This window comes from Miscanthus floridulus, chromosome 4, assembly GCF_019320115.1.
Source record: "Miscanthus floridulus cultivar M001 chromosome 4, ASM1932011v1, whole genome shotgun sequence".
Classification (NCBI taxonomy): domain Eukaryota; kingdom Viridiplantae; phylum Streptophyta; class Magnoliopsida; order Poales; family Poaceae; genus Miscanthus; species Miscanthus floridulus.
Genome location: NC_089583.1, coordinates 21498124 through 21559071, shown reverse-complemented (window position 1 = coordinate 21559071; position 60948 = coordinate 21498124). Strand labels below are relative to the sequence as shown.

The window sequence follows — 60948 nt, the reverse complement described above, 5'->3', positions numbered from 1 at the left end:
GTATTAGACTTGCCAACCCTTTTAAAATTTACTTGTTAGACTTCATGGACTTGACACTAGATGAAGAAACTTGACTGCTAGCTGCAGCAAGGGCGGCCACCTCCTGACATTCATCGCTATCAGACTCTAGTTCATCTAGCATTGTTTGTCTCACCAAGTCTCCGCTGAGCAATGGCCCATATTTTATTGGTAATTTTCTACAACGATGACGCTGGCGCCGTTGCCATTGTATAATGGCCATGACAACCGATAAGACACTTAGCATCCGAGCTCTGTGTTGGATAACATAATCAGGAATCGGTTCTATGTCCATCTGAGCATCATGTGATAAAAAAAAATGTAAGAAATAAATTCACATGTAGTGATTTTTGCATGTCTATCATTTTGCACAAGAACTGTTAGATAGCTTACTACTTTAATAAATTTATTAGATGGCAAGCGTGTGCTTACTAATTCTTCCAAAAGGGTAAAATGTAAAATATAATAACGGAAGCTACTTCCACTAATAGGATAGCAGTACGCACATGCTAAAAGTAAGCCTAATTTCACATACTGCAAGGGAAAAGATCGATCTGTTTGTTTAGCAAGAAAATAGTGAATAGGAAGTTACATCTATCTATCAACTATCACAAGGAAACTAATCTATTGAGAAAAAAATAGATCTGTATGGACCACGTTGTGTAAACTCAACCAAGACTAATTCAGCGTATAGAAGAATGAAATAGAAGAAAGGAGTTGGAAAAATAGAAAGAGATCACATCAACTGTACGACTGGCATTTCCTAAGCTTGTCTTCCTGTAACGAGCAAAAATGTGATTGTCCTTGGGATTATCAATCTCCATCTCCATGTGCCACAAAGGTAAAGATCAAGTATCATGAAGTTCAAGAGTTGTCTTGTGACGGCAGTGAACTCTGAACATATTCAATTGCCTTCTGCTGCACAAGCTGAATTCTTTCGTTGTCTTGACCCAGTGACTTCTCGAAATTAAGGTACTTCTTGAACAAGAACTGTGACAGTGAAGCACACAGCATTTAGCATAAAGATCAAGTCCCAAAGAACAAGTGACATCTTATTATATTTTTTTACCAGAAAAACATAGCGAAGCACAAAACCATAGTGGAACAAGTAACAATCAATCAAATACTAATTCAAGCAATCTGTGTCAGTGTTACAGTAAAAGGAACAAAGATGCTAGATTTCAAGACAGAAACACAACTAAGAAATAAGCCAACGCCCATTTCAAGGTTGAGTTTTAACAAAGAAATGTAACATAAAGCAAAATAGGTGATATTTCACTCATACGAAATCAAGTACACACAGGAAGTGAAAGCAGCATGATGACAGAATCACTGAGTGAAGTTTATGCATGTATTTCACAATACATATAAGGCAGCAAAATACTAACAATTACAAAGGAGACAATACCTGCATCTTTTTTGGAGGTAGGGTAAGACAAGTCACCCTCTCAAACAATGCCCGTATAACTTCTATGTCACCAAGGCGGATTTCCTACAAAAGGTCAATGTATGTCAACAAACTTGCATGATTTGAAAGAATAAAAAGTACAGATGCCATTTCGATGAATTTAATGCTCCTTACTTGGTCTAGATAAACACTCCAAAGGTCTGTTCTTTTTGGGTACTCCCGCAATATTAGTTCAAATCTGGATCTTCCTTCTTCAGGCACCCCACATTTGAATTCTAGAATAGCTGTCTGCGAGAGGAATTTTATGCGCTTTCTATGTGGCAAACTTAGAAGCGCACGGTTTACAATGGCTTTGATGTACTCAACATCCTTGCCTTGCTTGAGGGCGAACTGAATGCGGCATAACCATATCTGCAGTTACATTATACAGGTCTCAAATAGGATCTCCAGATACGAATAGGGCATACTGAATGTGGCATAACCTTATGGTTTCAACTCAAAAAAAAATTACAAACTAACCTTGCAGGAAGTTTTGAACCTTTTGGTCATTCTGTCTAGAAGTTCATCTGCAAGTTCGTACTGTTCGGTCCTCTCGTACATCGCAAGAAGAGCCAAGTGCAACTTTTTGGGATCACAATATTGCAAGGCTCTTTGAAATACCCTTTTCACAGCATCCTGTGGTGTACACAATCAAGTGTCTCAGTATATCCAAGTACAGCACAGCAACCCAAAATACATCATTATTCAGCTTTACCTCCCGTGGACCACCGTATTCATTTTCCAGATTGAAATATGCTACCCAAACATTAAGTTTCTCCTCTTCTTCTCTGGGGATTATTGTTTTTAAAGCCCTAAAAACATGAGACAGTTGTAAAAGATGATGACAAGTGATGCATCCAAAAAGTTTAAATAAACTAACAGAAAAAAGGACAAACACATATCATCTGAATTGACAGAAACAAAAGGAAATTTTTGAAAGGATGTTTCAACAAGTAAATTCTACATCCTTCGAAAATGAAACCAACAGAAGACCAAATCAGATCTATCAACACTATTAAGATTATAGAAAGCAACTTCCTATCACCAAACATCTTTTCAATATTAAAAACAAATGTTTTGAGCAGCAGACAGACCTCTCAGCTACTGCACGTGCTTTCTCAACATCTGCAAGATCTAACAAAGTGGCCATATATTTTATCCAGACAAAACTACTATTTGGGGAGCTCCTGACCAACTTCTCAAAATCATCTGGAGTTTGTGGTACATCTCCCTGCAATGCCCTTTCCTCCATAGCACTGATTTCTAGTTCCCTGTTGAAAACAATAGAAGGATGTAAAGTTTGATGCATATGTCAACAAAATAAGGTCACAGAGTAGAATCAAATGTCTGAATACCTTTGTTTTCTTGCTTCCTTCTTTAATTGTTTATCATTCTTTTTAGCATTTAATTCAGTTCCATTTGCAATTTCAAGACCTTTATTATTATTATCCTCCTCTAGGTCAGAACCTTCAGATTCATCCAAGGAAACCTGAAGAGGCGGCACAGAAGCCATTGGTTTTGCTTTGCGATGAACTAAACTTCTGTTATGATATTCAACCATCTGAGGGGCAACACTGATGTCCATAAGAGCACTTTCATCATCTTCATCATCATTTGTGTCAGCAGTCAGATCAGAATCAAAGTACGACTTCTTCATTCCAAGTGATACTCGATGCCGCTTCTCATCGATCTTTATTTTAAAACAAAATAACAAATTTTAAAACGTGCAATGGCAAAATGAAAATCCTGAAAAAGATAACCTTACCTTCAGAATTTTGGCTTTAACCATATCACCAGCTTTATAGCAAGAGTTAATATCAACGACAGGTTCATCAGAAATTTCTGATACATGGCACAGACCAACCTGCAAAAGAGTGTTTACAAAACAGAATACACAATGGTTTCAAGGTCTAGTGATAACAATGTACCAGTTCACTTCTCCGAATTGTAACGAATAATCCAAAGGATTCAACCCGCTTAACTTGGCCATCAATGATATCCCCAACATGCAAATCGCTATAACTAATATCATCCAGCTTTTCCAATTTGGAACCAGTGGTCTTCCTAAGTGATGCCTCAACTCTCCCTGATGATGGGTCCGTAGACAGGACCCTGCGGATTTTTGTTAGTTTCACAGGAGAACATATCTGTAATTTATATGAGCATTTGAAAATGGTAAGATCTCACCTTCCATGTACAAGCATTCCAACAGGGAAATCCTTCTGCGGATTTTCAACATACTCATCTGACAAATTTGATAGAGTAATCCTAGCCTCAACCATTCGAGAAAGCATAATAAAACATCCTTTGGAATTAACATTCTTCACATAGCCCTAGAATTTTAGCAGAACAAATCATGTCACTTCACATTACAGAAGATACACTAGTAGTAAATGGTAAAAAAAACACGCCTTTATTTATCAAATATATTCACCGAAAAACTAAATTCAATATATTTACGGCTAAACTCGATTCACTAGCTTGTGCGCTCTTTTTCTGTCTTGGCTGTCTGTTACATGCCGCTATTTTCCACCTTTCACCTATATATACAAGTTTTAGTTCGAGAAAAAAACATATACAGGTTTTGTCTTCCTTTTCTGTAACTCCTTTTCTCTTCATTCTTTTTTTAATAAAATGCACAGTAGGGGACTCCCCTACTGTATTTCCCCTAAAAAAAACTAACTTCAATTCATGGCATACTACAACTTCAGCAATGACAATTGACAGGTATAAACAAAAAGTTTAATATCAGTTGCAGGCAACCTTTGGACAAGAGGTAAAAAACACAGATGTTCTGCTACAGCATATAGGGAATCCACCCAGAATTACACTATGCGAGTTGACACCAACACTATTTACAGCTTTTTTTTTTGTTGGCAAGTAGCAGATTGTGTCTTTCATGAATGATAAATCCAATATATGTTTAGATAATGCCTGAATTATAGACTTGTCTTATTCACATGTTAAATTATGTTTATTGCACAGAACTTCAGATAAAAGTAAAATAGTAAAAAAAATTGTGAAAAATACCTTAATCTCAGTTCCGGGAAGCAGATCCTTGATCTTTTCGATCCGGGAGGTACAGGTTGCCCTAAGAAACAACAATGGTACATGATGTAAATAACAATGGGAATGCTACATATACTTTCTGGACAATGTAACAACAATCATAGGGCCTGCTTGGCTGTGTGGTAGTGGCTCAGGATTTTACCCCCAAAAGGGAGAGATCTGGAGCTAATGCTTCATACACAAAGCCAGTTTGGAGTACCATTTATGTTTTTTAATGGAAGAGAACACCATAAAAGAGCATTGTTCCTTAATTGATGAAAAAAAAACATGAGCTCTAGCACTTACAGATCATCAACTAGTCCTGAGTTGTTAGAGTCTCTGATCAGCTTTGATGAACGGAGTGAAAGATCAACTCGAAGTGATCCTTCTGATGAGCGGCTCACAGACAGGACCTTGCACTTCACAAACTGGCCCTCATGGAATCCAGACAAGGGTTCGGCCACCCATGAGTCAACAATTTCAGTATAATGAACCCTCCCATGGAGATGAGGTCCAATCTGAACGACAAGCCCACCAACACCAGGTAGAATTTTTTGAACACGTCCACCGATGATATCTCCTTGTTTTGTTTGTTCAAACACAGAGAACTTTGATTGTTGTATTTCATCTATATTCGGCTGTGTGCATTGGTTATCAAGTGCCTTCAACCGAAGTAACCTTTTCTCCCGGTTCACATTGATAACACGGCCTTTCACTGCTTGGCCTACACTAAAGCGCTGCTGGAATTCTTTCAGTTCGCTGGGCTCAGAAGAACTATCAAGTACAAATAAATGAGCCATAACATTTCTTGATACAGTTAACCAGACCCATTCCTTATCCACCTTGACGACATAAGCACGTACAATCTCATTTGTGGTGTGCTTTTGTTCTTTTTGAGCAGTTAATTCTTCAAACTCTCCTGCTTAATTTCAAGTAAAAAAAAAATCCAACAATAAGCAAAGTTAGCCATCTCAAAGATTAAGAAACACAAAAAGGTATACAAAATGCAAAGCAGTCGGCATATAGGATTTTAGCTATGGATGAACTGAATCAAAGCTGTAAGATCTATATGAGATGATTGTTTATCATGGAATAGACAAATTAAAAATAGACATTAAAGCATACCCTTGACTATACATGGCCTAATAGACAATTCCCATTTGAAGTTTTTGCCACTCTTTCTAGAAGGTTCAGCCTCTGCAACAATTCTGGCATTAAGCTTTTGCCCTATTCTGAGTTTACTAAAGGGATGCTCATCAGAATCCTCTTCAAGAACCTATGAGAAATGTATCACTAATTAGTAATTAGCCAATACATATTGTTATAAGAAAGGCATCTCAAGCAATGTCTGGTGTTCACCTCAGTAATATGGATTCTTCCATGAAGATTGCCACCAAATTGCAGTAGAAGTTCAAGCGGCTTGATATCAATAATCTGATGTCCAGAAAGGATTTGTGTAAGCAAAGTTTGCAGACATTGAAGATGATAACAGTTACCAATTTTAGGATCATAATTGAAAATAATTGCACCTCTGCTTCAACAAGTGACCCAATTTTGTAGCCAGATTTCTTCTTAGCCCTTTTAGATTCAGAGAGGGCAGAATACTGAGCCGAAGCTTTTGGTAGTAGGATAAGTCTTCCAGAAGAATCAGAACTTGGGATATTTCCAACAACCACAGTAATGCTTCAAAAAGAAAAAAAACACAAAGAAAAATAAGAAAACAAGTGGGTAACGTAGTCCAGATAAGAAATCACTTTTCTTTATTGTTCTGCACCCAAGAAAAGTACAATCTTTTCTAACACAAAATATCATTCTCCTTTATTGTTTCGCTCACATGTTCCTGCTTAGGCTATGATAGTTGCAAGCTCGAGCAAATATTAGCTGGGATCACATGAGCAAAGCTCATTTATACATTAGATGCCCATATCAATAGACTAATTACAACATTCTTCTGTAGTGATAAAGCTGCAATTCAAAATCAGTTTATGTCAAGACTGATAAAGTGATAAGCCTGTAACCCTAAATGAATTTATATCAAGAGATTAATTATGACATTGTTCTGCACTATCTAGTACAAATAGAAAGGTTCAAGTTTCCTCAGCATTTATGTCAAAGCCTTCCAGTAAGGGGTACTCAAATAGTAGCAGATACTTCGTCCAGTTGGAAATATAAGTCCATAAAGGTTCAACACAGTTTAAACTTTTCTTCAACTTTGAGTAGTAATATTTATACAAAATATATTATCTTTAATGAAAAAGCTTATATATTAGCATATTATGAAAGAACTATTACAATGATTACAATGTATCTAGTAATGCTGAATTGCTGATCTTCCCTTGTCAATCTATATAAAATTTTACATATTGATGATCAATGTTAAAAGAGTTTGACCTATGACTATGACAAACTTTGATGTTCTTATATTTCCCATCGGGAGAAGTATGTAACAAGGCAAGAATTGGAATCAAAATGGGCAAACTTCCAAATATTACCGTTGTCCATTATCATAGTGGTGGTGGGGAAGCAGTTGTGAGTTGTAATCCATCAGTGGTGCAAAACCAATTGCGTAATTGTACTCAGGGATGGAAAGGACCTGGATTAAACAAAACAACAACAAAAAAGTAAATAATTGCAATCAGCCTACAATTCAACAAACAAATTGGTCAATCAAGAGAGTAATTTACACACCACATAGCTCTCTTTGATAATTTCCACAACTGCATTCACTTCCTCATGAAGCTCCAAGTCTGCAACTGCAGCTCTTTGGCGTTTCTAAAGTGAAACAGGAAATATAATGTAAAGTTATGGTAATACATGAAATAGAGATTGAATATATAGTTTCAAAAACTGCATATCGTGCTTACTAAAGGTGACAATAAAAAATGGGGATTGAGATCCGGATAAAGTTGTTACGATATGAAACAATGTTATACCTATACCAAGGGCATGCCTGACCAGGTATACTAACAACTCCACACCAAGGGTACAAACATTACCTTCTTTTTTCCAACATTTCTAACACTGCCAATTAGCTCTGGTTTAAGGGACAAGTTAACAACTCCATCAGATAAATCGAAAACAAGACCCTTCACAGAAGATCCCACTTCCACACTACTGCCACCAACTGCAAAAATAGAAAAAGATAAAAATTGGCAGGATTGCGGGTTGGATAGTTAATATCATGAAAGGACAAAATTACTTACGTTGATGGTGCTCGATTAAGCCAACAACATCCGGATGGTCTTTGAAGTTAAGGATAATGCCATATTCTTCTATTGCTCCCACCTCCCCCTCAACTAAGCTACCAATGCCAAAAGTGTGAGCCCAATCATTGCTTGAGTACTTCAATGCTGCAATCTATATCACAAATGATAAGTGCATGCTAAAACATCATTATCAATAAGCTTAACATATCAACATATGAAATTTTATCTTCAGAGTTACTGGCAGTGGTATTTTGATCTAAGCTAAAAGTTATTGAATAAAATACCCTACATGAAGACCCACAGCAAACTCACACATCCTAGATTATCTTGTAGAAGACCAATAGGCCACATCTATCACATATGCCAGCAAATGAGCGAGATGCCCTGAGAGTACACATAAAAAAAAAAGGAAGTAGCATCCGGACAACTAAATACAGTAACATAATACAAGAAAATAGCCATTAGTTACACATGTCCCCACATTCCCACAAGAAACTGCAACTACTTAGCAGGTTCCACAAAATCTCACATGCCCACACATCGAAGCACTATTATTACAAGCTACTCCCTCCACTCCAAATTATAAGACGTTTTGTTTTTTCTAGATGCATTGCTTTTGCTATGTATTTAGACTTACACTATATCTAAGTGCATAGCAAAAGCTATGAATCTAGAGAAGCCAAAACATCTTAATTTGGAATGGAGTACCATAAAGTTTTGGAAACTTCTATTCAACATAGAGTAAGAGGTAATTGTTTTATTACAACCTTCTGATTCAGAAGAAAGTATCCTTGAATAAATGAAGAATCCATTGAGGAGCACATTGACTGTTGAAGTGCGAGTTTTACTCTAGCAGTTTCTGCATTTACCTGCAAGGGGAGGAACAAAAAAAATTAGAAGAACACAAGTAATAGAGGATGACAACAAATATATACCAACAATTATGGCATACGCTGAGTATATGACTCCGAACTGACTGGCCAACATAGAATGCATCAGAAAGCCTTTCTATCCGCCTATCAACTGCCTTTGTGAAACAAGAAAAATTAGACATTCTTTTCAAATCAAATCAACAAAAAGAATGACAGAGCTGAAAATTTCTTACTTTGTCCTTGGGAGAGAAACCAGTCAAATGTCCAAGAAAACGGACAAAACAACCAGCTTCGATAATGTTGCAGATGTAACCCTAAGATAAAATAAATGTCAGCTGAGTTGCTCATCTTAGGCTATGCAAAAAAACCTAGAGAAAGATTACATGAACTACAACTCCAGGATGCATCTGCGATATCTCTGAAGGAATGTCATTTGCGCAATTGATAAGTGAGTGCTTTGCCGAAAGAACTAAATTTTGACCTTCAATATCTGCAGACAGGTATTAGAAAATCAGATGGAAAAGTTAGCAATGTGGTCAAATATCCATCCTGACAACAAAAGGTGCATCATCATTAGCAGTGCAAACAACTGATTGTATCGTGAGGTCATGTACAGACCATGATAAGCTACAAGTGTGCATGCAAAACAGTGAACTTCCTACTTGCCATTGTGAAATTCTGCATTGTTTCATAAACTATACATGGTAGTATGGTACTCCCTCTAGATATACAACAGTTTAGAAAGTGTATTCTCGATCCTCCATCGGTTAAAAAAAATTGTACTGGCCATGACGTAATGACTTTAGATTCTTTTTTTGCTATCATTTTTATAACATAACTGTGTAATGAATGTCCAAAGCGTCAAATGTTTATTAACAGAAAAAAGGGATGTTCTGCTTTTTTTTCAAAGTGTATTGATAGCAAATGAAGTTTGTTGACTTCACCGAGAACTAGAAGTTGGTTGAACTCGTGCCCAGGCTTCAGCAAATTCTTCAAATGAGAAGCTTGACCTAATGGGAAAAAACAGACCATGGTCAGTAGAGCAGTAATGTTATATGAAATATAAACAGCAACAAAGAATATGAGTATGAACCCACAAGGGAACTATTGATGCAATAGGTTACATGCCAATCATATAGCAGACAAGGATATACCATGATGGTCTGCCAAATGTTCATTTAGTATTGTCCCCTTGGAGATGCCATTTACACTGACAACAACAGCTGCAGGAGTAAGCCGTTCCACAACACCAGAGACAATACTACCCAACTTTGGAGTGTCTATTGGAATAACCCTACATGGGGCAAAAACAAATGCAAAGAGGATCAAAGTTAAATTATAAATCTACACATCAGGAAAATGACAATTCTGGATATTCAGTACAAGTTCAAAAACATAGCAGAGAACTAGCACCATCCTTGTTTTTTCTTGTTAAAAGATGACGAGTAAAATGACAGAAAATGCTCTATGAAACAATAAACTTCAAAGAAATTCTAAAAAATACATGTAAACATTAAGGCAACAATTACAGCTCGTCATGTCAAATAAGGGCAGTTTATTAATAGAACATAAAAATAGTAGAACAAAAGAGCATGTAGAGAATGTAGAAGTTAAGTCCTGCTCCCAGTTATCACTTAGTTATCTGTGCTCAATTATGTTTCTGCTATTAAGGCCTTGGGCAGCACAAGTGACTGTGCAAGTACCCAGGCAGTTAGCTGTTTAGTTAATGCTCTAATGAGCCATCAATGTAATCAATGTGCTACTTATCTCCTATATATGAAAGAGCAGTCGCCTGGGTGAGTAATCCCTGGCTGAGTAAAAACACTCTGTACCTCCAACAATTGGTATCGGAGCCTAGGTTAGACACCTCTCTCTCATCTTCTACTCGAGCCCCCTTCCCTGCTTTCTCATCCATGGCCTCGACATCTTCTGAGCGCCGAAGGAAGGCTGCCAAGGGCGTCAGCGATGCGGAGGACTCCTCTGGCCGGGCCGCGCGCTTGAAAGCTGCAGAGGAGGCAGCTGCGCAGGCGGTCCAGGCGGCGCGGCAGGCGGCGGCGGCTGCAGAGGAGGCGGCAAGGACCGCGCGGGTGCTGAGGGAGGAGATTGCAGCAGAGAAGGAAGAAGAGGAGCTGGAGTATGAAGAAGAAGAGGAGGAGGTCAAGAGCCCGCGCCGGAGGTCTCCATCTCCGCCAGTCCGCAGGCGTGGCCGCGGTGGCGGGCGTCGGGAGTCGCCTGTGTACGACAGGGTCGTATACAGGGACTCGGGCAGCAGCACGAACTGGCCGATGCTGTCCAAGACGAACTACCACGAATGGAGCCAAGAGATGAAACTGCGAATGCAGGCCCGCGATCTGTGGGACGCAGTTGAAGGAGAGCGGGTCTCGTTCCGCGACGACCGGCGGGCTATGGAGGCGATTGTCGCAGCGGTTCCCAAGGAGATGGGGATTCCGCTCATCGACAAGCGGACGGCGAAGGAGGCGTGGGACGCCATAGCTGCTGCGCGCATCGGCGTGGACAGGGTCCGCCGCGCGACGCTGCAACGCATCCGCCGCGACTGGGAGAACATTAGTGTCAAGCCAGGAGAGAGCGTCGAAGATTTTGCCTTCCGCCTCTCAACTCTGCATCGACAGCTTGTCCTTCATGGTGATCAGGACATCGATGAGAGGCGTGTGGTGGAGAAGTATCTGCGTACAGTACCGTCGAAGTATGCGCAGATTGTGGTTGCTATTGAGCAGTTTCTGGACTTTGACATGCTCACGCTTGAGGAAGCCACTGGGAGGCTCAAGGCTGTTGATGACCGTGAAGAGCAAGCGCCTACCGAGCCAATCACCGTCGGCGGCAAGCTCATGTATACTGAGGAGCAATGGCGCGCACGCTGGAAGGAGAAGAAGGGCAGCGGGGATGATTCTGCTGGCTCTAGTTCAAAGAATCAGCGCGGCGGCGGCCAAGGCGGCGGTGGTCTGCGGCGGCTGGCGAGGAAAGGGCCGTGGCGGCGGCCGCGATGGTGGACGCTGTGGCGATACCTGCCACAATTGTGGCCAGGAGGGCCACTGGGCAAGAGACTGCCCTCATCCACGCCGAGACAGAGATGGTGACCGTGATGGTGGCGGTGACCGTGGCAGCGGACGGGGCAGAGGCCGTCGTGGCGGCGGCCGCGGTGGCAATCAAGGCCAGCACGCTGGTGGCCGAGGGGGCGCAGGCGGCGGTGACGGCGGCCACAATGGCCGTGTGCAGTATGCAGAATGCGAGGATGATGGGGCTCTGTTTCTGGCGCATGGGCTCGTTGATCTTGATAAGTGCGCGCCGGCATACACCTATGCTGCTCAAGAGGTGAATCTGGAAGAACCAAAAGCCCGCGCCTTCCTTGGTGCCAATGGCGATGAAGAAAAGGCAGATGTGTGGTACCTTGATTCAGGAGCTACACACCATATGACTGGACGGCGTGAGCTCTTTTCTGACTTGAACACGGACGTGCGAGGCACGGTCCGATTTGGAGATGCGTCCAAGGTTGACATCAAAGGCATCGGTTCGATTGCTTTCGAAGGAAGAACTGGTGAGCATAGGGTGCTGCAGGGTGTGTACTATATACCAGCCCTGAAGAATTCCATTATCAGTCTGGGTCAGCTTGACGAGACTGGTTCCAAGGTGGAGATATATCACGACGTGTTACGTATCTGGGAACACACTGGCCGTTTGATTGCCAAGGTGAAGAGAGGGGCTAACAGATTGTACACACTCCAACTTCATGCAGTCCAGCCACTTTGTCTTGCAGCATGCAGAGGAGATGTAGCGTGGCAGTGGCATGAGAGGATGGGGCATTTGAATTTTGATGCACTCCGCAGACTTGGGAAGGAGGAGATGGCGCGCGGTGTCCCGGTTATTGACCATGTGGAGCAGGTGTGTGACACCTGTGTCACCACCAAAATGAGAAGGCGCCCGTTCCCAGCTGCAACACAGTACCGTGCCAAACAGCCCCTTGAGCTGGTGCACGGCGATCTTTGCGGACCAGTGACACCTGCAACACCTGGAGGGAATCGATATTTCCTGCTGCTCGTCGATGACGCTAGCCGTTTCATGTGGGCAGCGCTCATACCAAGCAAGGATGCAGCAGCAGAAGCCATCAAGCGCATCAAACTGAGCGCAGAGGCGGAAAGTGGTCAGAAAATCAGGGTGCTTCGCACCGATAATGGAGGAGAATTCACAGTTGCTGATTTCGCTACCTACTGCGCAGAACAAGGCATTAAGAGGCACTTCAGTGCTCCTCACTCACCTCAGCAGAATGGGGTAGTTGAACGGCGCAATCAGTCAGTAGTGGCCATGGCAAGGGCACTGCTTAAGCAGAGGGGCCTGCCAGCTCGGTTTTGGGGGGAGGCTGTGATGACAGCAGTCCACATACTGAACCGATCACCGACACGTGCGTTGAAGGGGATCACCCCATATGAGGCCTGGCATGGACGTTCACCAACTCTGGGACACATGAAAGTGTTTGGGTGTGTGGCATACACAAGGAAGCTCAGTCAGCTGCGCAAACTTGATGACCGCGGCGAGGCCGGCGTGTTTATTGGTTATGCAGAAGGAGCTAAGGCATATAGGGTGTTTGAGCCTGTGAGCGGGCGTGTCAGGATCAGCCGTGATGTTGTATTTGATGAAGAACATGGCTGGGATTGGTCCTCGCCGGAATCTGGGCCATCAGCTGTGAACAGCAGTGAATTCACAGTTGAGTATGTCTGGTCAGAGGAGGTGAGCGAACCAGCACCGCCGTCGTCGCCTCTGCTCCCGGATTCACCAAGAACACCCGCATCAAACAGCCCAATTGGAGTTGAAGGAGCAGAGGGCTCCGCATCAACTCATCCTCAAGCTAATTCTGCTCCAGCGGCACTGGAAGTGTCACCACCGCCACCAAGTCCTCAGATTGAGCATGCCACGCCTCTGGAGGATGATGATGATCGACTGGATGCTTATCACGAGGATGAACCACTTCGCTACAGAACTGTCAGCAATATCATTGGCCAGCAGCCCACACCGCCACCTGCAACTCGCCTGTTCGCAGAGCTGCATCTAACGCACTCTGGCGAACCAACTTCGCATACTGAAGCCAAGAGAGATCCAGCGTGGTGCGCAGCAATGAAAGAAGAGCTGCGATCAGTAGAGAGAAACAAGACCTGGGAGCTTGTGAAGCCTCCTGCTGGTCACCGTCCAATCACCCTGAAGTGGGTGTTCAAATTGAAGAAGGACGAACACGGTAATGTTATCAAACACAAAGCCAGACTTGTCGCTCGTGGCTTTGTCCAGCAAGAAGGCGTGGATTATGATGATGCTTTCGCCCCTGTCGCACGCATGGAATCCGTTCGAGTCTTGTTGGCTCTGGCGGCACAGGAGGGTTGGTCTGTTCATCAGATGGACGTCAAGTCCGCATTTCTGAATGGAGACCTCAACGAGGAGGTATATGTGCATCAGCCGCCTGGCTTTGTTGTTGCTGGACAAGAAGACAAGGTGTATCGCTTGCGCAAAGCTCTGTATGGCCTACGGCAAGCACCAAGAGCATGGAATGCAAAGCTTGATTCAACATTGAAGAAGAAAGGTTTCAGACAAAGCAACCATGAAGCTGCAATCTATAGGCGAGGTTCTGGAAACTCTCTGTTGCTTGTCGGTGTGTATGTGGATGATTTGATCATCACAGGGGCCAAAGAGCAGGATGTTGAAAGCTTCAAGGCTGAAATGAAAGCAACATTTGAGATGAGTGACCTCGGGCTCTTAAGCTTCTATCTGGGCATTGAAGTACAGCAGAACACCGATGGCATCACCCTTAGACAGACTCACTATGCCAAAAGGATACTGGAATTGGGTGGTATGGTGGACTGCAACCCAGCAGCCACTCCTATGGAGGAAAGGCTAAGATTGAGCAAGAAGAGTACAGCCAAGGAAGTTGATCCAACACAGTACAGGCAGCTGGTTGGAAGCCTGCGATATTTGGTTCATACTCGACCTGACTTGGCATTTGCAGTCGGGTTTGTGAGTAGATTTCTGGAGAGGCCCACCATAGAGCATCAGCAGGCAGTGAAGCGTATCCTTCGGTATGTGGCAGGCAGTCTGGAGTATGGCCTGCACTTCACCAAGGCATCCAGTGAAGCCAGATTCATTGGCTACTGTGACTCAGACTTGGCTGGAGATATTGACTCAAGCAAGAGCACTACAGGTTGTCTATTTTTCCTAGGCAACAATCTGGTCAGTTGGCAGTCCATTAAACAAAGAGTGGTTGCCTTATCTAGCTGTGAAGCAGAGTATGTTGCCATAACTACTGCTGCAACACAAGCTCTGTGGCTGTCCAGGTTACTTGCTGAATTGTTGGGAAAGAAAGTGGAAGTAGTAGAGCTGCGAGTGGATAACAAATCAGCAATAGCACTTGCAAAGAACCCTGTCTTTCATGACAGAAGCAAGCATATAAGAATCAAACAACACTTCATCAGAGATTGTGTTGAAGAAGGCAGCATCAAGACTGAGTTCGTCGCCACAAATGATCAACTGGCAGACATTCTGACTAAGGCCTTAGGCAAGGCCAAGTTTGAAGACATGAGAAGCAAGATTGGGATCATGAAGATCAAGGATGGGGGGAAGCAGGTCTTAGGGGGAGAACTGTAGAAGTTAAGTCCTGCTCCCAGTTATCACTTAGTTATCTGTGCTCAATTATGTTTCTGCTATTAAGGCCTTGGGCAGCACAAGTGACTGTGCAAGTACCCAGGCAGTTAGCTGTTTAGTTAATGCTCTAATGAGCCATCAATGTAATCAATGTGCTACTTATCTCCTATATATGAAAGAGCAGTCGCCTGGGTGAGTAATCCCTGGCTGAGTAAAAACACTCTGTACCTCCAACAGAGAACTCACCTATTATGGGATATGACAAAACTAACATTTAGTTTTCTTGAAGCAGGGATCACATTGATAATTCTACATTTGACCACTTGACCAACATGATAAACATTTTCTGCGTCAGTTCCAGCCTCTAATCCAAGGTCAGATCTAGTATCAATTTACCAGGAATCAAGAAAGCAGATGATTCAGAATCATATCATATAAATAAAACTGTGATGAAATATCTATTTACTAAAATAATGGTGCCAAGAACAGCACAAGACCAGCAACCCTCGCAGACAGATACACAATTCAAAAGTAAATAAGTGCATCTTTCACTATTGATTATCTACAAGTTTGTAGAGAAATCTAATTTGATTTACAACACCAAGCTGATCTGCTTCAGAAATAGAAAATGGTGATACCAACCTGCTAACAAAACCCTGAACTCCATTGTAGAATTTTACAAAGCAACCGTGCTTTTCAATTTTAGTAATCCATCCATGAGTCACTAAACCAATTTTTGCATCAGCATATGATGCCAGCACATCAAGTTTTGATTTCACCTGAAATAGATCCATAGTTATACTACTGGACAGTCTCAGAGAAAACAAAGAATGCATATAAATAGGGATATGAGCTCTATCTTCATTATTCTAAGCTAGAGAAAAATTAAGAAGGATTTAAAAACAATATCATGTACTGTTGTATATAATATACTAGAATTCATAGAAATTCTTAAGGTAAGAGCAAAGTACCAGAGACTTCTTGTATGTCACTGTAACTCTCTTGGATTTGCAGCCCAATACACGGAAAAGAAGCTCAGCTCCAACCTACACAAAGAACAAAGTTAAAGTTCATTCATCATCATATTCAACATCTCTTAACATAGTTTCCCAAAAAAACATCAAACAATTGGAAGTGGAAATGAGCAACCTTAAATTTCTTTGATGGTTTCACAATATGTTCCAACTCTGACATGTGAGGAAGCGGGCAAAGTGCTTTCACACCACTTGAAAACTGTACAATAGCACCGAATGGCTCAACAGTAGCAACCTTAGCTCTCACTAACATTCCAGGTTTAACATCATCATGAGTGAAAACAGACCCTTCAAAAGCACTGTCCTGCAAACACAGAGAGCATAGAGATCCTAAGGCAATAAAATTGACTCAACAAATATCAATAACCTATATTATCATGTAAACATGGACATATACTAAATATGCATGTTCACAACAGTGCAAGTCTTCTAAACCATATGAAAACCGATTAACAGCTTGCACTATTGCAACTCTTATATTACCATGTAAACATGGATATAATATACATGCATGTTCACAACAAATTCAAAAGGCATGAGTCACCAAACCGATGCCAAAAGTTAAATGAGGTGACTGTTGGCTGCCAGAGGGCAGCTTGGCCAACAGGCCGCTTGGATTGTATTGCAAAAATGACTTAGGGATACAAAGATGCTAACCACTGCATATATAGGCAAGTGGTGTACCTACTTCTTAGCATATTCTAACTGCATAAAGCAGATGCTATGATTCCTACTTGGTTGCCAAGGCACCATGATCAACTTGGTTGCCAAGGAAACACATTACAGAGAATAGTAAATATCTTATAGCAGGTAACATGAAAAACAAGAACACTAGGCTAACTACTGACAATTCTCCCCTTTAGCCTTGTGGTCCTTGGAAGTGATATGCTTGAGCCCAATTCTTCCCCTCATCTCTTCAAATTTTGATCTTCCAAGAGACTTGGTTAGAATGTCAGCCAGCTGATTAGTGGTGGATATGTGATCAGCCTTGATACTTCCATCTTCCAAGCAGTTTCTAATGAAATGGTACTTGATTCTGATGTGTTTACTGCGCTCATGAAAGACTGGATTCTTGGCTAGAGCAAGTGCAGACTTACTGTCAACCTTCAGTTCAACCACTTCCACATTCCTTCCAAGGAGGTCTGCTAGCAACCTGGATAGCCAAATAGCTTGTTTTGCAGCTGTGGTAGTGGCAATGTACTCAGCTTCACAACTAGATAGAGCTACCACCTTCTGCTTCACAGACTGCCAGCATACAAGATTGCTTCCCAGGAAGAACAGAGTGCCACTAGTGCTTTTGCTGGTGTCAATGTCCCCAGCCAAGTCACTGTCGCAGTATCCAACAAACCTTGCTCTCCCTGGAGCTTTAGTGTAGTGAAGTCCGAATTCCAGAGTACCAGCCACATATCTCAGGATGCGCTTGATGGCAGCTTGGTGCTCTGCTGTTGGTCTTTCCATGAACCGACTGACAAAGCCAACTGAGAAGGCTAAGTCAGGTCTTGTGTGGACCAAGTATCGCAGGCTGCCCACCAATCTTCTGTATTGGGTAGGATCAACTTCTTCAGCCGTGCTCTGCCTGCTCAACCTCAGCCGTTCCTCCATTGGTGTATGGGCAGGGTTGCAGGCATCCATGCCTCCTAGCTCAAGGATCCTCTTGGCATAATGGGTCTGCCTCAGAGTGATCCCAGCTGAATCTTGATGTACTTCGACTCCCAGGTAGAAAGACAGAAGGCCGAGGTCGCTCATGTCGAAGACCTTCTTCATCTGAGCCTTGAAACCTTCTATGGCTTGAGTGCTGGCACCGGTGATGATCAAATCATCAACATAGACACCGATCAGCAGCAGCTCCTCCCCTGTTCCTCGCCTGTACATCGCAGCTTCATGGTCGCTTTGCTGGAAACCCATCTCCTTGAGGGTGGCATCCAGCTTGGCGTTCCAAGCTCGAGGAGCCTGCCGCAGGCCATACAGAGCCTTGCGCAGACGGTACACCATCTTCTCCTTCCCGGCGACGGTGAAGCCAGACGGCTGCTTCACATACACCTCCTCCTTGAGGTCGCCGTTGAGGAAAGCAGATTTGACGTCCATGTGGTGGACGCGCCATCCTTCTTGGGCTGCCAGCGCGAGGAGAACTCGGACGGATTCCATGCGCGCCACGGGAGCAAACGCGTCGTCGAAGTCGATCCCTTCCTGCTGGACGAAGCCCCGCGCCACCAAACGCGCCTTGTACTTGGTCACCGCGCCCCGCTCGTCCTTCTTGAGCTTGTAGACCCACTTCAGAGTGATGGGCCGATGACCGGGAGGAAGCTCCACAAGTTCCCAAGTGCAGTTCTGCTCAACTGCCTTGATCTCCTGCTCCATGGCGGCCTGCCAGGCAGGATCGCCTTCAGCCTCCGTGAAGTTGGCTGGCTCGCCGGCGTGCGTGAGATGAAGCTCGGCGAAGAGACGTGAAGCCGGCAGCGGTGTGGGTGCGTCCCCGATGATGTTGGGCATGGTACGGTACCGCAGCTGCTCGCCACCGTAGGAGGCATCAAGGCGATCGTCGTCGTCCTCGAGCGGTGACGCGAACTCAACTGGGTCCGCCTGCTCTGTTTCTGCTGCTGGTGAAGCAGAGGAAGCTGGTGAAGCAGAGGAAGCTTGTGGATCATGCTCCCCTGGAGCTGGTGACGGCGTGTGCGGCGGGGCTCCGTCTGTGTCGACTCCCCAGAACTCGATGTCGAAGTCACTGGAGGCGGAAGCAGACGTCCCGGCGGCCGAATTGGACCAATCCCAGCCGCGCCCTTCATCAAACACCACGTCGCGGCTCACCTTCACGCGTCCCGTCACCGGATCGAGGACCCGATAGGCCTTGGCGCCCTCGGCGTAGCCGATGAAGACCCCAGCCTTGCCGCGGTCGTCGAGCTTGCGCAGGTGTCCGAGCTCCCTTGTGTAGGCGACGCAGCCGAATGTACGCAGGTAGCTCACCGCCGGCGCTCGTCCATGCCAGGCTTCATGGGGGGTCTTGCCTTGCAAGCTTCTTGTCGGCGCGCGGTTGAGCAGATGCACCGCCGTCATTACCGCCTCCCCCCAGAATTTGGCCGGCATGGACCTCTGCTTCAGAAGCGCGCGCGCGGTCGCCACGACCGTCTGATTGCGTCGTTCCACAACACCGTTTTGCTGCGGTGAGTGTGGTGCAGAGTAGTGCCGCTTGACTCCTTCGGCGGCGAAGTACTGCGCTAGCTCGCCGACGGTGAACTCTCCTCCATTGTCGGTCCGCAGTACCTTGAGCTCACGGCCGGTCTCCTTCTCTGCTTCGGCCTTCACCCGCTTCACGGCATCCGCAGCAGCATCCTTGGTCGGCAGAAGCACCGCCCACATGAAGCGGGTGGCGTCGTCCACCATCAGCAAGAAGTAGCGGCGCCCTCCTGGCGTCGCCGGCGTCACCGGCCCACATAGGTCGCCGTGGACGAGGTCCAAGGGCGCCTGCGCGCGGTACTGCGCCTGCTGCGGAAATGGCTTGCGGCGGAGCTTGGTAGTGACGCAGGTGTCGCAGACTTGCTCCGCATGCTTGATCACCGGCATCCCCCTCACCATCTCCTTCTTGCCGAGCTGGTGCAGTGCCTCGAAGCTGAGATGCCCGTAGCGCTCATGCCACCTCCATGACTCGTCCTCTTTCGTGGCGGCAAGACATACCGGCCGCGCGGCCTCCAAGTGCAGGACGTACAACCAACTGGGCCCGCGATGTACCTTGGCGAGAAGACGACTACGCCGGTCCCAGATGCGGAGCACTCCATGATCAATCTCCACCCTGGAGCCTCCTTCGTCGAGCTGCCCCAAACTCATGATCGAGTTCCGGAGCGCTGGGATGTAGAAGACGCCGTGGAGGACGCGCTGATCTCCGTTTTTGGCCTGGAAGACGATGGAGCCGGTCCCCTTGATTTCCACTCGAGACGAGTCGCCGAACCGCACCGTGCCGCGCGCCGTGGTGTCGAGCTCGGCGAAGAGCTCCCGGCGGCCGGTCATGTGATGCGTGGCCCCGCTGTCGAGGTACCATCCGTCGAGCGCCTCCTCGTTGGCGCTGGTGTTGAGGAAGACTCGCGCGCGCGGCTCGTTGATGTCGAGGGAGACCGTGGCCTTGGAGCAGACGGCTTCGTCCTTCTCGTCAAGCTTGAGGAAGCCGTGGGCGAAAAACAGAGCACCATCATCGTCCTCTGCTTCTGCGACGTGAGCAGCTCCGCCACGCCCTCCACCGCGCCTTCCTCCTCGATCACCTCCAACACGGTAGCCTCCTCCGCGTTGGTTGCCACCGCCACCACCGCGGTCACCACCACCACGGCGCGGCTGGCGGCAGTCGCGCGCCCAGTGGCCGCGATCACCACAGTTGAGGCAGGTGTCGTCGTTTACCCCGCGATCGTCGCCACCGCGATTTCCCTTCCCGCGCTGCTTCTTGCCGCCGTGTGGACGACGTCGTGGTTCCTTGCCCGACGCGGAAACGGCAGCCTCCTCCTTCTCCTTGGCACGCCACTGCTCCCTTGTCAGCAGCAGTCCACCGATGGCGGCCGGTTCCGCGTCCAACGCCTCCATGTCGTCCACCGTCTTCAAGCGTCCAGACACCTCCTCGATGGTGAGGTCCTGGAAGTCCAGAAGCGTCTCGATGGCGATCCGGAGCTGAGCGTACTTTGGCGGCACGGCGCGCAGGAGTCTCTCCACCGCGCGCTCTTCATCGATGTCGTTGTCGCCGTGGAGAAGAAGCTGCTGCTTCAGGGCCATCAAGCGAAGGGTGAAGTCCTCGATCTGCTCTCCTGGACGAAAGGCGAGCTTCTCCCAGTCGCTGCGGAGTCGCTGGAGCGTGGCGCGGCGCACTCGATCGACTCCGATTCGCGCGGCGGCGATGGAGTCCCAGGCCTCCTTGGCCGATCCCTTCTCGGACAGCGGCATCTGCATCTCCTGTGGCACGGCGGCGATGATCGCCTCCACCGTGCGCCTGTCCTCATGGTATGGCAGGTCCTGGTACTCGATCGCATCCCAGAGTTGCCGCGCCTGGAGCTTCAGCTTCATGATCGAGGCCCACTCATGGTAATTTGTCTTGTTGAGCATCGGCCAGGTGGAACTTGCGCCAGAGTCCTTGTACACGGTCTGGATCACCGGCGAGCGGCCCCTGGCCCGTCCGCGGCGGCGATCCTGATCCCGATCGGGCGACCGCGTCTGCCTGCGCTCGCGCTCCGGACTCCTCCGCGGAAACGGGCGGCGATCACGCGGCGGATCCTCCTCCACCAACTCTCGACGCAGAGCCGCGGCCGTGGCGGCTGCGTTCCGAGCTGCTGCTGCTGCGGCCTCCGCGGCCTGCTGCGCCTGCGCGGCTGCGGCCTCTGCCGCGGCCAGACGCTGCGCCCGGTGCTCGGCGGCGGCGGCTGCTGCTGCTGCTCTCTCTGCGGAGGTGGCCATGCTCTTCCCTATCTCTCAACCGGCTCTAGATACCAATTGTTGGCTGCCAGAGGGCAGCTTGGCCAACAGGCCGCTTGGATTGTATTGCAAAAATGACTTAGGGATACAAAGATGCTAACCACTGCATATATAGGCAAGTGGTGTACCTACTTCTTAGCATATTCTAACTGCATAAAGCAGATGCTATGATTCCTACTTGGTTGCCAAGGCACCATGATCAACTTGGTTGCCAAGGAAACACATTACAGAGAATAGTAAATATCTTATAGCAGGTAACATGAAAAACAAGAACACTAGGCTAACTACTGACAGTGACATGAGCTATGAAAGATAAAATAAAAGAAAGTTGCTCAGTATCTTTGATGAAAATTAAAAATTCAAGTGAAATAAATCAGGACACAATAGTATAAGTGTGCCACTAGCATTCCTTTTGACGAATACCATTGCTTAAAAAAATAGGTGACATGGTGTAATTACTTTTACGGTGCCTATTGCAACTCCTTCAAGATTCCGCACTCCAAGTATACGGACACGTAAGCTACTGCCTTCCTTAAACTTCTCCAAGTTTTTTGCATCCTTGTCTGACACGTCATGTATCTGAGGATCAGGTTACAATATCAGCATATTAAGAAGCATCTTTGTGAGAGCTTTCACATCATTCAACAATGAAGTATAATAAAATATTCACTACAGTTTCACATACACTAATAAATCCAGGTGATGGAGTTGGAGAAGGTATTTCAAGAAAAAGACCAGCCTTTTTATCTACCCTCAGCACCTTTGATTTATCGTAGATATCTCCAGCTTTTAGATTCTGCATGAGGAAGAATTACCAATCAAAAAAGAACACTGAATAAAATAACAGCACTTCTATTTTCTACAGAGGCCAACTTTACAGGCATAAAGGGGAACATATAAGAATACATCAAACTGATTATCATGCCAAAACAGACAACTTACAATAGGGGGTACTTCAAGATGAAGTAAATGTTTGTTCAATGTAAGCCCAACTGCTCTTGTTGATGGATCAACGAACAGGATGCGAGCATTTACCTGTAAATTATAGTGGAAGTACTCAGAAAATCACTCCAGATATCCAATATCGTAAAAAAAACATCAGACTATCAGAGATGTTGCAAAAATGTAGGCGCCACAGACAACAATTATATCAACAAAAAATAAGAAATAGTGAATACCTTCTTATTCTTACTGTAATCATCTTTCCAATTACCAGAGGGAAAGGAATTCAACAAATTAAAAATATCAACCTGACAATAGAAGGAACACACTGTGAAATGAAATACAAACACTCCTGTAAAGCCAAAATTGAGTCTAGTCTGTGAAAAAATAGCTTACTGTTCCACTGAAATAAGTAAGAAATGATAACATGACTCCATTTTCAAGAACTGAATGGACGCGTGCATTAACCATCATCCCAGGAATCAAATGATCAATAGAAAGACCTTTCAGATCCTTAATCTATACAAAAACAACAATAAACCACAAATTAGAGGTGTCAGGTCCCAATCAGAATAAAGAAGATATTAAATAGCATTTATAGTGATTTGCCATACAATAGATTTAGAAAGCAAGTCTTTATCAGAACTCAAGTGAACAATAGCCCGAGTTTTGTCAATCGCCTTCACAACACATTGCATCAGTTGTCGGCGCTCAATCTTCACATTTTCTGTACAAGAGAACAACAGTTAAACAACTCCCTGAGTACCTCCCTAGAAAGAATATCACGATCAGCATTGGCAATGGGAGAGATCAAACAGATTTCAAGTATATGGCCCATATTAAGTAAGACAAATAACACTAATGTTTATCCTTCTAGCAAGCATATAAATCTATAGAGAGCAGCTTAAAGTTTACATAAGAAACACCACAACGTTTTATATACTCCACACTATGCCTTATAAAAGTGCATGAACTACAAACATGAAGACAACAAAAGAAACTCTAAGAATTTATGCATAAATACACCAAAAAGAATGTCAGTAGTTAGCCTAGTGTTCTTGTTTTTCATGTTACCTGCTATAAGATATTTACTATTCTCTGTAATGTGTTTCCTTGGCAACCAAGTTGATCATGGTGCCTTGGCAACCAAGTAGGAATCATAGCATCTGCTTTATGCAGTTAGAATATGCTAAGAAGTAGGTACACCACTTGCCTATATATGCAGTGGTTAGCATCTTTGTATCCCTAAGTCATTTTTGCAATACAATCCAAGCGGCCTGTTGGCCAAGCTGCCCTCTGGCAGCCAACAATTGGTATCTAGAGCCGGTTGAGAGATAGGGAAGAGCATGGCCACCTCCGCAGAGAGAGCAGCAGCAGCAGCCGCCGCCGCCGAGCACCGGGCGCAGCGTCTGGCCGCGGCAGAGGCCGCAGCCGCGCAGGCGCAGCAGGCCGCGGAGGCCGCAGCAGCAGCAGCTCGGAACGCAGCCGCCACGGCCGCGGCTCTGCGTCGAGAGTTGGTGGAGGAGGATCCGCCGCGTGATCGCCGCCCGTTTCCGCGGAGGAGTCCGGAGCGCGAGCGCAGGCAGACGCGGTCGCCCGATCGGGATCAGGATCGCCGCCGCGGACGGGCCAGGGGCCGCTCGCCGGTGATCCAGACCGTGTACAAGGACTCTGGCGCAAGTTCCACCTGGCCGATGCTCAACAAGACAAATTACCATGAGTGGGCCTCGATCATGAAGCTGAAGCTCCAGGCGCGGCAACTCTGGGATGCGATCGAGTACCAGGACCTGCCATACCATGAGGACAGGCGCACGGTGGAGGCGATCATCGCCGCCGTGCCACAGGAGATGCAGATGCCGCTGTCCGAGAAGGGATCGGCCAAGGAGGCCTGGGACTCCATCGCCGCCGCGCGAATCGGAGTCGATCGAGTGCGCCGCGCCACGCTCCAGCGACTCCGCAGCGACTGGGAGAAGCTCGCCTTTCGTCCAGGAGAGCAGATCGAGGACTTCACCCTTCGCTTGATGGCCCTGAAGCAGCAGCTTCTTCTCCACGGCGACAACGACATCGATGAAGAGCGCGCGGTGGAGAGACTCCTGCGCGCCGTGCCGCCAAAGTACGCTCAGCTCCGGATCGCCATCGAGACGCTTCTGGACTTCCAGGACCTCACCATCGAGGAGGTGTCTGGACGCTTGAAGACGGTGGACGACATGGAGGCGTTGGACGCGGAACCGGCCGCCATCGGTGGACTGCTGCTGACAAGGGAGCAGTGGCGTGCCAAGGAGAAGGAGGAGGCTGCCGTTTCCGCGTCGGGCAAGGAACCACGACGTCGTCCACGCGGCGGCAAGAAGCAGCGCGGGAAGGGAAATCGCGGTGGCGACGATCGCGGGGTAAACGACGACACCTGCCTCAACTGTGGTGATCGCGGCCACTGGGCGCGCGACTGCCGCCAGCCGCGCCGTGGTGGTGGTGACCGCGGTGGTGGCGGTGGCAACCAACGCGGAGGAGGCTACCGTGTTGGAGGTGATCGAGGAGGAAGGCGCGGTGGAGGGCGTGGCAGAGCTGCTCACGTCGCAGAAGCAGAGGACGATGATGGTGCTCTGTTTTTCGCCCACGGCTTCCTCAAGCTTGACGAGAAGGACGAAGCCGTCTGCTCCAAGGCCACGGTCTCCCTCGACATCAACGAGCCGCGCGCGCGAGTCTTCCTCAACACCAGCGCCAACGAGGAGGCGCTCGACGGATAGTACCTCGACAGCGGGGCCACGCATCACATGACCGGCCGCCGGGAGCTCTTCGCCGAGCTCGACACCACGGCGCGCGGCACGGTGCGGTTCGGCGACTCGTCTCGAGTGGAAATCAAGGGGACCGGCTCCATCGTCTTCCAGGCCAAAAACGGAGATCAGCGCGTCCTCCACGGCGTCTTCTACATCCCAGCGCTCCGGAACTCGATCATGAGTTTGGGGCAGCTCGACGAAGGAGGCTCCAGGGTGGAGATTGATCATGGAGTGCTCCGCATCTGGGACCGGCGTAGTCGTCTTCTCGCCAAGGTACATCGCGGGCCCAGTCGGTTGTACGTCCTGCACTTGGAGGCCGCGCGGCCGGTATGTCTTGCCGCCACGAAAGAGGACGAGTCATGGAGGTGGCATGAGCGCTACGGGCATCTCAGCTTCGAGGCACTGCACCAGCTCGGCAAGAAGGAGATGGTGAGGGGGATGCCGGTGATCAAGCATGCGGAGCAAGTCTGCGACACCTGCGTCACTACCAAGCTCCGCCGCAAGCCATTTCCGCAGCAGGCGCAGTACCGCGCGCAGGCGCCCTTGGACCTCGTCCACGGCGACCTATGTGGGCCGGTGACGCCGGCGACGCCAGGAGGGCGCCGCTACTTCTTGCTGATGGTGGACGACGCCACCCGCTTCATGTGGGCGGTGCTTCTGCCGACCAAGGATGCTGCTGCGGATGCCGTGAAGCGGGTGAAGGCCGAAGCAGAGAAGGAGACCGGCCGTGAGCTCAAGGTACTGCGGACCGACAATGGAGGAGAGTTCACCGTCGGCGAGCTAGCGCAGTACTTCGCCGCCGAAGGAGTCAAGCGGCACTACTCTGCACCACACTCACCGCAGCAAAACGGTGTTGTGGAACGGCGCAATCAGACGGTCGTGGCGACCGCGCGCGCGCTTCTGAAGCAGAGGTCCATGCCGGCCAAATTCTGGGGGGAGGCGGTAATGACGGCGGTGCATCTGCTCAACCGCGCGCCGACAAGAAGCTTGCAAGGCAAGACCCCCCATGAAGCCTGGCATGGACGAGCGCCGGCGGTGAGCTACCTGCGTACATTCGGCTGCGTCGCCTACACAAGGGAGCTCGGACACCTGCGCAAGCTCGACGACCGCGGCAAGGCTGGGGTCTTCATCGGCTACGCCGAGGGCGCCAAGGCCTATCGGGTCCTCGATCCGGTGACGGGACGCGTGAAGGTGAGCCGCGACGTGGTGTTTGATGAAGGGCGCGGCTGGGATTGGTCCAATTCGGCCGCCGGGACGTCTGCTTCCGCCTCCAGTGACTTCGACATCGAGTTCTGGGGAGTCGACACAGACGGAGCCCCGCCGCACACGCCGTCACCAGCTCCAGGGGAGCATGATCCACAAGCTTCCTCTGCTTCACCAGCTTCCTCTGCTTCACCAGCAGCAGAAACAGAGCAGGCGGACCCAGTTGAGTTCGCGTCACCGCTCGAGGACGACGACGATCGCCTTGATGCCTCCTACGGTGGCGAGCAGCTGCGGTACCGTACCATGCCCAACATCATCGGGGACGCACCCACACCGCTGCCGGCTTCACGTCTCTTCGCCGAGCTTCATCTCACGCACGCCGGCGAGCCAGCCAACTTCACGGAGGCTGAAGGCGATCCTGCCTGGCAGGCCGCCATGGAGCAGGAGATCAAGGCAGTTGAGCAGAACTGCACTTGGGAACTTGTGGAGCTTCCTCCCGGTCATCGGCCCATCACTCTGAAGTGGGTCTACAAGCTCAAGAAGGACGAGCGGGGCGCGGTGACCAAGTACAAGGCGCGTTTGGTGGCGCGGGGCTTCGTCCAGCAGGAAGGGATCGACTTCGACGACGCGTTTGCTCCCGTGGCGCGCATGGAATCCGTCCGAGTTCTCCTCGCGCTGGCAGCCCAAGAAGGATGGCGCGTCCACCACATGGACGTCAAATCTGCTTTCCTCAACGGCGACCTCAAGGAGGAGGTGTATGTGAAGCAGCCGTCTGGCTTCACCGTCGCCGGGAAGGAGAAGATGGTGTACCGTCTGCGCAAGGCTCTGTATGGCCTGCGGCAGGCTCCTCGAGCTTGGAACGCCAAGCTGGATGCCACCCTCAAGGAGATGGGTTTCCAGCAAAGCGACTATGAAGCTGCGATGTACAGGCGAGGAACAGGGGAGGAGCTGCTGCTGATCGGTGTCTATGTTGATGATTTGATCATCACCGGTGCCAGCACTCAAGCCATAGAAGGTTTCAAGGCTCAGATGAAGAAGGTCTTCGACATGAGCGACCTCGGCCTTCTGTCTTTCTACCTGGGAGTCGAAGTACATCAAGATTCAGCTGGGATCACTCTGAGGCAGACCCATTATGCCAAGAGGATCCTTGAGCTAGGAGGCATGGATGCCTGCAACCCTGCCCATACACCAATGGAGGAACGGCTGAGGTTGAGCAGGCAGAGCACGGCTGAAGAAGTTGATCCTACCCAATACAGAAGATTGGTGGGCAGCCTGCGATACTTGGTCCACACAAGACCTGACTTAGCCTTCTCAGTTGGCTTTGTCAGTCGGTTCATGGAAAGACCAACAGCAGAGCACCAAGCTGCCATCAAGCGCATCCTGAGATATGTGGCTGGTACTCTGGAATTCGGACTTCACTACACTAAAGCTCCAGGGAGAGCAAGGTTTGTTGGATACTGCGACAGTGACTTGGCTGGGGACATTGACACCAGCAAAAGCACTAGTGGCACTCTGTTCTTCCTGGGAAGCAATCTTGTATGCTGGCAGTCTGTGAAGCAGAAGGTGGTAGCTCTATCTAGTTGTGAAGCTGAGTACATTGCCACTACCACAGCTGCAAAACAAGCTATTTGGCTATCCAGGTTGCTAGCAGACCTCCTTGGAAGGAATGTGGAAGTGGTTGAACTGAAGGTTGACAGTAAGTCTGCACTTGCTCTAGCCAAGAATCCAGTCTTTCATGAGCGCAGTAAACACATCAGAATCAAGTACCATTTCATTAGAAACTGCTTGGAAGATGGAAGTATCAAGGCTGATCACATATCCACCACTAATCAGCTGGCTGACATTCTAACCAAGTCTCTTGGAAGATCAAAATTTGAAGAGATGAGGGGAAGAATTGGGCTCAAGCATATCACTTCCAAGGACCACAAGGCTAAAGGGGAGAATTGTCAGTAGTTAGCCTAGTGTTCTTGTTTTTCATGTTACCTGCTATAAGATATTTACTATTCTCTGTAATGTGTTTCCTTGGCAACCAAGTTGATCATGGTGCCTTGGCAACCAAGTAGGAATCATAGCATCTGCTTTATGCAGTTAGAATATGCTAAGAAGTAGGTACACCACTTGCCTATATATGCAGTGGTTAGCATCTTTGTATCCCTAAGTCATTTTTGCAATACAATCCAAGCGGCCTGTTGGCCAAGCTGCCCTCTGGCAGCCAACAAAGAAAGCATATAAGAGAAGGGTGAGATCATTTGTATTTTCGCACAAAATGTATGTTTAGAATATTGAAACTGTATGAAACAATATAACCACAAGCTCATAAGCTACCAAGCCTGCTAGAACAGGAAGTCCAGTCCAAACAAAAACAGATAGAAAGAACTTCAAGATTGCTAGGCAAAACTTATATGTTATCAGGGAGCGCAGTCTAATATGAGCATGTGCTATTAGAACATCAGCTAGTGAAATCAGTTATATAAATATGTCATGAAGAAACACCAGTATTTCACGATCTGATGAATTTATTGCTTAGTGTACCTTTGTCATCCTTTTGCATAAATCCGCTAAAGGAGGATACTCCAAAATGAAGAATGTAACCATGGTCCTCAGTGCTTTTGACTTGGGCAGTAAGTACCTAATGAAACGCATACATGTGCATCCATTACATAAAAAATTTGACTCAGAATCTAACTGTTTCCAATGGGAACTACTCCCTCCATTCTTTTTGTTTGAATGCTTTTGACATTTCATGGTCCCTATGATGTGACTTTGGCCTCTACCTTCTATAAATTTACATCAATATATAATAATAAAATAACACTTTTGTGGATGCATTTCTAGTAATATAATTTTCACACAGCAAATCCCGATAGCTTTAAATGCATCAATTGTCAAATTTTAGGAAGTTCGACAGCCAGGATTTTAGGAAGTCAAAAAAATAGCAGGGAGCATAAAACGGGCCTACAAAGAAAAGGTTAAGTAAATCTAGCATACTGCAGATCAAGTAGTAGTAATCAGGTAGCAAAAAAATCAATATAGTCAAGCATGCCCTGTCAATCTCCTTGTTTTCGATACGGTTGCAAGACTGTTAACACCTCCACATATGTAGACTCAGTAGTCAGTATAGCTATCAAAGGAACAACCGATTTATTATAAACAAACATTTAATAAGATAAGCTCAATAATTTATTGAAAAAACTGGTAAACTCCACAAATAGGGCAGGAGGGGGGAGGGAGGGAAGGGAGGTGCATGTGACCATGTCTCATGGGACGGGGTGAGGAGGAAATGAGATTTATTAAAAAATGGTGAATGTTCCCAATAGCCTGTTAGGATTTTTTTTTTCACTATAAAACTGGATCTGATTTTTCTGGGTGTATATGCTCCTACAGATATTAGCAAGCTTGTGTGTGCATGCTCTAACCAGTTATTCTGATTTTGCATGTAAATTTTTGCCCCAACTTTTCTTCAGAAAACATGCTCCATTTACAATTTCAGTAGAATAATCAAATCATTTAATCAAGAACCAAACACTCGAATGGTTGTGAATTATAATATAAAAATATTAAAGAGAGAGGTGCACAATGAAACAACCATACATAGTTGATATTTTTCTGCCCCAAAAGCTCAGCTTATGAAGCACATCCAGATTAGGGTGATTAAAAATTACCATTCCTTCCTGCAAGCCATCCAGGGAAAGTCCCCTGTACAGTAGGCTTAATCGCAATGATAGCCAAACCCGTCTGTTTACTTTTCCTTCTTTCTTATCATCGTCAACTCGTAGGACTATACAAGGAACAAGCTGACCAACATGAACAGCTTCTGCACATAAACTGTTCTCACTATCCTGCAAAAGAACAGTATCAGTTGGTTCACCAGATGGCAAATCACTGACAAAGAAATATCAATTATGGATTACTTAAAAAGAAAATATCTACCTTACGATTTTCCTGCAAAGCAATGTCGCACACATCCTCTGAGCGAACAAACCCTCTAATTCCACCAGGTAGACTTAACACGATATCTTTCTGGTTAACCTCAATTACAACACCCCAGAGCTTCATATTTGGTGAAATATTCTGACAAAGGGAGGGAAATGCCATGACCAGTTCAGCAATATAGCAGCATTTTATGAAGAATTTAAAGACAACAACAATAGGAGATCCCAGAACTGACCACTACATGTCCATGTTAACATGCTCTCAATAAATAGATACAGATAGTACACATAGCTGACTTAAAATAAGGACATTTGCTACCATCCTGAGGCCAGTCATCACATGTTCCAAAATCCAAACATTTCAAGGTAACAAATAAGAATAATCACACTAACACCACCCAATACAAAGCTAGCGATATATAACCTAGACATCTCGTTCAAAGGACCAAATGGCAACCCTGTCAGCCTCAACTAATGCAATGACCAATGAGTGATCCGTATGTAGCACTACATCACCTTAATCTTAATGCGCATCGAGGTGCATAACTTGTACAATATTCCAGCAACTGCAACTGAAACTGTCTAAAACAGGCTAATCCATTAGCCTTTTATTGAGAGCGTTTAGTTCAAAAATATGACAAAGGTTGGATGGGAGGTGCATCAGTATATGTGCTGCAGGGTTTGAATGGTCATCTGAACCATCTGAAACGCTTCCAGGAATAACAATGGCAAATATATTTGCTCTCACCAGCTATTCGTTAGACCAAACATGCCAGAGAAGTTCAGTGCAAATTGACAACATAAGAATAAAAGACTAGCTTCTTAAGCCATTGAATAATTGGAATGGGCAGGGAGTATAGCCTGTAACGAGGATGACAGAGCGCCAGGGTCAAGCCCCAGTTGCTCTGCGCTTGGTGGAGAAGAGAGGTAGAGCCCCACGAACCAATAATTCTGTGTTTATTTGGAAGAGGACAGAAATAGACAATTAGTCATAACCATGGTTATTAAGAAATTGTTCAAGTGTTGCTTAAGCGTCAGATCGGTCTAGGATCGCCACAGAGGCCCTTCGCCTGCATATGCGGTCACCCCATCGATTCCACCGTATCCCCCTTGATTCTGCTGCTGACCCGTTCAATTTTGCTTCTAGCCCTGCTTGGCTCTGCTGCTGCTATCTTGAATTCACTGTCTCACACCTGCCGATGTCAGCAGCACTCGATTGAGGGGCTCAGAGTGGTTTGGGAAAGGAGGGGAAGCAGCAGAGAGTTGGAGAGAGGAAAGCGAGCGAGAGGGGCAGAGGTGCAACTGTGGCACTGGAGATCGGGAGAGAGGGGATTGAGGACTTCATGTACAGGTTCACACCAGGAGGGGAGGGGCACATGGGCTGGTCTAGCCCACTTTTTACTCCTCCTTACTTTTTTCCCTATTTTCCTTTTTCTCCATCCTCCGAGGCTCTACCCTGCTATTTTGCATTTTCCTTCGAGTGGCAAGGTGTCGCCTCGGCTCACCTCACACCTTAGCTGCTTACGCGTAAGGCAGTAGTCAGTCACCATGCCTTGTCTTACCACCTCGATAACCATGGTTCTAACTTCTAACAAAATGGTGTGTGCACCTTAGTCAAGTTACTCTCCAAATTTAAAATGCTTGAATAATTTGGATAGTAGCTAAGGCAAAAACATATGAATTTTGCAAATCATATAATGCGGACAAGTGTGCCAAGTGGGACAGCATGTAAATGATCTTACGAATATGTGATCCAGATTCTTGTTATTTTTTTTCAGTCAAGGCTTGCCTCTGACTCTAATGAACCCATTTCATGCTACCAGATAAATATGAATGCATATCACAACTCAATGGTCCTTCCGAGATTTTAAAACTTCATAAAAACCAATCTACTGTTTACATGGTGCATGAAATCACACTCCAGCACTTGTTGAAGGGCTCAAGGCATATGAGGATGGTTGGAGCTTAGAGCAACCAGCATGAATCAAACATCGTAGCATTATAATGGACAAGGTTTAATTCTATCATGTAAGGTTATACAACCTGACAACCACTCTCTTTAACAGGCTGACTATTTAGAGAGAAGTGCACAACAGGGGATCACACTTAGGGTCTCTAGCAATTTCTCATTTCTAATCGCTAGATAAACAATACTCTTGACTTATGCTGAGCAGTTAAGAGACCCTAAATGTGCGGACTTCAAGGTTAAGGGCCTATGATGCAATTCAATTGGAAGGTCTGCCCATTGCTACATGGTAACTGAATTTAAGAGGGTAACCTTTACTGTGATGCGATTAGCAAAGCGTGGGAGCTTCCCAGTGGTGGCCCCGCCGAAGAGTGTCCCCAAGTCGTCATCCGCGCCAAAACCAGACGAGTCGCCGCCCCTCCTCTTCCTTTTCCCCTTCCCCTTCTTCCCCTCCCTCGCGAAATCCTGCTCTGCCTCCGCACGAGCCTCCGCCATCTCATCCTTGCTCAGGAGGCTGCGTCCCCCTGCGCACCACCCCAAACGCAGAACAACACATCAGTGCAAAGCAAAATTGACAGGGACGAGGGAGGAGTGTGTTGCGGGACTGCGCAGCTCGACGCTTACCTCTCGGGAAGTCAGCTTCGTCAGAAGCTGCGGCGAGGAGCGCAGCAGAACCCGGCGCTGCCGACTGCTGCTGCTCTCCTTCGCCATCCCCCTGCTCAGCAGCTGCATCCTCCTTGCTGTGCCTTTTGAACTGCTTCCGGTCGGGGCGCAGGTCGGTCTTGCCGCCGGCGCCCTTCCCCATCTTCCTGTCGCCGCGCGGCGACGCCATAGCGGCGAGCGCTCTAACCTCCTCGGTCGCGCTTCGCTGCCACGCTGGTCCGATGCGGCTATATGGCCCTAACAGCCTCGTCTAGCACTCCCGTGGCACGCCGCGGGCTGCCTGCTAGTCGTCCGCGCCGCTCGCCGTCAGCAACTCAGAGCACAGTCGCCGCCGTGCAGGTAATGAATGAGGCCGCTTGTTGTTCTTGGGAGTTAGGGTTTTAGTCATGGGCTGGGCTAGGGTTTTGAAAAGCTGTGGGCTCGGTGTTTAGGCCATTTGTTGCCTCTCGTAAGGCCGGCCCAAGTTGCGTTGGTCCAAATAGCCGAAGCTCTATTTTTTTTTTCTTTCTTTCTCTGTTACTCAAAATGAATTCGGACGCTTAGGTTTTTTATTATACAGTCTTAGTGGGGGTTTTATATGGTTCTGTTTCCGAGACTCCCAGGTGTTCAAATGAACGAGTTTCATCCTGATAAAACCTTTGTCACCTCTCTCTTCATTTATATTATGTCATGTCAGATTATTTAATATTCTTTAAACTCTCATAATTTTTTATTGAGACTGGTCTTAGGAACATAGCTCCAACATGTTGGGATGTTTGAGTTATTGTTGGTTTAAATTAAACATTAAACAGAGTTAGATTTTATATCGTATAGGTTTGATGCACACAACAACAACATAACTGTGAGAGGCATCAATGAAATATTAGTCATTTCAAATACTTCTACAAACATGTTAAATGTCGTTATGGGCCTTATCATCTCCAATAGTTCAAAAAAACAATTGGTAAACCAATGAGTTTTCCAAGTGGCTAAAAAAGTTAGGAGCATATTTGTTGGGTCCTCCAACCACTTTCAAAATTTTACTCCTAAATATATAGGAGATAATTTTACATCAGGAATTCCAAACTATTTCCAAATCATCCCAACCATTTTTTTATAATTTCTTTCTCTCTATATATTTGCATTGGGAACCCCGTTCTTACTCTTATTTTTCCTCATGTCCTTCCACCTCCAGATAGGCGTGCTTATATTTCCATGCCATTCGATAGATTTTATCAACTGCAGAAGGATTGGAGTTGAGATAAGGAGTTGTTGGAGAGCAGTTTTTTCAATACTGCAAACAAAAATGAAAATTGAGAGTGGGTTTGGGAAACTCTCGGAGATAAGTGTGACGACATTCCAAAATGGAATGCCAAAGTCCATCAACATCTGTGAATACAAAAATTATGATACTTTTGGGTTTCTTGTCAAGTTTCCACTACCATATTTTACGTCGAACCATCAAAAGATACCTATATCAAACACGCATGCTTAAATATGGATTTAAAAGACATAGGGGACATAAGGTGTGTGTAATTAGTAAACCCCTATATGTTCAAATATACAAGAAAGATAAAAATCATTTATTCGGACCACGCTTTAACTACACTTCTTTCAAAATACAAATACAAGGGAAAATGATGATGGATCAAATGGAGAAGAGTGTTAGATTGCCCAAACTGGTATACCAATGGGATCACCGTATTGGTAATACTGGTTAATTTGTTGCTTAAGTCGTAATATATTTGACTTGAGGATGCACCATTCATTTACCATTTGAAGACACATGATACGGTAAAATTAAACACCGGCAATTCTCTATGCAATACATATAGTGATGAGTCATCTCTTGGAGTATTCTTATTTTGCACTCATACATCGTTGTTGTCATTGTCTTCTCCTTCTCCTAGTCGAGCCTAATGGTGGTGAAAATTAGCAAGGAAATGGTTCCATCAGCGATGAGCCCTGCGCGGCTCCCCCATCCAGCGCCACGACCCCATCCTGCATCGCGCCACGCTCCATCCCCTGCCGTGCCCGCTCTTGCTCGCTGCACGCCTGCGTGACGCTGCTGCGCACCATGCCCCATCCCTTGCGCGCGCTGCGGTGCTGCCGACGCCGCCATTCCCCAATAGAAGGTCGTGCCCACTGTCGACGTAGTGGCCATCGCGACGCGCGATCTCTGTAAGGAGATGTTGCGATGAAAGCGTATGTTGCAAGTATATGTTTCAAGTGCTTCAGTCGTTTTCAGATGTATGCTGCAATTGTTTCATATGGATGTTCATATGTTTTAGATGTGCGTTGCAAGCGTTCTGATCTGGATGTTGCATATGTTTCATAATGCAATAATGTGTTCCAAATATTTCAGCTGTTTCAGTCTTACGTTACAATAAGTGCTTTGATGTTGCAAGTTGTAAGTCTTTTATCTAGATGTTGCATATGTTTCACACCTATGTTGCAAGTGTATTTCTAGATGTTTTATTTGTTTCATACGTATGTTGCATTCACGTGTTTCGTGTTCCACGTGTTTCATGTTGTTCGGAGAGTCAGGGCGCAGGGAGTGATGGTGGCACGGCATAAGTGCCGAGGAATGGGGCGCGACGAGTTAGGGGCCAGCGGATGAGTGAAAGGTCCTAATATGGCTAGAGGGGGGTGAATAGCCTATTTAAAAAATCTACAAATCAACTAGAGCAATTTAATTAGTATAATAAATAGCGTAATGCAAACTTGCTCTAGCTCTACAAGGGTTGCAAGCCACCTATCCAACAATTCTAGTTGTAATGATTACTTAGGCACACAAACTTGCTATGTAATTACTCACTAAGAGCTCTCAGTCTTGCTACTCTAAAGAGCTCAACTAGATGAATGTAACTAATAAAGCAAGCTCTCAATTCTAATTACACTAAAGAGCTTGTATCAACTAGTTTGCAAGAATATAAATAAGTGAGTAGGGTGATTATACTGACGTGTAGGGGATGAACCAATCACAAGATATATATATATATAGCCAATCACCGGGAGAATGCCAAGAACAAGAGACAAACAATTTTCTCCCGAGGTTCACGTGCTTGCTAACACGCTACGTCCCTATTGTGTCGACCAACACTTGGTGGTTCGACGGCTAAGAGGTGTTTCACAAACCTCGTCCACACGATTGGACACCGCAAGAACCGACTCACAAGTGAGGTAACTCAATGACACGAGCAATTTACTAGAGTTACCTTTCAGCGCTCCGCCGGGAAAGATACAACTCCCCTCACAATCACCGGAGACGGCCACGAACAATCACCAACTCGTGCCGATCCTCCACCGCTGCACCGAGCCGTCTAGGTGGTGGCAACCACCAAGAGTAACAAGCGAAATCCACAACGCAACATAAATATCAAGTGCCTCTAGATGCAATCACTCACGCAATGCACTTGGATTCTCACCCAATCTCACAAAGATGATGAATCAATGATGGAGATGAGTGGGAGGACTTTGGCTAAGCTCACAAGGTTGCTATGTCAATGAAAATGTGCAAGAGAGTGAGCTTGAGCCGGCCATGGGGCTTAAATAGAAGCCCCCACGAAATAGAGCTGTTGTACCCCTTCACTGGGCACACTATGGGCTGACCGGACGCTCTTGTCAGACTGACCGGACTCTAGACCTAGCGTCTGGTCAACCGATGTAAGCCACGTGTCATCCTACATTCAACATGAGTCGTCTGATCTCAACAGTCATGACATGACCAGATGCGTCAGTTACAAAGTGACCGGATGCTAGATCTCAGCGTCCAGTCGTTTCCAATAAGCTTCCAAAAGTGAGATTTCACAACCGGACTCGTCCGGTCATGCTCGACCAGACTCACCCAGCGTCCGGTCACTCAACTTCTCTTCTGTATGCTCTACGTCAGCGTACGTCAGCACTGACCGGACGCACCCTGCCAGCGTCCGGTCGCTTTTAGCGCCAGCGTCCGGTCGAAGACCAAAATACACGCCCTCTGCTACCACTGACCGGATGCTCTGGTCCAACCAAGGCCAGCGTCCGGTCTCTTATAGTGACCTCCAATTTTTCTGTCTAGGGCACCGGTGGCACCGTCGGACTGTCCGCACTCTACGGGCGGACACTCCGCCGGTGGAGTTCCTTACTCTTGCTCCCAAACTTCACCACCCTTGATCAAATGTGCCAACCACCAAGTGTATCACCTTGTGCACATATGTTAGCATATTTTCACAAACATTTTCAAGGGTGTTAGCACTTCACTAGATCCTAAATGCATATGCAATGAGTTAGAGCATCTAGTGGCACTTTGATAACCGCATTCCGATACGAGTTTCACCCCTCTTAATAGTATGGCTATCAATCCTAAATGTGATCACACTCGCTAAGTGTCTTGATCACCAAAACAAAATGGCTCCTATATTTTATACCTTTGCCTTGAGCCTTTTGTTTTTCTCTTTCTTCTTTTCCAAGTTTAAGCATTTGATCATCACCATGCCATCACCATCGTCATAATCTTTGCCATTGCTTCATCACTTGGAGTAGTGCTACCTATCTCATAATTACTTGATAAACTAGGTTAGCACTTAGGGTTTCATTAATTAACCAAAACCAAACTAGAGCTTTCAATCTCCCCCTTTTTGGTAATTGATGACAACCCTTATACAAAGATATGAATTAAAGTTCATTTGAATCCATGTTGCTTGCCCAAGCATATTTACCATGTGTAAAGGATATGGGCAAGTTTCATGAACTCTATATGATAGCAATTGCTCCCCCTACATATGTGCTAAGAGTTTGGATTGAAGCTTGCACATATGCTTAGATAGGAAATATAGGAGACAATTTCTACCAAATGATACTAAGGTGTAAAAGATGGACCTTTGAAGCGTGATACCAATCGGAGTGCACCAATATACCATCCTTAGCACCATTAGTAACTAGACATATACAAGAACTAGAATACCCTGTGAGATCAACATTACATGCAAGGGTCTAGTTTTCATAGAATGAACATAAGTCTAGTTACTTAGCCTATGCATGCTAATTTTTCATTTCAACATTCAAACCTACAACTAGCATACACCACACAAGCATAGATATTTGAAATTAAAACTTATGCCATGCAAGCAAACATATGTAATGCTCATTTAAATGCACCATACAAGTTTATGAGCTTGCTCCCCCTATTTGTATGCTCAAAATTTTAATTGATCCCCTTCTTTTATCATATATTATCTCTCTCCCTTTGTTTCACTATCTTTGTACACTATTTTTTCTCCCCCTTTGTCATCAATGACCACAAAGGCGTAAAGTATAGATAGGGGTGACCTCAAATTATAGATATGTTGGGGTGAAACCATGTGAAATGAGGATCATTTTCCCAATTTGTTCAATCTAGAGTACTTGCAAAAGTTATTTAACTCGGTTTGATCCAAGGACAAGCTTTTTCACACCTCCAAATAAGGGTTATCTTGTACCATGTTGAGTTAAACACTTATAGCTCATTTTCTAAATCAAACACTAGGTTTATAAGCCTACAAACATGTCATATGCTACCACTAGATCATTTCAAACATACAAGCAATAGTGGTACCATACAAGCATCAAGTTCATTTAATCTTCATGAATGAGCCTATTCAAATGTGAAATATGCCTAGATGCACTAATCATGTCCTTAGCAAGGATGTATGCCATGCCAATCAACTTTTACCTTGGATTACTCGAAGGAGAGGCATGTCAAATAATAGGGGGTGCGTCAACATATATTGGAGAAGTCAAGTATGTTCAATTCATTCCTTAGCTTGCAAAACCTCTTCTCATCAAGTGGCTTGGTGAATATATCGGCAAGTTAATCTTCGGTGCCCACACTCTCTATGCAAATGTCCCCTTTTTGTTGGTGATCTCTTATGAAATGATGGCGGACTATCAATATGCTTTGTTCTTGAGTGTTGAACTGGGTTGTTGGTGAGTTTTACAGGCACTTTCATTGTCACATAGCAATGGCACTTGCTTGAACTTGATTCCAAAGTCACTCAAAGTAGCCTTCATCCAAAGTAATTGAGCACAACAACTATCGGCCGAAATGTACTCTGCTTCGGCGGTTGAAAGTGCTACACTATTTTGCTTCTTTGATGACCAAGATACAAGTGATCTTCCCAATAGTTGACATGTGCCCTGATGTGCTCTTTCTCTCAACTTTGCATCCCTGCATAATCGGAATCCGAATATCCAATCAACTCAAATCTTGCTCCTTTGGGATACCATAATCCAACATGTTGTGTATGCTTCAAGTACCTCAATATTCTCTTTAGTTGCCTTCAAATGACTTTCTCTTGGTGAGGCTTAGAAATCTAGCACACATGCATACACTAAACATCACATCCGGTCTTGATGCGGTCACATAGAGTAGGCTTCCAATCATAGACCGATACATCTTTTGATCCACCATGTTGCCACTAGTATCACTATCCAAGCTTCCACTTGTCCCTATTGGTGTACTAATAGCTTTACTATCATCTATTCCAAACTTCTTGAGCATGTCCTTGATATACTTGCCTTGACTTACAAATGTGCCATTCTTCATTTGCTTGATTTGAAGACCAAGGAAGTAACTAAGCTCTCCAATCATGGACTATCTCAAACTCACTTGCCATCATCTTGCCAAACTCCTCACAAAATTCTTGATTTGTTGACCCAAAGATGATATCATCAACATAGATTTGCATTACAAACAAGTCATTCCTAAGCTTCTTGGTGAAGAGAGTGGTGTCAACCTTTCCCATCTTGAATCCCTTAGAGAGTAGGAAATCCCTCAATCTCTCATACCATGCTCTAGGTGCTTGTTTCAATCCATACAAAGCTTTTCTCAACTTGTAGACATGGTTGGGTTTCTTCTCATCTTCAAAACCGGGAGGTTGCTCAACATACACAAGCTCATTGATGTACCCATTTAGAAATGCACTTTTCACATCCATTTGGTACAACTTGATGTTGTGGGCACAAGCATAAGCTAGCAAGATCCTAATTGCTTCTAATCTTGCAACCGGGGCATATGTTTCTCCAAAGTCAAGACCTTCAACTTGAGTGTAACCTTGAGCCACTAATCTTGCTTTGTTCCTTATCACTATCCCATCTTGATCTTGCTTGTTCCGAAAGACCCACTTGGTTCCAATCACATTATGACCCTTAGGCCTCTCAACTAACTCCCATACTTGGTTTCTTGTGAAGTTGTTTAGCTCTTCATGCATAGCATTGACCCAATCAACATCATTCAAAGCTTCATCTATCTTCTTAGGCTCAATGGATGATACAAATGAGAAGTACTCACAAAATGAATGCCAATCTTGATCTTGTTTGCACACCTCTTGAAATATCATCAATGATAGTGTCCAATGGATGATCTCTTGCAACATTGGTTGGTTGAAGCACTTGCACTTGATTGCTTGCATTAGATTGATTACTTGGTTGAGATGATGAACTAGCCATTTGTTGATCTTGCACATTGCCATCACTAGTGCTTGCTTGGATTTGATCATGAGAACCACTAGCTTGCACATTTGAGTTAGAGAGCACTTGATTCTTGTCATCTTCAACATCAATCACTTCTCTAGGCCTTAACTCACCAATGTCCATATTCTTCATTGCATTGACCAATTGAGTGTCTCTTACATCATCTAGATTCTCATCTTCCTCTTGTGAACCATTTGTTTCATCAAACTCCACATCATGAACCTCCTCAAGAGTACCACTAGCCAAATTCCAAACTCTATAAGCCTTGCTAGTAGTGGAGTAGCCAAGCAAGAAACCTTCATCACATTTCTTTTCAAACTTGCTCAATCTAGTGCCTTTCTTCAATATATAGCATTTACAACCAAAAACCCAGAAGTATGCTATGTTGGGCTTTCTTCCATTCAATAGCTCATAAGGTGTCTTTTCCATCATAGGGTGACAATAGAGTCGGTTGCTATAGTAGCAAGCCGTGTTGATTGCTTCGGCCCAAAATGAATGACTCACATTGTACTCACTCAACATTGATCTTGCCATATCAATTAAGGTTCTATTCTTTCTTTCAACTAGCCCATTTGATTGAGGAGTATACTTGGCCGAGAATTGATGTCTAATTCCAAATTCATCACATAACTCATCAACTTCTAGTGTTCTTGAATTCACTTACCATTGTCACTTCTAACTTTCTTGATTGTTGTTTCAAACTCATTGTGAATGCCTTTGACAAATGATTTGAATGTTGCAAACACATCACTCTTGTCAACAAGAAAGAACACCCATGTGTATCTAGTGAAATCATCCACAATCACAAATCCATATTTGTTTCCACCAATGCTAGTGTATGTGGTTGGTCCAAACAAGTCCATGTGCATCAACTCAAATGCCTTAGATGTGCTCATCATGCTCTTCTTAGGATGTGTATTACCAACTTGTTTTCCGGCTTGACATGCACTACATAGCTTATCCTTCTCAAATGTGACATCTTTCAAGCCTCTAACTAAGTCATGCTTAATCAACTTTGTTCAATTGTTTCATTCCAACATGACCAAGCCTTCTATGCCATAACCAACCCATGCTAGACTTAGTGATCAAACATGTTGACAATTGAGCTTCTCTAGCATTGAAATCAACTAAGTATAGATTCTCATATCTAAATCCTTTGAATATCAAGTTAGAGCCATCTACACTTATGATCTCTACATCATCCACACCAAATATGCACTTGAAACCAAGATCACACAATTGAGCTACCGATAATAGGTTGAAGTTCAAGCTCTCTACTAGTAGCACATTGGAAATGCTCAAATCATTGGATATTGCAATCTTACCAAGCCCTTTGACCTTGCCTTTACTACTTGTCACCAAATGTGATACTATCAATCCCATTGCTCTTGCTTTCATTGATTGAATTGAACATTCTTGGATCACCGGTCATGTGTTGTGTGCACCCACTATCAAGCACCCAATGCCTTCCTCCGGCTTTATAATTTACCTACAAAAGGAAGATCAATTCTTTTTAGGTACCCAAACTTGCTTGGGTCCTTGTAGGTTAGTCACCAAGGTCTTTGGTACCCAAATGGCCTTCTTCTTTGGGCCCACAATTGGTGTACCAATGAACTTAGCCTTCACACCATTGGCACCCTTATAAAGCATGTAACAAGAATCAAATTTGATTGAGGATACATTAGGATAGCTTGTTCTTGTTAGTCTTGCAATTTTGCTCTATATGCCCAACTTGCTTGCATCTATTGCAAAACCGACCATTGCCCTTCACAAAGCTAGCTTTGGGAGTGACAAAGGCCGCCTTGCCTTTCTTGGGGGTATAGCCTAATCCCTCTTTGTTGAGAGAAAATCTTTGGCTACCCAAGCACTTTAGCAAGTGGGCTTCTCCACCATAGGCATTGCCTAAGGCACGAGTGAGCTCATTCACCTCCTTCTTGAGGGTTTATTTTCCACCATAAGTGAGGCATCACAAGTGAGACCATCACTCAAGGGTGAAGTGGAAGTAGTAGTGCTACAAGAAGTGTTAGTAGGAGCAACAATAATGGGTTCATGAAAAGATTCATCAATAAGATCACATGTTAGTCCCACATCACATGTTATGATCACTTGCTCCTTCTTGGCTTCCTCCACTTTGACTTGCTCAATGAGAGAGGAGTGAGCCTTTTCAAGCTTAGAGTGAGCTTTGCCAAGCTTCTCATGGGCTTCCATTAGCCTCTCATGAGTTGCATTGAGCTCATCAAGGGATTGCTCAAGAAATTTGACTTTCTTGTTCAATTCCTTGCACTCCTTTCTCTTCATCTCAAAGCAAGTATGCACTTGCTCACACATGTCCATGAGCTCCTCCTTGGAGTACTCCTCATCATCATCATCACTCCTACAAGCATCACTTTCACATTCATCATCATCACTCACATCATATTTTACCTTGGTAGGTTTTGCCATGAGGCACGTCGATGGAGTGTCGAAGATGGAGGGCTTGTTGTTGATGGCAATGCTTGCTAGTGCTCTCTTGATAGATTTCTTGTCATCATCACTAGAGCTATCACTATCCGAAGAGCCATCACTATCCCATGTGACCACATAGCCTCCACCCTTCTTCTTCTTTTGGAAGGTCATTCTCTTCTCCTTCTTCTCCTTCTTTTCTTTCTTATCCTCCTTGTGCTTCTTCTTCTCATCCTCATCATTATCACTATTGTATGGACAATTTGCTACTACATGATCGGGGCTTTTGCAATTGTAGCATCTTCTCACATACTCTTTCTTCTTGGTGTGATCTCTTCTCTTTCTTGCACCATAGCCCTTCTTCTTCATGAACTTGCCCATCTTGCGCACAAAGAGAGCCATAGCTTCATCATCAATATCACTAAGATCATCATCACTTGATTCTTTCTTGGACTTGCCCTTGTTCTTTGATGATGATGAGCTAGCCTTGAATGCTATGCTTTTCTTCTTCTTATCTTCTTCTTCCTTCTTGTCATCCTTGTCATCCCCCTCCCTTTCCACTACGGTATGTCTCTTGTGTCATGACATCACCTAGTACTTGGTTGGGGGTAATATCCTTCAATCCTCCTCTTATGATTAGCAATCTTAACATCTCAAATCTTGGAGGATAGGCACATCAAGAACCGATGAGAGACATCATCCTTGATCTTCTCTCCCAAAGCCTTCAAGTCATTGACAATTACTTGCAATCGATGGAACATCTCCGGAATGCTCTCATCTTCCTTCATCTTGAAGCTTGTCAATTTGTCCTTGAGGATATACAACTTGGCACTCTTCACCGTCGGTGTGCCCTCATATGTTTCCTCCAATCTCTTCCACACCTTCATTTGCTCTTTCACAATCCTTGATTTGCTCAAACACCTTGGAATCAATGGCAGTTGTATATAGTGTTGAGAGCCATTGTATTGCATTGCTTGTTGATCTTATCTTGGTTGGTGGGATCATCGGGATCAATGATAGCATAGTCATTCTCGGTCACTTCCCATACTTGATCATTGCATTGAACCAAGATACATCCTCATCTTTCTCTTCTAATAATCATAGCATGTGCCATCAAAGAACGGTGGTTTGCCCCCCACATGGTTGAACATAACTTGAGCCATAATTTGACACCGAGGTTGTTAAGCCTTCAATCAAACGGTGACCACGGCTCCGATACCACTTGAAAGGTCCTAATATGGCTAGAGAGGGGGGTTAATAGCCTATTTAAAAAATCTACAAATCAACTAGAGTAATTTGATTAGTATGATAAATAGCGTAATGCAAACTTGCTCTAGCTCTACAAGGGTTGTAAGCCACCTATCCAACAATTCTAGTTGTAATGATTACTTAGGCACACAAACTTGCTATGTAATTACTCACTAAGAGCTCTCAATCTTGCTACTCTAAAGAGCTCAACTAGATGAATGTAACTAATAAAGCAAGCTCTCAATTCTAATTACACTAAAGAGCTTGTATCAACTAGTTTGCAAGAATGTAAATAAGTGAGTAGGGTGATTATACCAACGTGTAGGGGATGAACCAATCACAAGATATATATATATAGCCAATCACCGGGAGAATGCCAAGAACAAGAGACAAACGATTTTCTCCCGAGGTTCACGTGCTTGCCTAACACGCTACGTCCCCGTTGTGTCGACCAACACTTGGTGGTTCGACGGCTAAGAGGTGTTTCACAAACCTCGTCCACACGATTGGACACCGCAAGAACCGACCCACAAGTGAGGTAACTCAATGACACGAGCAATTTACTAGAGTTACCTTTCAGGCGCTCCGCCGGGAAGGTACAACTCCCCTCACAATCACCGGAGACGGCCACGAACAATCACCAACTCGTGCCGATCCTCCACCGCTGCACCGAGCCGTCTAGGTGGTGGCAACCACCAAGAGTAACAAGCGAAATCCACAGCGCAACACTAATACCAAGTGCCTCTAGATGCAATCACTCAAGCAATGCACTTGGATTCTCTCCCAATCTCACAAAGATGATGAATCAATGATGGAGATGAGTGGGAGGACTTTGGCTAAGCTCACAAGGTTGCTATGTCAATGAAAATGTGCAAGAGAGTGAGCTTGAGCCGGCCATGGGGCTTAAATAGAAGCCCCCATGAAATAGAGCCGTTGTACCTCTTCACTAGGACACACTGCAGGCTGACCGGACGCTCCGGTCAGACTGACCGGACTCTAGACCTAGCGTCCGGTCAACCGATGTAAGCCACGTGTCATCCTACGTTCAACATGAGTCGTCTGATCTCAACGGTCATGACATGACCGGACGAGTCAGTTACAAAGTGACCGGACGCTGGATCTCAGCGTCCGGTCGTTTCCAGTAAGCTTCCAAACGTGAGATTTCACGACCGGACTCGTCCGGTCATGCTCGACCGGACTCACCCAGCGTCCGGTCACTCAACTTCTGTTCTGTATGCCCTACGTCAGCGTACGTCAGCACTGACCGGACGCACCCTGCCAGCGTCCGGTCGCTTTTAGCGCCAGCGTCCGGTCGAAGACCAAAACACGCGCCCTCTGCTGCCACTGACCGGACGCTCCGGTCCAACCAAGGCCAGCGTCCGATCACTTACAGTGACCTCCAATTTTTCTGTCTAGGGCGCCGGTGGAGTTCCTTACTCTTGCTCCCAAACTTCACCACCCTTGATCAAATGTGCCAACCACCAAGTGTATCACCTTGTGCACATGTGTTAGCGTATTTTCACAAACATTTTCAAGGGTGTTAGCACTCCACTAGATCCTAAATGCATATGCAATGAGTTAGAGCATCTAGTGGCACTTTGATAACCGCATTCCGATACGAGTTTCACCCCTCTTAATAGTACGGCTATCAATCCTAAATGTGATCACACTCGCTAAGTGTCTTGATCACTAAAACAAAATGGCTCCTATATTTTATACCTTTGCCTTGAGCCTTTTGTTTTTCTATTTCTTCTTTTCCAAGTTTAAGTATTTGATCATCACCATGCCATCACCATCGTCATGATCTTTGCCATTGCTTCATCACTTGGAGTAGTGCTACCTATCTCATAATCACTTGATAAACTAGGTTAGCACTTAAGGTTTCATCAATTAACCAAAACCAAACTAGAGCTTTAAATGAGGCATGCTCGGGGCCGGCGGTCCACGACGAGGGCAGGATGTGTGTGCGGGGCGGGACGAGCGGCCTCGAATTGAGGCAGATAGGGCGGGCTGCGCATGCGAGACGAGTCGTCTGGACACGCGGGCCCTGCAACAATGCGGGGTGCGCCTACGTGGCGTTTAAAAAAACAGCGGACAGGGCAGGCTGCGCGGGCGTCCGTCCGAATGTTGAAACGCTAGCACTGCCGTTGTACTTGATTGTTGAGATGACCAATAGTATATGTATTTTTTTTATAAATAGGGAGAGCACGATTGATGTTAATCGTGTCACCATAAAAATATGGACGAGAACAAGCTTCTCGTGCACCTTCTTATTGAGAATGGAAGGGCAGAAGGAAAATATGTAAGAAAAGTTAAAACGCACTCCAAGATAGGCTTTTGGGCGTAAACTGAGCCTGATTTGATAATTTAGCTTAGACAGCTGGGTTAAAGTTATTATTAGATAGACAGACGAAGAAGCTGAGGGACCAAAAACAGAGTTATCCATTTGTAAAAAGAATTATTCCAGAAGGAAAATCGATAGACGGCATGGGACACAAAAAGGCACGATCAAATGTACAACGGAATAGACAATGTGGTAAAATCAACAAGATGCATCTCTCGAAGAAACAAGGGAAAGCTAAACTATTGAAACTGTGAAGGGGATATGCCTCGTACATGTAACCTTTCAGTTCCGCAAAAAAGAATATTGTTCCGAACTCAAATAATTGTTCGATTGGTACAACAAAATAAAAAAAAAAACTATTCGATGGGGCTCAACTCAGCAACAATATAGCCATTGATCAGTGGAAACTGGAAAATGAATGGTTCGTTCTCTTTCTTTTTTTTCCTCTGATGCTGCTCTCGCCCTCTCCTGTCTTCTTCCCCATCGCACCGCCGGGTCTCTCTCTGCTCACTTGCGTCGGCGAGGCCAGCGGCCCACTCGCCCCTAGCTCCGACGACGCGCCACCCTCGCCTCCGGTCGCGCTCGCATGTGAAGGCTGTGTCGCCCGCGCCGCTCTCCCCCGGCTGTCCTTGCGCGCGCAGGCTTGGTGCGCAGCTCACCCCCGGTCGTCCTCGCTCGCTCCCCGACCGTCCTTGCCAACCTCGCACCGCAGGTGTCTAGGCAGGAGCCACGCGCCAACCCCTCCCCACGCGCTTTGCACCCCACCGCTGGCCGTGCACACGAACACACCCGCACCGACCACCACGCCCATGCGCACCGCTGGCCACCCGCCGGCGCCGGCATCCTTGCCCTAGTCAAGTTTGTAGGAAGAAGACGAGTCTGACATGAGGGCCCAGAGCATAGTGAGATAAAGTGGAGAAGGAGCTTCCTATGATTGGGCTGCTGTTGGGCCGCATCTGGCTAGTTGTTGGGCCAGTCCATGAGATCCACCGTGGAGCTCCCCCAAACATTTTTTCACCACTATTTAGATCCTAGATCTAATTGTAGCTGCTCCATGGTGGATATGTAGATCTGAATCCTAGTTTTGAGACTTTGAGCTCTCCCAAAAAGGTCCTTAGAAGGAGGTGAACCAAAAAACGGATATAGAGAAATTTTGACACTATAATATTAGGTATAGGTATATGTAGAGATATATGTATTTATAATAAAAAAAAATGAGATACTTTGGGAAAAGAAAAAATGAAAAAAGAGCCAATAACGGCGGATGGGTAAAGATAGAAAAAATGATGCACGATGTGGAAACAAAAAAAAGGACAGAAAAAAGGATGCACGGTGTGGAAATAAGGAGTTTGGAGCGAAAGAAAAACAGACAAATGGAGAAAAATAACAGCATGTAGTAGACCGGAACAGAAATAAAAAAGGACAAGCATACATGAAAACGAACAGAAAGATGACAAAACCAGGAAATATAAATTTATACTCTTCTCTTTTTTCTATATTTCCATTTTGATTAGAATTCTAATTCGGGTTCATCAGGATTGAAGGATCTACTTATTATATTAGGATTCCTAACTATTTAGGTTACCGTAGAAGTCTTTGCATAGGTTGTATATAAAACAGGACTATATATAAATGAACAATGACAATTTTCACATTCATGTAGTTAGGGGGAAATGGATGTAAAATAATAGGATGAAATTTCAGCTCTTTAACATTAGGTATAGATAACTTACCAATGAAGTAGCTCATGTACATAAGAATAACATTTCAATATTATATAAAACTACTATTTCAAAACATACATACAACATGAGTCTTGTTTTGTAGTTCTGATTGTACCAAACATATAACAGTGCAAAACGGAATATAAAAATCACTCCACGAGAAAAATATCACATTCTTAAATGGAGCGCTTGCAACTTCTTGTGGCTCCACCTTTCGCATCAACATTTATGACAATTTTCCTTCATCGTCTAGTTTGAGGGGCTATCAACTCGTTCGGCGCCGAGGTATACTTCACCTTCCTCAACCACTTCGGCTCGTGGGCTCATTGACAACTTCATTTCGGACATCTACTTCTGGTACTATGGCTACTATGACTCTGTCAACTACAACAAGCACAACTGAATATTTAGTCACAAGCGCCAACTAAGAGGAGATAGGAGAGCATATTGGAGGACCTGAAACTCCAGAGAAGATTTGGAGGCTTCATGGCAACCTTCTGCTATGACTACTTTGAGTACATCGACTATGACGACTACACCCATTCATGAAGTCAAGGTGTGTCTCCAAGTGAAGCCTTTGACGATGTCGATGTTTTACCACCGATAGCCTACCACGGGGGGTCTCCGGGGCAGTATTGTTCGGGCTTCAGCATATGCGGAACTCGACGGTGAACGCAAGAGACAAACGACTTATCCTGGTTCAGACCCTCAATCGTTGATCGAGTAACAGTCCTACGTCCAGCCGGCGTTAGCCTCTATGTTAGATTGATTATGAAGTGTCGTACAATTATTGTTCTGTTGTCTTTTTCCCCAGGAGCCCTGCCCTCCTTTATATAGTCAGGAGGCCAGAGTCCTAGTCGGTTTACAATGAGAGTTCCTAGTAGGATTACTGAATAGTACTACTACTAAGATTACATGGGAAGAATCCTAGTTAGACTAGATCTTCTCTCTCCCTTGCGGGGTATCCTGTGGGTCCCGCATCGACAAACCCCCGAGCACTTCATGGTTGAGCTCTGAAAGTCTCGTTCTGCTCCTTCAGGTCTTGTTGAGTAGGAACAAACGTCATCCGAGTGCTTTCTCTTCAGGTCTTGTTGAGTAGGAACAAACGTCATCCGAGTGCTTTCTGGAGTGAAACCTTGTAGCGCTTCTTGGGATCTTCGAGTGGTGAGTGCTTTTTTGAAGAAAAAGTACATTCATCTGGTTGTAGCCCCCGAGCCTCTTGCTATTTGGAACAAGGAGCTAGAGGATCTTGTCTTGAAGTTGCTCTGATTGTTCATTGAAGTTTTATCAAAAAGAACTCGAATATGGCTCGTTTCGGGTTCTTTTTGTCGTAATGTCTTGAAGTGGTCTGCGTTGAGGAAGTCTTTTGGTGACGTGTGCTTTTTCGAAGAAAAAGGGCACTCACTGAGTGTAGCCCCCGAGCCTCTTGCTATTTGGAACAAAAAGTTGGAGGGTCTTGAATCTTTATGTTGTTTGAAAATTTGTGTTCTGAAGTAGTCCCCGAGACTTGGATTATGTCATCATCCGAGTAGTTTTGCGGCATCTTTCCGAAGCAGCCCTTTAGTCTTGGATTAAACCATCATCCTTGTAGTTTCGTGGCATCCAGCCTCCGAGCTTATGTCCGGGTTCTTTTATTCGGAAAGAACTCGGTTACATGGCCTTGGCATACTCTCCGCTAGTCTTCTGTTGTCGGATGTGGTTGTGTGGAGTTGGTTGGGTGTAAATGCTGTTTGTTGACAGGTTGTACCGTGGTGGTATATCCTTCCGAATATGCTTGTCCTTGGTCACTGTTCCTTCACGCCTAAGTCCTTTTTCATTGAGTTCTATCTTTTCACTATTTCCTTTGTCAGGTCTTTACCTTTGGTGCTCCCGGTTCATGTGCACCGCTCTTTTGGTCTATAAATACCCTCCTGTGGTGCTTGTTTTTGAATCATTGAGCATTCTGTTGTGTGGCCTGAAGTCTTTGTAGTCATGGATATGGTAGTTTGTGAAGTTGAGCAGCCCCCGGGCGTATCTTGTAGTTGTTGTGTATCTCGTCGTAGCTGGAGGAAGTCTTATGATAGGGGTTAGAGGTAGACTAATCCCGTAGTGGCGTTGCATCAGGAAGTTGGTGGCGGTAGTTGGAGGAAGTCTTGTGATGTGGGCTTCGTTCCTTCATTCGGCAGTTCTTGGCTGGCGCTCTTTGTCTGCCCTGCGGCTGTCCGGTGCAGATCAACACCTGATCCTGCATCATGTCGGGCTTGGGTAGACAGATGCCTACCAGCCTCCTTTGGTCCATGCTTTCCTACTGTGCTACTGATTTCCATCTTGGATGCACTGTGTTCGTCCTTTGAAGAAAATAGTGTAGCCGAGGGCGGTTTGTTCTACCTGGCAGCAAATTGGAACACGTAGTCGTTCTAGAGCCTAGCTGTGTCCGGGTTCCTCTTTGCTACCTTGCTTGTTGTAGTACCGAGTTCGTCGGGTCTTGTAAGATGTGTAATCTTGTACTTCTTGATTTCATTTGTAATAAAAAAGATTCTTGCCTTCTTAGTTGCCATGCTTTCTCCTGCTGTATTGCTTATGGAATTTCCAAGTTCTTTTTATCAAGAACTGGGTTCTTTTGTTCCTTCAGAAGTTACCCTCCCTTTCTTCTTTCAGGATGGGTTGTTCTTGCAGTTATCTGATGGCTCCACAGTAGTGCTGGATGGATAAGTCTGAAATCTGCCTGTTAGATTGTACCGTTGTGTGGATTTGTGCCCTCCGTCGTTTTAGCTACGTCGGTAAATGTACCGTTGCGTTCTCACATGGTGTTTTAACGGGCCTGGTGGGCCGTTTCTAACGCTGTAAAATTTATTTATAGACCCTTCGTCCTCTTTTTCTTTACTGCCTTTCTTTTGCCTTCAAACCCTAGCTCTTAATCATCCGCCGTCGCCATTGCCGCCGCCGTCCTTAGCGCCGCCATCTAGGTTTTCTTTTTCCTCTGATTTCTTTTTGCCTTCGTTAGTACATGGGCAAGAAGAAAACCGCCAGTAAGTCCCAGTCTTCTTTCGTGGACGAGGAGTCTTCACTCTCCTTGATCGAGAATCAGGAGTTTGTTGCCATGAGGGCCGCCCAGAAGTTTTGGTCGGCTCCGACAACCACCGAAGCGCAGCTTCGTGAGCTTGTCAGCGATGGCTTGATCCAGGGCCAGGCTTTTGCTGAATGGAGAGTTCCAGGCGAGCATCGAGTTCCTGTTCTAGTTCCTGGTGAGATCGTTCTTTTTGTCTCATTCATTCGCGCTGGACTTTGTCTTCCCGCCTCCGCTTTTCTTCACCAATTTCTTGATTATTTTGGGATTTGCCTAAACCACCTTGCTCCTAATGCAGTTCTTCACCTTTCTGTCTTTGTTCATCTTTGCGAAGCTTTCCTTGGAATTCCCCCTTCTCTTTCTCTGTTTCGTTACTTCTTTCGCCTGAAACCCTAACCCCGCCGCGAAGAAACCAGCGTTCTTGGCGGTTGCGGAATTCAGTTTCGCTAGGGTCTTAAGAGCAAGTTCTTTGACTATGACCTGGTTGATTCTATAAAAGATTGGCGTGCCGACTGGTTTTATGCTGCCAATTTGATCCCTTCCCTTGTCGTCCACTCTGGATCTAGTCCTATGGTGAATGACCAATGGGATAAGAAACTTGAGTCACCTGCTGAGATTCAAGTGATCTAGCCATTCCTTGATAGGATTAGCATGCTGAAACAGCAGGGTTTAACCGGTTTTGGTATTATTTCGAGTTTTCTTCGTCGTCGAGTTCAGCCTTTGAAAGAGCGGGAGCACCTTGGCTTCGAGTATTCTGGGGCCGAGGATCCTTCACGCATGGTCCCAGCTCTTGAGCTGACCGATGAGGAGGTACTCGAGCGTCTCCAGAAGATGTTGAAAGGAGTGAGCGTTGTTCCTCCTGCTGTCTCCGAGTTCTCTGCCAACAACCCGCCCCCAGCTGTGAGTTGTTTATCTCTTTGTTTGGGTACTTTATGTACTCTTGCTGCATCCATTTTTGCTTAGCTTTTCCTTGTCTTGCTATTTTATCCTTTTTCGTAGGAGCTTGGGCGGAACTTTGTTGACCCGATCCCTCTTGATGTTCTCCCTGCCGTGGCGGAGACTAGGGATAAACTTGCTGGAACTTCTGCAACTAGTAAGTCCCCAACCTCCACAGCGCTTCCTGGAGTTTCTTCCGGATTTGTTGATGTATATGAAGAATATGTTCCTCGTCTAGTCCCTCGCGGTCCTCGTAGTGTCTCGAAGAGGGGGCGAACGGATGGGTCTTCATTTGGCCTGCCTGTCTCCAAGAAGTCTCGCAAACCAAGTACTCTCTCAGGTACTCCAGTTGTTGCTAGCATGCTCTTAGGTGAGCACATTTAATACTCTTTGTTTCTTTGTTTTCCTGTTTTTCTCTTGAACCGAGTATTTTTTATTCTTTTTTCAGCAGGTGCTCTGGTTTCCTTGGTTGAGGCCGAGGGAGAGGAGGATGATGAAGTACCCCTCATCATGCGGCGGTGAGTTGTTTTCATATTCCTATTGCATTGAATTTCTCTTCTTTGTCTTAACTTTTAGCCTTGAACTTTTTGAAGTAACCGGACGTCGGGTACGAGTTCTTCTGAGGCTCCCGCGCCGACTTCTTCTGAAGCTCCGGTGTCGAGTTCTTTGGTAGCCTTGGTACCGAGCTCTACCGCTCCTCCGGTGCAGAGTTCTTCCATGGCTCTAGCCCTAGCTTTTTTCGTGGCTCCGGTATCTGCTATCCTGCTCCCGTCATCGGGTGGCGGGGACGTTTTCGCCGTCGTGGTCCCCCCTACGAGGCCTTCTTTTGGCTTTGCGAAGAAGAAAGTGGCTGGGTGAGTAGATTCTGGCTTCATCCTTTTGCTTCTGTCTTCCTTCTTCTGGTTCTCATCGGTGCTTTCTTTTATCAATTTTCAGTCTTTCGTCTTCTCTCGTTTCTTCATCGACTTCTTCTCAGCCTTCCACCGTGCCATTGAGTTCCGAGCCTCAGGACTCACAACATATTGTTGGTGAAGTTGTTGCGGGGGCTTTGGAGCTACCTGGCGAAGTTGCGGACTTGGCCGCCCCGGAGGTGACTGTGGCCGTCGCGTCGGGTCCTTCTGAGGGATTGGCTTCGGCTTCCCGGGAGGTTGCTTTGGTCGTTCCTTCTTTGCCCCAGCCAGCCTCTCCTTCCCCTTCTCTTGCTTCCGGCGGTCCCTCTTTTACCGATGACGTGGTGCAACAGTTCGATGCCACCCATCAGCTATCGGAGTTGACCGTAGCCTGGGGGAGCTTGGCGTCCTCTGCGACTTCTTTCGGGGAGAAGCTTCACGTAAGTTTTTCTGAGATTCTTTCTTAGGCCACTTGTTTTGCCTTCGTCCTTATGCCTTGTTTTTCTCTTTCTTTAATTGTTTATACTTTCTCTCGTGACCATACCGGCTTCTTCTTTTCGTCTGAAACCGAGAAGAAGTTGTCCTCCGAGGTAAGTTCTCTGAAGACTGACCTTGACCTCCTCCGGGCCGAGTTGGAGACTGAGCGTAAGTCGCATCAAAAAGAGGAAAGGCTCTCCATGCCCGGGTGGTAGAGGTAGAGAAATAGAGAGACACTGTTGCCCAGGAGTTGGAGAAACAGAAAGATGCTGCTATCTGGGAGGCTTCAAAGAACTCAGAGGCCATGAAGAGCTTGGAAGCCGTGAAGAAAGAATGTAAAGGTATTCCGGGTTCTCTTTGTTTCTTTCAGTATTCAAACATTTCCCTCCTGCTGACTTGTTGTTTGGTGTCTTGTCCAGCTCTCCGAGTTGAAGGAAAAAAGCTCTAGGAGGGCATTGATGAAATGAAGACTCTTGTTCGTACAAGTCATAACAAGGCTGAGGAGGTAATTACTCATGCTGAAGAAGAACTTGCATTTGCTAAGTTGATCAGGCGTGGAGCTGATAAAGATCTTGTGCAGGCCCAAAAAACTATTGAAGACTTGTCTAGGAAGCCGGTGACGACTACTAAAAATTGGAACGTTTTGTGGAAATCCTTTCGTTTAGTAGCTGATGTTCTCCGGACTTCAGCGGATAACGGGCAATCTTGGGCTCAGTTCATTCCTCGGATTCCGACTCGTTTCCAAGAGTTTGCGAAGAAGTGCGCTCAAGTATGTACCAAGAATGTGCTGGCCTAGGTCTGGGTCCTTGCTCCAGAGGCGCCTCTGTCCAAGATAGCAGAGGAAGCTGATAGCCAAGAATACCTTGATGCCGTTGAGAGGATGGAGCCTGAGGTCGAAGGTTTAGCCAGTAGGGTTGTAGACAGTCTTAATATTGATATTTCCCTTCCTGGTGACAATGCCTGATCCAATTGACCAGCCTCTTGTAATATTACACTCCTCTTCAAATGAAGATTCTTTATTTTCGTTGATGTATTCTTTGCCTGGGTGTGGTCGGAGTTACTTGACTTGCTGAGTACTTTGTCCCATTTTCGTCTCTGCTCTGTAAACAACTCTGTACGTTATCCTGACGAAATCCCTCAATTTGTCGAGTACTTTTCTTTTCTTCCTCTTTTGTGATCCGTCGAGTGCTTTGTCCGCGCTATGACTTGTTAGATGTAGATCTTTGTGTTGACAACCTTTCGTCTGCGCTATGTAAAACGACTCGGCATAGAATGTTGCCTCGACAAACTTGTCGATGTTTTACCACCGATAGCCTGCCACGGGGGTCTCCGGGGCAGTATTGTTCAGGCTTCAGCGTATGCGGAACTCGACGGTGAACGCAAGAGACAAACGACTTATCCTGGTTCGGACCCTCGATCGTTGATCGAGTAACAGTCCTACGTCTAGCCGGCGTTAGCCTCTACGTTAGATTGATTATGAAGTGTCGTACAATTATTGTTCTGTTGTCTTTTTCCCTAGGAGCCCTGCCCTCCTTTATATAGTCAGGAGGCCAGAGTCCTAGTCGGTTTACAATGAGAGTTCCTAGTAGGATTACTGAATAGTACTACTACTAAGATTACATGGGAAGAATCCTAGTTAGACTAGATCTTCTCTCTCCCTTGTGGGGTATCCTGTGGGTCCCGCATCGACAGACGAGAAGGTCCTGAAGACAATGATATGCATGCCGAGAAGGTCCCAGAGACGAAGATCTATGCAACGACAAGGTCCCAAAGGAAAGATCTACATGCTGAGAAGGTCCTAGAGGCAAAGACCTACATGTTGAGTGAAGCTAATAATCCATGTCATAGAAGCGACCAAGGAAGTTGAAGCCCAAATATGAAGATACCACAGAGGTAGATATCTAGGCACTTGGAGTTAGTGGCTTCCTAAGTTAGCACTTGTATATATATACTAGAGTCGTGTGTATGCTCTTTTCTCCATGCCCCATGTAGGGGTTTTGAGATAGAGTTTTTAGTGAGGCACACAAGCGTAGGTTGCGAACGGTGATCCTCACAACTAGGGGTTCGAGTTCTATTTGTGCCTCATTTAGTTCGAGCATCTATTAGGTCATGGTGTATCATAGTTGAGGGGCAATTGTTGTGGGAGCCCATGAGGTATATGGGCCAAATCTCCCCCTAGAAGAGGCCCAACTATTAGCTAGCGTAGTGTCATGTGAAATCCAACCCCACCAAGGGGCCACTTGTAAGCAACATTGCCTATATAAGTGACGAAGGACATGATGGCAAGGTACCTTACCTCCCACTCATTTCTACTTGTTCAAACCCTAATGCGTCCCTGTACACTATCTAACTCTCTTCTCCCTCTACCTCTCTCTCCTGTTCAGAACCACTAGTTCCAACACATTATTTAACATCTATTATATTGATCAACATACTGTTGTGATCAACACTCAATAACCAATTGTTCAATAATTATTTAATGGTGTATTACATCATTTATATTAAGTAAAAAAACTAAAGAGAGGGACATAGATTACAATTCTATAGACTAAAGAATAAGTATCTACCTCGGTCAGGATTAGGACGGTAAAATATACCGTGATTAAACTAAATAGCAATGTTTAGGGGGGGGGGGGGGTAAAATGTCATTAACAGCACTAGTCGGTTATTCAACCAACAACCACTACTGTTCTCACCCATCTCCTATCTCTCCTCTCTCACACATACCATATCTCACAATCGCTCGATTTGTATGAGCATGACAACAACACAAAACTGGTTCGTACTTGGGGAGCGGAAGTGCTTTGGCTTCGGGAGGAGTTCTACACTTGTAGGAAGCCATGCACACAAGTTTCTTTGCAACTTTCTGTCATGAGGACGACTGCGTGTCTGAGCACATACGCGCTCGACAGAGGGGAGACCCCTTCCCCCAACATGTAGCATGCACACGGGTGCCCAGCCCCTAGGGCAGCTTGAGGATGTCTTTGTGATCAGCATCGGCTTCGTCCTCGTCTTCGGCGTGCTGGAGTGGTGGCACGGTGCGGCAGTTAGCCCCGCTAGCTGGCATCCTAGGCGAGTTGGCACCGCCGTGGCTCATTGGGGTCCTCGGCGAGGCCCCGCCGCAAAGTCCCGACGCGGACCTCCTCCGCTGGCCCGCCTTCTTCGGGGTGCACATGCCGCCGCCGACCGCCATCAACACCCTGGCCTGGTCACGCGGCTAAGGTTCGCAAAGGGGTGGCATGAAGATTGATGATTCGAGAAGAGAGAGCGTGCTTACCTGAGTCGACTACAAGGAAAGAAGCGGCGATGAGTGATGATGAATGGGAGCGGAAGGGTGGAGTCCCGGCACAGGTGTTTATAAGTCGGTTGCGCTGCGCGGCTGCACCCAACCTGAGCCAGCAGGGGCAATATGTGGTCGGACCACACATACTCTATGTGTTTTGCAAATACTACAACTAGTTTTCTAATTAATGCTAACTTGTTCGGCTTTTAATGGAACTAGATTTCCTTACACTCTCTGTCCGAAAAATTAAAATTTTGTCATGAATTAATGCACAGTATATTGATTACTTAGCTTCATCCATACCTTTTAAACACCATCTTAACCAAAATAACTCATGTAATTGGTAGCCGAATCAACAACATCCATGTTTGGTTTTTAAAACTATGCCTTACTAAAAAATAATATAAACAAGTTAACAACCGAACTAACTAATTAGTGAAGGGCAAGTTATAGTCTTTTGCCAGACTCCTTATTTGATCATAGAGTTTTTTATACCTATTTCAGCACAGCTCCCTCTATTCTAAATTAAACGAACTTCTTTTTTTAATTAAAAATTAAATGAACTATCAAACTATTTTAAATTTAAGCTTATAGAAAGTGCTGCTATATTTATGACACCAAATTAGTATCACTAGTTACATTATAAAATATATAAAATATATTAATATATATACTTATCTAGTGTCATAGATGTTGTTATCTTTTTTTATAACATTGGTCAAATTTAAGATAATTTGATTTAGAATGATTGTAGGAATTGATTATTTATTCTACTACCGAGCTAGTATTTCGTAACTCGTGAGATTTTTTATAATCTCACTATTACTACAAGATAAAGCGGATACTACCCCTAAATTTCAAATACTTGTTCACTCGGATTTGTCCTAAATCAAACTTTAACCAAGTTTTTTTTTAAAAATATGTCAGCATCTACAAGTTTAAATAAATGCACTTTCGAAACACGCTTCATAGAGACTTACTAAAACTAATTTGACGTTGGAGATATACTAGTGCATTTTTCTGTAAATTTGATTAGAGTGAGATAACTAGACTTATGAGACCTAAACTGGACAATGTAGAGAGTAACATTCAAAAATTGCCAAAAAAAAAAGGTTACCAGAATATCAGGAAACCACATCTTAACTCAAAGGGATGGGTTATCACTTATACCCTTACTTCTGCTGAGTTCCTTTAGACCGGATTTAACGAGCTGCACATGAGTCTTCCCTATCCGTGTCTAACTAGGATCCCTTTGCATTCTTCTTCGGGACGGAGGGCAAGACAATGCTAGACCAGTTGGTCTGGCTGTGTGCTTTGCACCCTGTCGGTCAGAGTTCGAACCTCCTTAGAGGCGAATTTGTTGGCCGGAGGAGTCGTAGTTTATTTGCGCGTTGAAAAAAATCTCATTGTCTGCCCCACGCCAAAGCATAGGTCTAAGGCCAGTCCAGTCTCACGGGAGCTACGGTGCCGCTGTGTATGGGTGAGGCAGATGTTTGGGGTTTTTCTCAACCTGCGTGAGAAGGTCTTCTTCTTAAGCATAATGCCCGGGGTTGTCTTACTCCTGCGGGTCGAGTTTTTTTTTCTTCGGGATGGAGGGAGCTAGTGTATACCTCTGTACGTCCCTTCTTCTACATGGTACCAATATTGTAGTTTCAAAATATAATAACAATATAAATAATAACAATATTGTTGCTACTATCAAACTGATGATCTATAGATATAACAACTCTAATGTCTAGAGATACTCTAATGGTGAACTGATCATAGATTAGTTGGGTTCCTTATGGTGAAACCTGCTCACCCGGGTTCAAGTCCTCGACTTGGAACGAGTGCTCGCGTTTTCATGGATTTATTCTAGAATTTAATGGCGCTATGCTTTCCAAAAGAACTAGATTTCATAAACAACATAGATGAAGAATGAAGGGAAAATCATGCCGAGGCAATCTAGAATTGAACGGCGCTATGCTTTCCAAAAGAACTAGATTTCATAAACAACATAGAGGAAGAATGAAGGGAAATCCTGCCGAGGCAATCATATTTGTTTTGGTAGATATGCTCTTCAAGTACTTGAACCTACTTGGATCATCGTGAGACAGGTAGAAGCAGGACGAAGAGCAATGACACGATATGCACGTTGTGGTAGGCGACGTCCGCATCGACAGAGGGGTGGGGTTTCCATACGTGTGTTTATAGGGATGAGTGTGCGTGCGTGTTGTGGGCGTCTACGTTGTACTGCATAATTCTAAAAAAACAACTCTAATGGCTATTATCAAAATATTGCTGTTTCTTAGGAGCACTCAATAATTTGAACGACTTGCAAATTAAATCCTGTTTTCTTGGTGCTGAGTCGTAGAATTGAGAGAGTTGAGAACTTGAAGATCAAACAATCTCAGCTAGAATATTTTGTCACAAATTTTCACACTCTATCTTGACAAGTTGACCTTTTGATTCCAAGATTACAACGGAGTTTTCACTTTTTTGCCACCGCTTATAGGTGGGTATTCTGTATTCTCAAATACAACTTCCTGATCTTGTATAATAATACCACGAATCTCTTTGGTTATTAGATTAGTCATATAATACAACTTCCTGTAGTAACAAAAAGTACAAGATCAGGAAGTTGTATTTGAGACAAAGTATAATAATATATTTGGTTATATAATAATATATTTTTATAAAAAATACAAGATCAGGAAGTTGTATTTGAGACAAAGTATATTTGGTTATATAATAATATATTTTCACAAGTACAAGATTAGTTATATAATAATATATTTTTATACTACATTTATTTGGAGATATAAGTGTTAAAAAAACTTAATTAAATACAAGTTAGTTTAACCGGCACGGATCTCTCGAGACATTGTGTGCAGTATGGTTGTTGGCGCTGTGCATCATCTGACATTTACTCTCGCTCCTCACCCGCCGTCGTAAAAATTCTCTTATTTATACTATAATCACGAATTCGTGGTCTTGGCCCCAACCAAGCCACCGGCGACGTGTGCATGCAGCATGCGGCCATGGCCCATGACTCCATGAGTGCTCTACATGGCGGTGAACAGAAGAGCGACGACGGTGAACAGCAAGCACCCATGACGACTCCATGAGTGCTCGAACAAGTGAAAAGTGAAATACAAAGAACCCTCATTTCCCTCTCTACATCTCTGTTATTCTTCTCGTGTGTGCAAACACAAAGAACTTGATTTGTCAACAAAAACGTTTTCTCTTCGCGAACGTGCCACACACAAAATACTACTGCGAGTTTCCAGCGATAGATTTGTCAAAGTAATAACAAAAAGAAAAACGTTGAAATTTTCAACAGCGGTGATATAAATAAAGGGTGAAAATTCACAAATGAAATGACTTGGCATCGTGCCGTCCGTACATAGTGGATGTTCTATAAGATGATATAGCATGGCCACTGGCCACTGCAATTCCTCCAGTGACACCATCTATCATCGGCAATGGCTTCCATTTCCTGGCCCGTACTGCTGTTCATCCTAGTATCAGCACAAGTCTACACTACATCCGCCACCACTGGTGGTCATGACAACCTCACTGCTGCTCTTGAGTGCCTCCCTGACCAGGCCGCCTCGCTCCTCCGGCTGAAGCAATCGTTCTCCTTCGACTATGCCACCACCACCACCCTCCTGCCATGGGAAGGCGGCACCGATTGCTGCCGCTGGGAAGGCGTCGGCTGCGACACTGCGACCGGCCTTGTCAATGCTCTCAATCTCAGCAACCATGGCTTGTACAGCTACGGCATCGACCAAGCACTCTTCAACCTCACCTCCATTAGACTCCTCGACCTCAGCATGAACGACTTCGGTGGGTCGGAACTCCCAGCTGCAGGGTTTGACAGGCTCTCTTCGCTTGCTTACCTGGATCTATCAAGCTCAGGTTTCTCTGGC

The 60948-nt window shown here is 45.5% G+C and overlaps 2 protein-coding genes across 4 annotated transcripts in view; one reads left to right on the top strand and one right to left on the bottom strand.

The window, feature by feature from the left end:
• Positions 1–557: 557 nt before the first annotated feature.
• On the bottom strand, positions 558–33525 carry LOC136549526 (rRNA biogenesis protein RRP5-like). Of its 3 annotated transcripts, none has more exons than XM_066540828.1 (40): positions 33139–33525; positions 32827–33038; positions 30547–30687; positions 30279–30455; positions 29149–29245; positions 23257–23369; positions 23039–23161; positions 22879–22950; positions 22643–22735; positions 22386–22496; positions 22160–22279; positions 16377–16565; positions 16199–16273; positions 15870–16006; positions 15474–15608; positions 9746–9885; positions 9536–9601; positions 8975–9081; positions 8825–8905; positions 8672–8746; positions 8487–8588; positions 7717–7870; positions 7510–7637; positions 7202–7285; positions 7006–7106; positions 6043–6196; positions 5873–5947; positions 5639–5789; positions 4820–5432; positions 4496–4556; positions 3653–3798; positions 3394–3577; positions 3231–3329; positions 2821–3155; positions 2560–2736; positions 2181–2277; positions 1946–2101; positions 1601–1837; positions 1427–1510; positions 558–1008 (listed from the first exon to the last, which is right to left on the bottom strand). In XM_066540828.1, the coding sequence occupies exons 1-40, from the start codon at positions 33344–33346 to the stop codon at positions 883–885; spliced, it is 5736 nt and encodes a 1911-aa protein (XP_066396925.1). In that variant the 5' UTR covers positions 33347–33525; the 3' UTR covers positions 558–882. The 3 variants fall into 3 exon arrangements, with proteins under 3 accessions (XP_066396925.1, XP_066396926.1, XP_066396927.1); XM_066540829.1 differs by having other exon boundaries at positions 3448–3577; XM_066540830.1 differs by lacking the exon at positions 15474–15608.
• Positions 33526–60501: 26976 nt separating this feature from the next.
• The window catches only part of LOC136548214 (receptor-like protein 7), a 1942-nt gene continuing 1495 nt past the window's right edge, over positions 60502–60948 (top strand). Inside the window, exon 1 of the mRNA XM_066539820.1 lies at positions 60502–60948. This exon is cut by the window's right edge and continues 249 nt beyond it. Within this exon, the coding sequence (XP_066395917.1) occupies positions 60502–60948 (447 nt within the window).

What these genes read in the sequence shown, in the direction of transcription:
- LOC136549526 (XM_066540828.1), bottom strand. Translation starts at nt 33,346, where the DNA reads ATGGCGTCGCCGCGCGGCGACAGGAAGATGGGGAAGGGCGCCGGCGGC. An exon ending in CTTTGCAGGAAAATCGTAAG is followed by an intron (nt 30,456 to 30,546) that starts GTAGATATTTTC and finishes GTTCTTTTGCAG; the next exon opens with GATAGTGAGAACAGTTTATG. An exon ending in CTTAATCGAGCACCATCAAC is followed by an intron (nt 7,638 to 7,716) that starts GTAAGTAATTTT and finishes CTATTTTTGCAG; the next exon opens with TTGGTGGCAGTAGTGTGGAA.